The sequence below is a fragment of the Melospiza melodia genome, unplaced genomic scaffold, assembly GCF_035770615.1.
Source record: "Melospiza melodia melodia isolate bMelMel2 unplaced genomic scaffold, bMelMel2.pri scaffold_34, whole genome shotgun sequence".
Classification (NCBI taxonomy): domain Eukaryota; kingdom Metazoa; phylum Chordata; class Aves; order Passeriformes; family Passerellidae; genus Melospiza; species Melospiza melodia.
Window position 1 is genome coordinate 9,185,678 of NW_026948659.1, and position 70,464 is coordinate 9,256,141.

Here is a 70,464-nt window from a genome sequence, read left to right on the forward strand (position 1 = left end):
AATACATAAGGCCCTGGAACTACATGGCTTGGTTGTAGCTCCTGAAAAAATTCAATTATCTGCACCCTGGAAATATTTGAGATGGACACTTACTGATCAGGTTGTTGCCCCCCAGAAATTGCAACTGAATATTAAAATACATACATTGCATGATGCTCAAAAGTTACTTGGTGATCTGCAATGGCTGCGCCCTATTGTGGGCATCCCAAATGAGTTGTTAGATGAACTTTGACCTTTACTGACCCAGCACAACCTGTCCATATAACCTCTGAGCAGGTTAAGACACTTCAGCAGATATTGGACTGTGTAACACAGGGCAGTGTCCAGAGACAAGATCTTAACCTCCCCATACAGCTGACAGTTTGGTGTGGAACTAAATTTTTACTAGGTGCACTTATTCAGCAAAACAGAAAAATGGGGGAGGTGTGGGTCTTAGAATGGATATCTCCTCCACTTCAACAGCATAAAACCCTTCTTCAAAAAATTGAAATTTTGGCTGACCTGCTTAAGAAGGGTCGTGAACGGGCATTACAGATTACGGGAAAGGAGCCTGATCACATACGGATACCAATGAAGAAAGATACATTGACCTGGTTCCTGATAAACAGTATGGAATTACAAGAGGCCCTGCTGAGAGCTGGAAGCGTGATTGCCACTGATGATATTCCCAATATACCATTGAACTGGGTAGGGCAGTGGGGTTGGATTCAATGCCCAAAAAGATCACAGAAGCCCCTGTCAGATGCTATAACAGCCTACACGCATGCAGGAAGAAAATCAAGAACTGCTGCAGTGACCTGGCAGGAAAAGGGACAATGCACCATCAAATTCTCCAGGCTTCCGAGTCGGATACTTTACAAATTGTAGAGCTATTGGCTGTTGTATGGGCCATGATGCATTTTTCGGGGCCCCTCAACATAGTGACAGATTCTTTGTATGTTGCAGGAGTGTGCGAGCAAATAGAGGATGCCTCTATAAAAGAGGTTCAAAACAGGAGGTTACATGAGCTGTTTATTCAGTTACAGAGGGCGATTAGGCTGAGAAAACATCCCTTTTCTCTTATCCATATTAGAAGTCACAAATGGGATATTGGTCTGGAAGAGGGTAATGCACGAGCAGATAAGTTAGTCTCAGTCACAGAAATTACTCCAATTGCCAGGCAGACTATGGCCAGGGAGGCACATTCCATGTTTCACCAAAATGCAAAGGGCCTCCATAGAGAATTTCAGATATCTATGACGAGGCACGGGCAATAGTCAAAGCCTGTCCCATATGTAGTCATCATATTGGGGGCTGCGGGTTAGGTCTGGGAGTTAACCCAAGAGGGTTGAATACAAATGAGACCTGGCAAATGGATGTCACACATGTTGCTGAGTTTGGTAGGATGAAGTATGTGCATGTTACTATAGACACCTATAGTTATTTTATATGGGCCACAGCACAGACTGGTGAGAAAGCCGGACAAGTGGAGAGGCATCTCAGCAGCTGCTTTGCTGTAATGGGAGTGCCACGGTGTATTAAAACACATAACGGGCCTGCCTACTGCAGCAAAAGAATAAAGCGGTTCATGCAAATGTGGGGGATAGAACATGTGACAGGCATTCCTAATTCCCTGACAGGGCAAGCAATCGTAGAAAGAGCTAATGGTACCTTGAAAAGATATCTAGGTAAATACAAGGATATTAGAGAACTGCAAGAAAGACTGTTAAGGAGTTTGTTTTAAATCACTTGTGTGTTTTTGGGGAAAGCAAGGTTCCTGCTGTAATTCGCCACTATGTACAGGAGAAAGAAAGTGTAAAGCAAGATGTATGGGTAAAATACAGAGATCCCAAAACAGGACAATGGCAAGGTCCTGCTAAGATGTTATACTGGGGCCGAGGATATCTTTGTGTTTCTACCCCTACAGGATCCTTATGGGTACCTGCTAAATGGACCCGCGCAGCTGTGTTAGATGGAACCACCAGAACTCCATCAACTGAGCGATGAAGACTGTCAGTGAGTGGAGACGAAGCTGTTGATCATCCTTCAACCAATACTTCTTAAGCTGAAAGGACAGTGTAGTTTGGCTATCGACCAAGCGATTGATCGGTGTAAATCCTTAGATTATATACTAAGCCTGCTTCAAGCACTTTCTACATTTGAATTTAGAGGGCTTAGGAACCTAGCTTGTATTGATTGTCATAACAGACAGTGTGCTGCATGGGTATTGTTTCTTTGAGGGGGCTGTCAGCAAAATAAGTGGGTACATCAGACTCAATTACCTGACTTGTGGTGCAGGAACTGTGGATTTTATTGGCAGTTGGGCTCCTGGCAAGCAGAACTCCAGGCCTTTACAGGATTACCTGGCTACCAAGGATTACAGTTGTATGAATCACCAGAACAGAAAATTATTGCATGGTTTAGGTAGGAAACCCAGCATTTAGTTAAACGTGCTTTGGGACAGTTCAAGTCACATATTTTACAGACTAAGTGTGGTAGGGGTATTCCCCTTTCACAGACAAGTATAATAGGTCCAATTTCTGCAGATCAAGATCTGAGAGACCTAAAGAGGTTAAATCTGGGCAGATCAAGGAGAAAGAAGGGGAAAGGAAAGAAGAGACATCCTTAATGACTTGTGGGAAACATGTTTATCTCCCAAATGTCTGGGTGGTTCAAAGCAGCGCCTGGGGAGACCAGGGTGATGTGGCACATTTATGCTACTACGTTGCTAATCCTCACTCTCTTAGCAGACAGTCCAGATGCTGCCGGAGAAGTGAAAACTCATCATGCATGGGCCCCACCTCAGCCTAAGACTAACATTTGGGTCACCCTGGCAAACTTAACTAACCAGGAGACTATTTGCCTGTCATTATCTTCTCTTGGTAATCCATTTACAACTGGCTTGGTAGGGCTACCAGCAGATCCCTGGCCGTGGCCCTCAGGTGTACCCACCTGCAAAACTGACAATCCCAAGACAAGTGTAGATAATTGGGACCAATGGGTTTCTCACTTCCCCACAGCACCACAGGAACCCCAAGAATTGGAGCTGTTAGGTTCAGTGATGGCAGATGCATGTATTAATTTTAACCATAGAAGCCCAGCTTTCAGCAAAAAACCGTTCCACTATTGTAACTTCCAGCATGGCTGTGTATCGTAATGCAACATCTTGGTGCAATTATACCACAGGGAAAGTGTCAATCTCATCAAATGACCCTATCCAACTGCCAGCAGGTTACTTCTTAATCTGTGGGGACCATGCTTGGCCTGGTGTCCCATCGATGCTGCATGGGGGGCCATGTACAATAGGATGGCTGTCTCTGCTTACTCCCAATATGTCCATGATATTAAACATGAGCCGCTGCCGTCGTCGACATAAGAGAATGATCCATGCATTTACTGCTGACTGTAGGGACAATGTAAAATTTTGGTCCCCAGGGGCCATAATTGCAGCATCCTTTCTGACTCCAGGGGTGGCAGCTGCAGGTGCCCATGGTGCCCTAATTAAGTTGGGATGCTGGCTTGCAAAGCAAACCAATGCCACCTCTTTGGCACTTTCTAGCCTTTTGGTTGATGTTGATTCTATTCATCATGCAACACTTCAAAATAGAGCTGCGATTGACTTTCTTTTACTTGCACAAGGCCATGGCTGAGAAGAATTTGAGGGCATGTGTTGCATTAATCTTTCTGACCATTCGCAGTCCATCCATGCCCAGCTCGCTGAATTGCGAAGGTTAACTGGAAACTTACAGGTAGAATCAGGTTTCGGTATTGATGGATGGCTCTCATCGTTAGGCCTGGGATCATGGTTACGTTCTGTTGTTAAAGTTAGCATTATAGTGGGCATTATAGCTCTGCTAGTAGTGTTAATTTTGCCGTGTTTTTGCATGTGCTTACAGAACATGGATGCAAAGAATTATATCTGCTGCATTTAATCAGACTATGCTTGTCCAACAGAAAAATGGGGGAAGTCTGGAGAGCTTTGTGGACAGTTGGCTAGCTGAGAAATAATGCTGCTGGTTAAGCTTGAAGGGGACAAGCATAGAAGCCAGTAGTCAGTGTCCAATAACAGGCAAGAACATTGTGCCCTTGGTGCAACAGTAGGATAGGGGAGAGCATCTTTGGCAGAAATATGAAGAAAAGTTTCAATAAAATATCCACAAGAATGCAGAAGTAGGCGTAGTTGGCTAATAAGTAACTAGCCAATAATGAGCTCGCCTTTGCAATATGTATGAGCCTAATTAACACCGACATAAAGATGTGTGCCTATCAATAAAGATTTGAGATTTGCTTATCACTCATATTGCGTGCCGCATTTCTCCCGCCGTTCCCAACACAGGCAGACACACCCACACATGTCCAACACCCACTGGGGTCACCTGGGCGCAGCAGGAGATCAGGTGAGTCAGGCAGTACCGTCTTTTCCCAAGCCCTGGCTGTTCCCAATGCCCTGGTTTTCCTGTCCATGCCATGGGGTCCCCCCAAGGAATCTGTTACAGGGCTGTCCCAGCACCAAGGCTTGGAGTTTGCTGGATCCTTCTGGCCCTGGTCTCAGTGGCTCCTAGTCACCTCCAGCATGGTTTCAGTCATTCCCTGTATGATCCTAGTCCATCCCACTACGATAACAGCATGATCTCAGGATGGTCCCAGTTGCTCCCATTTATGCCCAGTATGATTCCCCTTTCTCCCTGTCATTCTCCAGAATGTTTCCAATTGTTCCCTGTATGATCCTAGTTACCCCAGCTGTGATCCCAGTTGCTCCCAGCATGGTCCCAGTAGCTCCTAGTGCCTCCCTGTAATCAGTGGGGGTCAGTTGAGAGTTGCAGCTGTCCATAAAATCCATCTGGGGGAAAAGAACACACAAGTGATGTGGGGGGATATGGAGGGACATGGAGGCATTGTCCGCTGTCACCAAAATTGCAAGAAATATAAAAACTCTCCAACAATGTTTCTACTTTAAGAGAATTAAGGCATTACTTTATTCTCACCAGGATGTTGTTCTGGCCAGAATGTGCAACAGAGATAATTTAATCCACACATTGCCTGTGTTGTGCATCACACATGGTCCTTTACTAGATTTTTCACATACTTACACAGTCAAAACCCAGAAAAATGCATTGGTTCAATGTTCATTGGCCACAAGTCACACAGTTTGTACCTGGTTTCCTATTGGTTATTGATCCCTTTGCCTCCAATGCTAATTAGGTCCTTATTCTTCATTCTCTTATTGATCTTTTCTCAGACCAAGTGTCCCTGATACACCAGGAAGGAAGTTCAGGTGTTGACGGTCACTTCTCTCTTGAGCATGCTCTGGCAACTCCCAGTCCACTGAGATGTCAAGCTCATCAGGCCTTGTCTGGGGAACAGAGTCTCTTGAAAAGAAACTTCCATTCCTTTTTCCCTAAGCAAAGATGAACAAAACCCCTGACTAAAGTTAGTTAAAAATTCTAGGAGTTGCACCATTTGTAACACTGCCCCTCCCCATGGACACAGTACCCTCATTGCTACCCTGTGTCCCCATGTCCCTCCCTCATGTACACACATGCTCCCAGGGTCCCTCATGTGTGCCTCATGTCCCACCTGTCCCCTCACGTATCCCGCAATGTCCTCATGTCTCCCTTGTGTCCCCCATGTTCCCATCCTGTTATATGTAGTGAAGATAATTCATGCTATAGAAATAGATATATGTAGGTATGAAATATTAGTAAAGTTTGAATCTATGCTTGTGAAACCACCCTGTCCAGGAACAAAAGTTATTCACATTATAACTGGTTCCCAGACAGAGTTAAGATAAAATCAAACCCTGTTCTCATATGAACAGGGTAGCCCTGAGCCACAGGTGCCTGCAATTGTCTTTGTCAGGGCTAGAGGTATTCACATGTTAACCAGTTCCTGGACAGGCTCTGGGACTGCTGGACCCATTATCAGATGTAGGAGACAAGCTGGAGCCATCTGAAAGGATTTCCTCTGCACCTGGAAGATATAATCTGGGAATTTCCTGGGTGATGATCAACTGGACATCTCAGGAAGCCCACGAGGTCCTGCACTTGGACTTGATGGAATCTGTATTACTCAAGAGATGGCATCACCTACTATACGTGAATAGCTCTTGTCTAGGTTTTGGACACTTTCTTTGTCTGCTTTTACACATGTATGGACCCAACTTTACATGCCAAGAGAGACAAAGAATTATGTGGTCATCTCTGCCTCAGGCAGAATAAACTGTATATAAGCAGGCTGGTGGAAGCACTCCGGGTGCACCTCAGGGGAAACGCTGTCTCTCTGTCAGCAGGAACCCAGGGTCAGCCACCGGCTGCTCCCGGGGCTGATGCTGACTTGGCTGTGGGATTGCGAAATTTTCTATTTTTTGCTGATTGACTTAATAAATCTTTGTCAATTTTTTTTTAAAATTTGGCTACAGATTTGATAATTTATAACATACCCTATCCCCCATACCCCAATGTCTGTGCCTGTGGGATCTCAGCACAGCAGTCCTGATGTGCAGAGTCACCAAGACAACCCTTGGGGGGCTCGGAGGTCCTGGAATGTGGCCAGAAGTGTCTGGTGGCTGGACTTTGATCCTGCACAGGAGACAACACCTGTATGAGGATGGGAGAATCACACGGGGATAAATGATGAAGGGATAGATTAATTATAGTGTGAAACACAGGTTTTAGAATTTCGGTACAGGGGGGTTCTAGGGAGACAAGATGGAGGAATTAGGGTGTGTCCTGCCCTTCTTCTTCTTCTTCTTCTTCTTCTTGTCCATCTTCTGTGGTGCTGGTGGCAATTTGGGATTGGTTCTTACGAAATGTGTACTTGTCAATAAGGGTGAAAGGTATTGGGGAGAATAGGTAAATATCTTATACGTAGTTTTGGGTATAAAGGTAAGTGACCGCCCCGAGGGCACTCAGTGTGCTCATGGCTGACGTGCTGTGCGGACCTCTGTCGGGTTGAGAGAAGATATTGTGGATAAAAATTAATAAACACTGAAGACCGAAAAAAAACCTGAAGACTCCTTCCGTCCTTTGGAGCGCGGGCTGTCCCAAGGCCATCCCAAGCCTTTCCAGGCCATCAAAAACAGCCGAGATATGGGACATGTGCCCTGTGGCAGGAGGTGCCTGGACTCTTCCTGGCCCGCTGGGACATCACTCTAGTGGCACCACGTTCCTCTGGCAGAGAAAAAATAGGGAGGGGAAAGACCCTGAATACAGAGGGGGGACCCCAAAAGTGTGGCAAACAGGATGGGGCAAGACCATCTTTCCTCCACTTAATTTTTGGGACCCGGCCAATGAGACAGGGGACACTATACCCCTTCATGGAATGAGTCCTCACCCAGGGATTTGGGCCCCTCTGTATGGGATTGGGACTCCGCCCTCCCCCATTAATGTCCTTGAGACACTCACATGTAACTCATTTACTTTCCTGGAACTGAGAACTTCCCTATGGGATTGGGATACACAATCCCCTCTCGATGGGACTGGGGGATGCATCATTGGACTGGACATCCCCCTCCCCACAAGACTGAGACCCCCCCCTTGTAAGTGGGACAACCAGGGAGCAGGAGATGGAATGAAGTGTGAGTGAAAGGCTTGCCGAAAGGAATTTCTTGAGAAGTGATAAATTATCCACTGCTGTTCTGGAGAATGTAGTGCCTGGAATGGAGTGCCTGGGGAAAAGGAAAGTTGCACTCCCTTGCCACAAGCAGGATAAAGCTGTTGATGTGGGAGTTGGAACTCTTGAGAGACCTATAATTACTATGGCACCACAGGCTAATGTTAACTGGAATCTTAGAAACAACTTTCACCATCCTCAGTGAGTTGGGGGCTGGCGGCTGCAAATATTTAAGGAGGCTCACCAAAAATAAGACTTACACAGAAAATGAGGTATCAAAGTCATCACTGGCTTCTGAGATGGAGACAGGAGAAAAACTGAGAATCTAAGTGGATAAACTTATGACTGAGAAAGACCATCTTAGGGCTCTGCTTGCTTCAGCCCAGTATAAGGAAAGATAATTATTTGAGAATTTGAATAGGGAAAATTATAGAAGAAAGAAACAAGACCAACAGCAAAGGTGATGCTTACGCAAGCTACCAATTCACCCTGTATTGTGCAAGAGTCCATTCAGGTGGCTGATTTGCAAAAGCATTCCAGGCACAAGCCAAGTGAGACTGAAATGCAACAATGAAACCCTATCAATACATACTAATGACCCACACATCCAGATTCCAGTTGGTTCTTCTCAATGATTAATTACATTTCTAGCAGATACAGGAGCACAGCATTCAGTACTAATGAAGCAGGACGCCAAGAAGCTGGGTGTATAACCCAAACACGAAGAGTTAAAATCACTTTAGTAAATGGAGCACATGTTAGCTGCCAAGCTGCTAAGGTTAATTTATGGGTCCTGGATGAGAAGTGGATATTGGCTACTTGCTTTGCAATCAAAGATCACAATAACAGTATTTGGGTTTTGATGTTCTGAATGATCAAATCTGTTGTCTGCCTGATGGCAGTGAGTCAATGTTAATGTTTGAACATTAGCCCAAACCCTAAAAGGAGTCCAGAGACTGTGTCGACTCCACATGGCACCTGCACTCCCTGATCCAAGGACTACTAGTGTGTCCCCATGCTGGATTTTTGCTGCAGGGAGAAGTGGAATTTCTGAAGTTCTGGCCAATTTGGCCCCCTTAACAGTTGAAGGTACCAATACTGCAAACCTAACAGCCACAACATAAGCACCCCTGTGCTTGGGCCTTGATGGGGTGGTGACAGATTAAAAGAAAAAAGGTACTATCACTCAGTCACACTCCTATCTCTCCTGTCTGAGATAGTGGCCAGAGATCATTTTAACACACTCCAGTCTCATGGAACTTGCCAGTGTTTAGCCAATGTTTGCTGTTGGCATTGCCCTTGTGTCACAGATCACAGAATATTCTAAGTTGAAAGGGACTCACAAAGATCATCAAGTCCAGCTGTTAAGTGAATGGGCCATACACAGACTGAACCAACAACAGTGGTGTTATGAGCACCACGCTCAGACCAACTGAGCCAGGCTTAGGGTCTGGCTCATGAAAGAGCTGAACAGACAGTTGTGGCTCACGGTTTATTACAGGCAGTTGAACACCAGTACCACATCTACAATCACTGGTGTACTAAACTTTGAGGAACTGATAGCTAAAATTAGGAGAGCACCCTACCCATGGAGGACAACTCAAATTGCAGGAGACCCCCCTGAAAACACAGGAAGCAGCAACAACAGTGGGCAAGTACTTCGTAAAGTAGAAGTTGAGATTCGTCCTGAAGAATGTCAAGGCCTAACACCATGAAAAACCAAAGAAATATTCAATATTCAACTCAACCGCATTTAAAGAGATGGAAGAGAGAGATTCTGAGTGGGAAAAAGAAATTTTGTCATTAGTCCGAGTGATTAAACAACTTGAGCTACTAAGGGGTAACCTGTTCAGGCTAATGCTGCTGAGATTCATACGGTTTTTTCTACCCAGGAATGATATCAGTAATGATTCCAGCACACCCCCACTGAGGATCAAGGTAACCATCGAAGGACAGCTTATCCTTATTGCAGGAGCAATCACTGCCAGCAGGAAGCAAACTTGGTTCACACATTAACAAGTTTAACCAACAGAGTAGAGTTACTTTTGTTATTTAAGCTAATAAATATGGTAACTTAGTACATGCATTCTACATCACGCATGCTTTTCAGTTGTAAGTGCAATTAATTGAATATGACCAGGGATTTTACCCATTACCCAAATTAGATAACACTTCCAACATTATGTCCAAGGATTGCTCCCACCAAAAAGGTGCCATGATAGAGAGGTCTGGGGTGGTCTTTACCTCCCCTGGGCAGCCTTTCATCAGCACCGCAAACACTGGCGCTAGATGCTTTCCTTCCTAGAGAAAAGAACTCTCATTCTCATCCAGAAGCCCACCATTCAAACGTGGATACCACCTCCAGTATTATATATGCCCAAAGATGACTCTCATACAAAAGCTGCCAGATCAGAAAGCTGTTGCTGATCTTTACCCCCCTAGGGCAGCCTGTAATCAGCACCTAAACCACTGGGGCTACATGCTTTCCTTCCCATGGTAAAGCACATTTGTTTTATTTCAGGAGCTCTGTCCATTGGAGGTAAAGGCCAGCAAGACCTGTCAGTCCACATTTTGTGTGGGAGCAATCCTTGGATGTTTTCAGTACTGGAGGTGGTATCCAAATGTCAGTGATGAGGACCTTAAAGATGATTGAAGCACTTTTAGAGGGGAAGGAAAACACCTAGACCCAGGGCTCAAAGAGCAGATTACATGCTGCCCCAGGGGAGGTAGAATCCAGCAACAATTTTATGACCTGACACATATTGCGAGGGAGCAATTCTTGGATATATTTAATATTGGAAAGTTGTCTCCAAAGTAAGGTGGTGGACTCCTGAAGAGGAATAAAGTGATTTTCCATGGGGAGAAAAGGACATAACCCACTGTTCTTGTGCAGATCTGCTTCCCAGGGGAGGTAAAGGCCACAAAGATGTTTCTGCCCTGGATCATTTTGAGTTAGATAATCACTGGAAGTATTCAGTATTGGAGTGTGGCTCCACTGGAAGTATTCAGTATTGGAGTGTGGCTGCAACTGTGCTCCTGAACATGAATGACAGTACCTTTCCTTGGGAAGGCAAACACATAATCCTGCTGGTGGTGTTCAGATGACTGCAAAGTGAAGGTAAAAGACAGCAACAGTTTTCCGTCCTTACATTTTTTGTGTGGGAGGAACCCTTAGACATTCAAATATCGGAGCTTGAATCCAAATGTCAGAACCCAGGCCCTGAAAGTGAATGACAGTACTTTTCCTAGAAAATTGAAATTTCCAGTCCTTACGCTGGTGCTACAGATAATCATCTGCCTGGTAGAGAGACATGCCAGCAAGACCTTGCTGTTCTGGAGCCTTTATCTGGGAGGAATCCTTGGACATACTCAACATTGCAGGCGATTTACAAAATTGTGTGTTTGATTCCTGAAATGGAATGAGAGTGCTTTTACATGGGAAGGAAAGCAGCTAACCACAGATTATAAATTGAAGAGGGGAGGAAAATGCCAGCAAGACTTTTCTGCCCTAGTCTGTTTGGTGTGAGAGCAATGTCTAGAGCTGAGATGTATTCAATACTGGAACTCAGCTCCAAATGCTGCTACTAGGTTCTTCAATGTGAATGGCAGTACCTATTCTTGTGAAGGGAAACACCTTGTCCGACTGATGGTGCTGCAGATGATCATCTGCCAGGTGGAGGTGAAGGCCAGAAAAATGTTTTCATCTAAAACACTGTGACTAGTGATTTATTTTCCAAGAAGAAAGTGTCATTCCCTTTAAGGAACACATATAAGGAATTTGGAAACCACCTCTACTAATAAGTATGTCCAAGGATTTCTCCAACAGAATAGATGCCTGGAGAGATAAGTCTTGCTTGCCTTTTCCTTTCTTGGGCTGACAATCATCTGCAGCACCAACAGTAGGACTAGGTGTTTCTCCTCCCAAGGAAATGTGCTTTCATTCACTTTCTGAGCCCAACTTCCTAAATTTGGTGCCAAGCTCAAAATTTGGATCCATCCAAGGATTGCTCCCACACAAAATGTTCCAGGACAGAAAGGTCTCTACCTTGCCTGGGCAACCTCTCATCTGCCCCTGAAACACTGGCTACCTGAGGCATCATGGGCCCACTGAGCCAGAAATAACTCACCCTTGTATGGCCAGTCCAGACCTCCCTGAGACACTTTAATCCTGGCAGCCCCATCCTCCTGTCCTGTTGTTGTGATGCTTTTCAGTGCCCGACTCTTGGGCACGTGAGCATCCACAGGAGGGACTTTCACAATCAGTTTATCCATTGGCAGTGACATCTTGCCCCAGTCCAGCAGCCCAGATGGGTTTCCCTTGTGTTGCCAATTGTCCTTTTTCCATCGTTCCAGCCACCCCATAGAGCATTTGCCACAATCCATGAGTCAGTGCAGAGGCAGAGTGTTGGCCACTTCTCTCATTCAGCCATATCCAAAGCCAGCTGGATGGCTTTAAGCTTTATGCTCTGTAACCTGACTGGATCTACCTTGTCCTTCAGTGACTTCCACAAGTTGTCATGAAGGACTCCGTAGAGCAGCTTTTCCTTTTTGATGCATCCCTACATGCATTTTGATGCATTATTCCTGCCTAATATGGCAGGAACCATCAGTAAAGAGAGAGTGACGCTTTTCATTTTCTGGTAGTCCGGGTGTCCTTAGCATGTGCCACCTTCGCCTCTTCCCCTTCTGATGATAATTTGAAAATTTTGCCTCAGGTCCAGTTCATAATGACTTCCAAGATCCCTTTCCCTTGGAACACCCAGCCCAACACTGGCAGCCGGGTGCCAGTGGAAGCTGTGCTTTGGTGCCAATCTCTTCTGTCACAGATGGAAGCTCCTCATAAGCTGCCAGTACCTGCAGTGTGGTGTGAGGGTATAGCTGGCTTCAGATCCTTTGTATCCCAGACTCAAGAACCATAGGGTGGTCCTCAAACTTCCCCAGGTTCCTTCTGCCAGAGGCTCCAGGGTAGACCATTCTCCCTGGCTGCAGTGTGGAGCATGTTTTCCACACCTTGTCACGTCCTGATGGTCCAACGGCTACTATAGGAACAATCACCTCTTTAATTTGTTCAAAAGCATGTTGCTGCTATTTTGTTGACCACATCCACTGGAATCTGACAATGTCCATATTGCTGTTTTACTTTTAAAAACTGAATTTCAAGGTCCCTTGACTTTACTCTGTTTTATGGCAAAACGAGCCATCAGGAGGATCTGGATTATCTTCTCCCCTTCTCAAAAGCTTCCTCTGCTGTGGCACCCTTTTTCTGCCTTGGACTCCAGCTCATACTGAAGTTCCAACATGTCCAGCATGGCAGCACTCAGTCAGGGTATGACTTCATTCATTCGGGCCATGGCAGTCCACTCTCAGTGTCCACTCTCCACAGGACTCAGGCAGGGGCCATGTGGGGCTACTGGGGGGTGAGCGAGTCTTGCTGAGCACGCCCAGCTCTCCAGTTCACGGATCAGCTCATGGATGGGGTCCTGAAGTCCCAGTTGGTGCCATGTTGCCAATGGGACACTGTTGTGCTGGCCATCAGTACCTGCTGTTCTTCATCCCTCAGCAGTCCCACAGCAGAAGGGTCCTCTGAAAGACCAAGCAAGGGATTCAGCTGTCTGAATTTCTTCTGTCTCCCCAGCAGCTCTCCCAAAGCTCAGTGGTGTCCTTTTGGGTCTTTGAAATGCCTCTCCTGAGGTGATCTGTGCCGAGGATACATGGAGCCTCTAGGCCAGCGACAATGGCGTTTTTCTGTCACTCGTGCCCAGTCAGGAGCACTTCAGTTTCCAGCATAGTCCCTGTTGGGATCCCCCTGCCATCCCAGAAACAGAGATGGGTTCTGCCCCTGCATGATGGCATCAGGGTGCATTGTGCACCCATGTCAGCTAAAGCCTTGTGCTCCTGTAGCTCTGCTGTGCCAGGCCATGGATCTACACAGTCCAACTGACCCCACTGTCCTTTTCCCACACCTGGCTGGAGCCAGAGCCCCTCTAGCTCTGATCATGGTACTTGTTGCTCACTTCTTGTAAATATGACCTGGAGATCCCTTCCAGAGGGTCAGAAGTAACATCAGCCCTTCAATTCTGCCTGAGGACTTGTCCAGTGGCAACTGAGTAGCATTTTTCCTTGAAGAGTTTTCTGCCTGTGAGACCACTTTGAGACTTCTATGAGAGTGACCCTTGTGACATCCCTGTGACACCCTCATGATACCTCCTTGAGAGACCCTTGTGTGAGAGACCTCAGGTGTCCTCCAGGTAGCCCCCAGGACTCACCAGAGGGCATAAGCTCTCAGGAAGGACAGGTAGAAGTAGCGGTACTCAAGGACAATGGTGACAGTGATGGCGATGGCATTGCATAACCAGCTGAAGGCCCTGAAGTGCAACATAATGAGCCTGTGCCCAGCAGGTGACTTGTAGGGGTACATCACTCGACCAGGGTCAAAAAACTGCCTCTCCCCCCAAAGATAAACCCCACAAAGCCAAACACCATCCAAATACCCCATACCCCTCCAAATGCCTCCTATATTCCCCAAATACAGCTAGGCACATGGGTCTCACCTGAATCTCACAATTATAAAGGACCTTATGTTGGTCAAAGAACTGCCCCTGCATCCCAAAATAGCCCTCCAAATACCCACAGACCCTCCCTAAACTGCACAAATACAAGTGGGTGTAGGAGTCTCATCTGGGCCTTGTAGGGGGCGGTGCTGTACAGGGTCATGTACATGGAGAGCTGGATGGAGCTCCCCAGTCTGATGTGGCCCCTGAAAGCACCAACCCTGTGGGTGCCCCATAGAGAGCCCCAAAACTACTCCACACCTCCCCCCTCAAATGCTCTATAGGGACCCCTGACTGTCCCATAGTGACCCACAGCTGCCCCTGTGCCGCCCAGCCACCTCCCCATACCCGCCGTAGTACCTGTGATGGAAAAAGCACTTGCCCAGCAGGATGAGCATGAGGAAAATGAGGAAGCTGATAGGGTGGGGGAGCAGCTGGCATGGGGATATGGGGAGGGCTGGGTACCCCCCTTCATCACACCCCCCACACGAGGGGCTGTGTACCCCACACCTCCTGTACTCCCCCAAGCCCCTCATTACCTCCCATGACTTCAAAGTGCCCTTGTGCTCCCCCATATCCCCTATACTTTGCTGTGAAAACTCTCCCAAATGCACCCAGAAGCCCCAGCCCTTTCAAATCTCAATATGCCCCTTGGACCTCGACACCTCCCAGTTTCTGAAGATCCCCCAAATCCCAATATAACTTCCCCAGGCCCCAATGCTCTCCAGTCCCCACAGCTGCTGCTGGCTCCCACAGACCTGCCCATAGCTCCACTTGTTCCCCCCTCACACTCCATGCTGGCAGCCACTATGAGCATCTTGCAGGTGGTGTGGAGCAGCTGCCATCCCTAGACCAGATCTGGGGGTACTATGGGGGGTAAGCACCAGATCTGTCAAAAGACTGCCTCCCCCAGGCCCCCTTGAAGCTCAGATTTCCCCCCAGCTGCTCACTGATGAATAACATGAGGGTGATGATGACGACGAGGAGGAAGGTGATGTCTGTTTCCAGGATGCCTGGGGAAGGTGGGGGGAGGGGTGAGAAGGGGTTCACCCCACGAAGCCCCCCAAAACCCACCAGACTATCCACAGCACCCCCTGCATTGCAGCCCCAGCATCATTCCCCTTTGTACCCCAACCCCTTCAGCTTCCTCAGATCTCAATAACCTCCAATATATTCCCCATACTGATGCACTCCAATCCTTCCAACCCCTCAAACCCCTAAACAATCCTCCAGATCCTCATATACTTCCCCATCCCCAATCCCTGCAGCCCCTCAGACCACCATAACTCCCTATACAGCCGCAGACCCTGATATACACCAATCCCTTCAGCCCTTCCAGACCCCCTAGACCCCAATAAGCCTCCTCGAACCCCCGTAACCCCCAATATACCCCCCGATCTCGATGCACGCCAGTCCTCCTCGCAGTGTCTTTACCCCGGCCGCGGCAGCACCGAACTCATCAGCCGAGAGGTGCCGCGTCCGGAAGGAATCCCCTTTGGTCGGCACCATCTCGTACTCCAGCTCCAGCCCATCGCCCTGGGGGGAAGATGGGGGGTACTCGCCCCACATTTGCTGAGGGCTACGCATCACCAGCTGCGGCCGCTGCACAGCACAGTCCCAGCAGCCCCCCCCGCACACCCCCATAATTCCCCCGTGCACCCCAGTCCCTGCAGCCCCCAAATCCCCCGAGCCGGTTTATAATCCCCCAGACCCAAATATGCCCCCTCATCCTGATGGACCCCCACTCTCCCGGCCCCCCACACTCCCGACAGGGCCCGCCCCGATGCTGCACGGACCACGCCCCCAAGTCAGGCCACGCCCCCTACGCAGCACCTGGACAGCGCGTCTGTGCCTGGTGGTACTGGGCAGTACAAGCCAGTACGGCGCCGTACGGCCCAGCAGCACCCCGTACACTCCAGTGTAACTCAGCGCAACCCATCACAGCTCAGTATAGACCAATATAGTCCAGTACAGCCCAGTATAAGAGAGCATAACCCAGTAGAACCCAGTATTTCCCCCGAAGGAACCAAAACCAGGTGGTTCAGTCTGAGGAAGGGGAAGAGGAACAAAGAGCAGCATATGGCAGCAGGGGGACGGCACGGGGTGGGGGTGGGGGAGAGGGAGGGGAAGAGGCTTGGGTGTCCCAGGGATTCCCCCCAGACTCTGGGAGTCTGCACCAGGAGGGCGACCCAGCTGTATGGTCTGGTACCCCTGCCAGCCCCCGGGGACCCTTAAATCCGTCCAGGCAGGGGCCTCCCCCACCCACGTCACAGGGAGGTGGGTGGGGCAGTGGTGACAAAAAAGTGATACCCCAAACTTCCTGTTTCTAACCCCAAAATCACCCAAAGCAGAGGCAGTGGCACGGTGGGAACTTGATGGGGAGCAGGGGGTCCCCAAAATCCCTCGGGACTGGGGGGCAAGGGGTCCTTGGGTTGTGCGGAGGTTCTTTGGTCCTGGGGGAGGCCCCTGGGCCGTGATGGGGGTCCCTGGGGTGTGTCTGCCTGGGCTGTGGATGGAAGGGGTCTCTGGGCCCTGAAAGGAATCCCTGGAGTGTGTGTGTGAGGCCCTGGGGTGTGGACAAGGAGTCCTTGCACGCAGAGTGGGGATCCTGGTATTCTGGTGAGGTGTGGATGAGGGTTCTCTGGGCCCTGAGTAGGGTCTTTGGGTTGGTGGTGAGGTCCCTGGGTTGCGAGGGGGATCCCTAGGGTGGTGGGGATCCCTGAGCCCAAGGTGTAGTCCCTGGGCCTCGAAGGGGGTCTCTATGGTACCAAGCCTCATCCTACTCTCTCTCTCTCTCCTACTGCATCCAGGATCTCCCCAGGGTGAGTCAGGATGTGGACTCCACTGCTGGTGACACTGGTGACACTGGTGATGGTGCCTGCAAGGGTCTTTCCCTATGGCTTCCACAACTGCATCCAGGCACCATGGGACCCTGGGCTGTTCCGCTGCATCCAGCGCTTCCTGAGCACTGTGGCGGCTGCAGTGGATGACCTCCCCTCCACTGCCACATCCCTCAACCTCTCTGTCAACATCTTGCGCCAGGTGCCCCCCAGTGCCTTTGCCCACCTGCCGCGGCTCTACATCCTTGATCTGACCCACAACCAGCTGGAACTCCTGGCCCCAGGGGCTTTCTCGGGGCTGTCAGCACTGGCTCACCTAAACCTGGCCCACAACAACATCTCAGTGCTGGCCACAGGTGTGTTCACCGGGCTGGGCAACCTGAGCACACTGCGGCTGGACCACAATCCGCTACAGAAGGTGGCCCCCAGGGCTTTCCAGGCTCTGGCTGCACTCAGCACACTCTGGCTGCGGGGTGGCCGGCTCAGTGCACTGGAGACTGTGGCCATGGCTGTGGGGAATCTGACACACCTAGACCTGCTCGACCTGTGTGGCAACATGCTGTCAACACTGGGCCCGGGGCTGCCGCCCACACTGAGGGTCCTGTACCTCTGCAACAACTCCCTGGGAGCTCTTTCAGGAGCCACCTCTGCGGTGATACCCCCAGGGCTGCGTGTGCTCGACCTGTCCTACAACAACATCTCAGACCCTGCACTGCTCTCTCACCTGTGCCTGAACAACCTGACACACCTGCATCTGGCTGGGAACCCGCTGGACGTAGTACAGCTGCTGCGCGTGGCTGGAATCTCCCCGCGTCAGGTGGACGTGTCAGGGCTACAGGTGAACACAAGCGGCCTGGAATACCTGTGCAAGCAGCTGAGAGGACAGAGGCTGCAGAGGCTGCAGCTGCAGCACATGAACCTTACATCAATGCCCAAAAGGGCTCTGGCCGAGTGTCCGGTGCTGGGTGCCCTGGATCTGTCTGGCAACCGGCTGCGGCATTTGGGCTGCATAGGGCAGCTGCTGAACCCGAAGCAGCATGCAGCACTGCGTGAGCTGGTGGCTGAGCACAACTTGCTGCAGCGACTGCCATCGTGCAAAGGGACCCCGGTTCTGAAGCAGCTGCACAATGTGTCCCTGCGCTTCAACCGCATCTTAGTGGCCGGTGCGGGTGCTTTTGACAATGCACCAGCACTGCGGCAGCTGCGGCTGGATGTGAACGGGCTGGCACGGCTGCACCGCGCAGCGCTGCGTGGACTCTTCAACCTGAGGCACCTGCGCCTTGACAACAACCTGCTCACTGACCTCCTGCCCGGCTCCTTTGCTGACCTGCACCAGTTGGAAGACCTCAACCTGCGCAACAACCGTGTGGCCGTGCTCTTCCCTGGCGCCTTCAAGGGGCTTGACCGCCTGCAGACCCTTGACCTGGGCGGGAACAACTTGCGGCACTTGGCAGCCAAGGCATTTCAGGGCCTCCCGCGGCTTTGCCGGCTTTACCTGGACCGCAACCGGCTGCTGGAGGTGAGGGTGGCCGCATTCCAGCCGGTGCAGGTGACACTGGGCGTGCTGGACTTGCGTGCCAATGCGCTGCGCTACCTGAGCCGACACCTGCGGCAGCTGCCACCTTTCCGCTACCTACATAACCTCTATGACCTGAAGCTGCAGGCGCAGCAGCCATATGGGATGCGTGTGGTCCCACAACGCTTCTTCCAGGGCCTCAGTGCCTTGCGCTCACTCTACCTGTCACAGAACTCGCTCTCGGCCATCCCTGCTGACGCCTTCGATGACCTGGCACAGCTGCAGTACCTGACACTGGCTGACAGCAGTGGCGGGATGGGCCACCTGCCTGCCGGCATCTTCAAGAACCTGAGCCAACTGCGCAGCCTGAACCTGGAGAGCGCAGGACTGCGCAGCCTTGGCCCTGAGGTCTTCGGAAATCTGACACGACTGAAGGAGCTGCGCCTGGCCAAGAACGGGCTGCGTACATTGGATGTGACTCTGGCCACCCGCCTCCCCGCCCTGCGCTATCTGGACCTGCGCAAGTGCCCACTAAGTTGCAGCTGTGCCAATGCCTGGCTGCCTGCCTGGCTGGCACGTGGGCCTGTGCAGGTAGTCTATCTGTATAACTACACATGTGGTGAGATGGGTGGGGCCTCCGCGTACCTGCACTGCTTTGACACGTGTGTGTGCTACCTGGACATGGGGCGGTACCTGTTTGCAGGGACAGCACCGGCTGTGCTGCTGCTGCTGGTGCTGCCGCTGCTGCACCACCGTGGGTACTGGCGGTTGCGCTACCAGCTGTTCCTGCTGCGTGCCTGGGCACGTGGGCACTGGCGGCGGGAGCAGCGGCGCTACACCTATGACACCTTCGTGTCCTACAACTCTGGGGATGAGCGGTGGGTGCTGGAGGAGTTGGTGCCTGAGCTGGAGCGCGGAGCCCTGCGGCTCTGCCTGCACCACCGTGACTTTCGCCCCGGCCGCGCCATAGTGGACAACATCGTGGACGCTGTGTACAACAGCCGGCACACGGTGTGTGTGGTGAGCCGTGGGTACCTGCGCAGCGAGTGGTGCTCGCTGGAGATCCAGATGGCCAGCTATCGCCTCTTCGATGAGCTGCGCGATGTCCTTGTCCTCATCTTCCTTGAGGACATCCCCGAGGCCGAGCTCTCGGCCTTCCATCGCATGCGACGTGTGCTGCTGCGGCGCACACACCTGCGCTGGCCCTCTGAGCCCCCTGCACAGCCCCTCTTCTGGGCAAAGCTCAGGTGTGCCCTGACTGGGGGGGAAGAGGAGGAGGAGAGGGAGAGGGGGGGCAGGGAGGAAGGCCCTGGCACATCTGGGACCCCCGGGGAAGTTCTCCCTCAGGAAAGAAACCTTCTGCCCCAGAATCACTGCTTTTTATCTGGGGAAGGTGTCCTGTGGAGTGGGGCTGATGGCAGCAAGGAGGAAGAGGAGAATGAGGAGAGGAAGATGGAGGACAGGGAGGGAGGCTGCCCTGACAGAACTGGGACCGCTGTGGAGGTTTCCCCTCAGAAAAGCAGTTTTCTGCCCCAGAATCACCGGCTTTTCTCTTGGGAATATGTTCTGCACAGTGGGGATGAAGATAACAAGAAGGAGGAGGAGGAAGAGGAGGAGGAGGAGGCAGGGGAGGAGGAGAAAGATTGCTGGGAGAGAGAGAAGCTACTCTAGAGCAACTTACCCTGGTGTAATGGGGATCCCCAGGGACATTCCCAATCAAAAACATGTGCTTTTGTCTCAACATCCCTGGTTATCTCTCAGATAGATGGTTGTTAATTGCTGCCCCAAGATATGCAGGATGTCTCTGTTTTGGCCCGCACGGCTGAAGAACAAGTCTGAACTCTTCAGTTTTTGGTCTTCAAGTTGTTTATTAATTCTTATCTATAAAATTTTCTTTCTGCCCAGCCAAGGTCTGCTCAGCAAGGCAGCCAAAGGCACTCTGACTGCCCCTGAGGCGGTGTTGTCTTTCTATACTACGAACTACGTATAAGATATTTACACTTAATTCCCAATACCTATCACCTATGTTAGACAGTGCACTCTAAACCAATCCCAAAGTGCCAGCATCACAGCGGAAAATGGAGAACAAGAAGAAAGGCTAGACACGCCCAAGTTCGTCCATCTTGTCCCCATAACCCCCATACCAAAAATCCTAAAATCTACATTTTCACCCTGTGATAATATTATTATTATACTATTCAAACCTCTGTGACTTTCAGGTTTTCATACAAAGCTGGTAACTTGCTCCAGGGGTCATAATCAAATCCCCAGGTGTTCTGGGCTGCGTGCCAGGGTCTCCGAGCCCCCCGGTGGGGTCCTCAGCAACTCGGGACACCCGGAGGGACGTACTAAGTTCTGACAGTTATCCTCTGAGAAATGTGCAGTTGGGATGACAGTAATGAGGAAAAGGAGAAGGTGGAGGAGGAAAAGAGGGAAGCAAGATGGACCTCAATGTTCAGATGCAGCAAATGCTTCATCATACAGTTCCTTTTCCCAGCATGTGGGAGCTGCAGCTCTTGCACATCTGGGTCATCCTGGGCACAGGCTGCTGCAGCTCAATCTGCTGCTAGGTCATCCTGGGCACGCACTGCTGCAGCTGCTTCTGCCCCCAGTGACGCCCCCATGGCTGGGAAATTCCAGCGGCCTACAGGAGGCACCCACCAATCCATCCCACCACACACTGTCCTGACCCCCAACTCAGCAGCTCCCAAGCCCCAGGCAGATCCCTGCATCGCTCCCACCTGATTCTCACCAGCAGCAGGATGTACCTGGCTTGGCTGGCAAACCAGAGCATGCTACAGGTGTTTGGGCTGTGATCATTGGGTTGTGCTGCCCAGGGAAGCCCTTTCGCAAGAGCATCAGCAGCTCTTCCAGAGCAGGATGTGGCTCTGCCGGCTCTGTCCCAATAGACTGAAGCTCTGCTCAGCTTATTGGCCCTGGGGTGCTCGGGGAGGTGCCTCCCAGGCCCGACCCCAGACAGCCAGAGCTCAGCAGTGCCAGGCCAGGAACAGCCTTCCCTTACCTCTGGCCAGTGGGCACATGATGCTGTCCAGGGCCAGCAGTGAGCAATTGATGCTGGTCCCTCCCACAGCCCCTCTCTGCAGTCCTTGGTGACCTAGGCTCACCCCAAGTCCGCCGCGTCAGTCAGGCTCACCTTGGCCACACACAGATTCCCAGCAAAGCCAAGAGTGGGGTCGGTCCCACTGCTTCACCAGGATCTGCGAGGACAAAGATGGCTGAACCATGGCTACACACACCCCTGGGGAGGTTGGTTGGAGCAACTAGCACCAGCGGGACCAGGGCTCTGTGTTTCCCATGGAATGGGTCAGTGGATCACACTGGAAGATGGGGCAGGAGTAGGAGAGGAACCTTGCATGCTGTGAGGATGAGTCAAACAGTTGGACATGACACAAAGAGCAAAGCCAGGGAAAAGATCTGGAAGGAAGGGACAGAGTCATGGAAAAGAATCAGCAACTCCCATGTTTAGTGGTGGAGGATGGTACAGCTGGTTGGGTTTCCAAAGCTCTGGAAAAGCATCCAGACAACTGATTTACTCCCCTACAAGTAGCTATGGATGAGGCACTAGAAACAGGCTGAAGTGATAGCCAGAGCCTCCATCTGCCCTGGCAAATGTAACAGCCCTGCAAATTCAGGAAAGTACATGGCTGGAATCTAAATCTACTTGGCAAGTTTGCATCAAGAAACTGGGGAGCACTTTGACAGTCAGAGTCCTGGGGTATGTAATTCCCAACTCGGTGCTGAGTGGGACAGCCCTGGGATGTTATCTCAGCAGCTTCCTAGCTTCACTTCCAGCACTGATTGGAGCAATACCACAGCCAGCAGCACTCACCTGGAGGATGGCATGGGAGTGGGAGGAGGTGGCGTTAGTCTTGGTGTGATGCTGCGCTGGTTTCTATTGCCCTTGGCCAATATCTCTAGGATCTGCTCTGGTGATGTGGGCTGGGACAGAATGGACACAGAGATCAGCACCTCCGATGTGGCACCTAGACACCCCAGTATCAGCAGCCCCAGGCACTCGGGCTGAGGCATCCTGCAGCTCTGCAGGCTCTGTAACAACTTGGGGTAACATCTGCTGCCAGCCAGGAGTTGTGCAGGTGGCACCCTGGGATCTTCACACCCCCTGTGTCCTCAGGACAGGAGAGAGAGGAGGGAAGGGGAGCTTCTTGCAGCAGCCCCTGTGCCAGGAGTCACTCCCAGGCTGGGCTGGGATGAGGCAAAGCTTATCACCCTCCCTGCTCCCCTTTAGGGCAGTTTTTCTCCCTGTTTCAGCCTCTTCAATGCAGCAGAGACAAAGGAGTTGCCAAACCAGCACTGCTATGATGTGGAGTTTACCCTCGAACCTTCCCCGAACAAGCTTATAGCCCCATTCTCACGTCACTCCCCATGAGGTATTTCTGCTTTCAGAGCTTCTCATTCCTCTTGTTTGCATCCATCTTCCCACACCCCTTTGAAATCTCCCCACCGGCATGGCCATTCTAGTTTCAGCCAGGACAGAGTTGCTAAAATAGAGTTGTTGTTGTTTTTGTTTTTTGCAGTAGCTGAGGGGTGTTGCTGTGGGCATTTCCAGGAGGTTTCTCAATACCATCTTATTTGCCAGGGGTAAGGGAAAAGGACTCTTTCCCTCGCATCAGAGAGGAAGGGGCTCCTTCTTTGAGGAGAAATGGTCGGCATTGTTACAGACTCTCTGTGTAGATTCTTTGTCTTATTATGGTCTATTAATGAGCTGTTGTCATTAATATTGTTTCTGTCACTGTTTTCTTATTTCATTGCTGTTTCCAGTAAATTGTTCTTGTGTTAAACTGTGATCTTTGCCTTTTGTGCTTCCAGCTGGAGGAGTCAGGGAAGCAAGAGCCAGTGTGGTTTCAGTATAGGCATTAAAATATGGAATACCGTTCTTAAAACATGACAGCCTTAATTGCTGCCCAATGTGAGGCACAAAGGGTCGAGATAACAACAGATCTGTCTAGAGCTGTTTGAAAACAAATGTGATCTAAGCCTTTGTTGTATTATGTGCAGAGCCAGTGGTCACAATGTTGCTTGGTCTGTTCATGTGGGTGTGGTACCTAACCCTGTATGCCCTGTATATATTGCCATATGTTCTTTTTCAGAGCAGGGAGAGCGATCAGGATTGCTTTGTTGCTGTACTCTGGGATATCAGTTTATGACATGGTAACATCAAGGGCAGTGAGGGTCATTTGGGATATGTATTCAGTGCTTCTCTCCTGCCCTTGCCTAGAGTGGAGTCCATTAATAATAGTTCCCAGCCTGTTCTTGTTGCTGTGTCTGCCAGGCCTCCTCAGTGTGGTCTATACCATGTTTAAAATTACAAAAGAAATTTTCATAAAGACGATTCAGAGATCTTCCCTGAGGGACAATAGTCAGGAGTGGTATGAAATATGGGAGGACAAGGGCCACTGTTTGGAGGATTTCTCTGCTCTAGTGGTTTGGAAGTTCACCCCTGGTAACTACAGGACCATGGTAAAGTGATAAAATTTATGAAAGAAAAATGCTGTAGTGACTCCAGAGAGGCACAAAGTTATGCAGTGTGCTGGGCCCTGGCTACCATTTACTGTTCATCACTAGACAGTACCCTCAGGGGAAGGAGGAGGAAGGCAGAGCAACGGGCACTGTGGGCACTCCAGTTGCAGCTGAACCACAGGCACAACATATGCTGGGAGCAGTTGTCCCTATACACAAGACATCCAAGACCAAATCAATTTGCTCAGTGAGGGATGAAGACAAAGCAGGGTCCTCACAACAGGAGGAAGATCCAAATGAGGTCCAGGGTACACAATCGATGTGGCAGAAGTTTGTGTGAAGCCTATCATTGTTGTATACCATCACTGGCAGTGATGTTGATGAAAGAAGGAAAGCAAACAGTGCTTCAGGTGACTACCCAATGTGGGAATTGGAAAGATAGAAATCTTCACAGGCTCAAGAGGGTTTGATTTACAGCCTAAGAAGAAGTCGTCTAGATTGATGTGAAAGCAAGGTACACAGACATTGAATAGAAAAATCATAAACTTATGCTTCTACAGTTATAAGCAAGAATATGCTTTAAGTAAGAAACTGTATTAGATAAGATGATGAAGGGTTTTATAGTGCAATAATGTAGTAATGTGATTGTATAGAATAAGCTAAAAGTTTAGATATTATAATAGAGACATATGTGTGTATATGTAATAAGACCTTATTGGACAAAAGTATCCACATTGCAGGAGGAAGAAGTAAAGGGGATAGGTTAGAAAAACAAAACATACTCTGTGGCGACTGTCCATTGGATTAGAAAGTTATATACTGTCTTGCAACAAAGAACTTGTGACCATCTTAGACTTTGGCCGACTGCTTGCTGTCTTAGAAATCTCATAGCCTTTGAGACTGATGTTATCTAAGCAATAAATCATTCTCAGTCTGATCGCGGTACTGTCCCGTTGACTAATGAGACAGCAGCTTCCACCCAGCTTTGGCAACATGAAGATCATCTTTTCTTCTCCCTACTGACCATTGTCTGTGGAAAGAATGTCCAACACTGAAGACAGATTTGAAAGACTTGACCAAACTAGAGAGGCAATGTCCCATGCCCTGCCGGTATGGACCAGAGTCTGCTATTGGGAGCAGGCAAAATCCTGCTCAGAAGAGGGGAGACACACTATGCAGTAACCTGTGGTTTCAACTGTGTGACCATGGAGAGGACATGAGAAAGTGGGATTGAAAATCCATCTCTGCCCCAGCAGCATGGGTGATGATGTTATAGATGGATAATGAGATGATTGGCTCTTGCAATTAAAAGATAACTATCGTGAGAATATTAAGAAAAGCTTTAGTGATGTATAGTTATGCTATTGTAGTTTAGATGTCCTCTATTCTCCCCATAGTTCCCCCCCCCCCACCCTGTGTTGTGACCATCAGACAGCCTGGGTTGTCTAGGCCAGGTAAAAAGAAGGTGTGAACATGTCTCCCCTACCTGGGGCAGTTTGGAATGGAAAAGTTTGGTGCTTAGGGGGTGCAACATGGCAACACCTGATCTCCAAAAAATTACAAGAAAGCAGTCTCCACCAATAAATGGCAAAGAAGAGCTGACTGACAGACTTTGGGAGGGGCCAGGGCTGACTGATGCGACTTCCAGGGGTATAAAAGACTGAGCATCCATCTTGAAGAGGAACCAGCCACATGGTATGCACAGGGGCAGTTCCCAGTGCTGCAAATTTTTCCTTATGTAGTCCTTTGTTGTATTTTTGTTAAGGTTTAATAAACCTTTTTAAATTTTCAAAGTGAGCAGTTGTTTCTCACAGGTGAGTTGAGAGGAAGAACACCACCACAGAAAACTCATCAAGGATAAATCTTCTCCAGTTTCCACTGGGCAAGTCCTCAGACAGAATAGAAGGGCTGATGTTACTTCTGATCCTCTTGAAAGGACCTCCAGATCGTATTTACAAGAAGCGAGCAGTAAGTACCATGATCAGAGCTAGAGGGGCCCTGGCTCCATCCAGGTGGAGGAAAGGGACCATTGGATCTATACAGCAGGACCACAGGAGTACAAGGCTTTATTTGACATCAGCACCTGATGTACCCAGATGCCATCAATATCTGTAGGGGTGGAATCCATCTGTGTTTCTGGGATGACAGAGGAATCCTAACAGCTGACTGTATTGGAAACTGAAGTGATCCTGACTGGAAATGAGGGGCAAAACCACATTGTCACTGGCCCAGTGGCCCCATGAATCCTTTGCAGACCTACCTCAGGAGAGGATATTGTAGGGATACATCAGGAAAGACGAGGCAGCCCTGTGAAGTCCTATGTGATGAGTTGCAGAAGTTACTGAGGGACAAGGTGAATCAAGTCAGGTTGCAGAGCTGAAAGCTGTCCAGCTGACTGGCTATTGCTGAATATCGCTGAATGAGAGAAATGGCCACTGACTCATGCATTAACAGCAAATGCTCTGCAGAGGTAGCTGGACAATGGAAAAACACCAATTGGCAGCGCACAGGGAAATCCATCTGGGTTATTGAATTGTGGCAAGACATTGCTGTGGCAGTAGCTCTCTGGTCACAGAGAGCAACAGACAACTTTTCCAGGCCTTTCTGAGAAAAGTCTGTGAGAAGATTAGAGAAAAGAATGAGAAACAATTCTTATCTTAACTTGCTGCACCCGTTGTTGTGAACATGTGGAATGTGTTATGGAGATTTGTTTACCAAAGGGTGGTTTTTTAATTAGCCAATGGTGATGGAGTTTGAATTGGAGGACCAATTAAATCCAGGCGTATCATAACTGTCTATAAAAGGAATGGGTTTCTTTATAATAATAATGGAATAAAGAGATTGATCAGCCTTCTGTGAATGATGGAGTCAATGCTAATTATTACCTGGCGAGAGCCCACTGCTGCGACACATTGATGCCTGGGTAGAGAAGTTGGCTGGGAAAGTCCATCCTGTGGATGCTCACGTATCCAAGAGCCAGACAGCGAAGAGCATCACAACAATGGGCAGCGGATTGGGCTGCCAGGATTAAAGTGCCTCAGGTGGGTCTGGACTGGCCACACAAGGGTGAGTTATTTCTGGTTCCTTAGGCATTAAGGTCATCAGGGAAGAGATGTCTCACACAGATGCATCATGACTGAGGGGTGGACTTAATAATGGACACTATATCCTGGGTAATCCATGACTGTGAAATGTGTGCTGCGATCAAGCAGGGCCAGGCGAGTAAAGCCCCTGTGGTGTGGGGGATGATGGTCAAAACATAAATCTGGGGAAGCCTGGCAGATCAATTGCATCACACTGCTGCAACCTCTCCAAGGCAAGAGCTACACGCTGACAGTGGTAGAAGGTCTGACTGGATGGCTGGAGACCCATCCTCATGCTGGACCACTTCCTGGAGCATCATGCTGACCCTTGAAAAACCCCTGAAAAACAAGTCCTGTGGCAAAGTAGCAGCACCGAAAGTATTGACTCAAACAATGGGACTTATTTCAAAAACAGCCTCATGAACACCTGGGCCCTGGGAAAGCCAAATGGTACAATGAACTGTTAAAAACCACCTTGAAAGCAATGGGTGGTGGGACCTTTAAACATTAGCAAAGGCCACCTGATCAGTGAAGGCCTACCAGGCTCTACCCAGTTGAGCTGGCCCTGCCCAAACAAAACATCCACGTACTGGAGAAGAGGATAAAATACCTATGGCACATATGAGAAGTGGGTTAGGGAAAACTGTTGGGATCAGTCGTGCCTTAAGCAGAGGCAAACCTATCCATGGCATTGTCTTTGCTCAAGGACCTTGGGGCATTTTGTGGGTAATGCAGGAGGATTTGACTTTGGGTGAGAATAGTCTGTGATGTTGAATTGTATAACATTGGCAGAGGCTTTTTCATGACACACCCAAAACCTCTCTACCCGCCCCACCTTTGATGTGAGAGTCTGCTGAAGTCTGGCAGCTGATAGCCCTGGGGCTGCAGTCTCCACTCAGAAGGTATTAGGCTTGTGCTCTGTTAATGTCCTCAGCCTTGAGTTGTTACTTTCTCTTATCTTTAGCAGCAAGCAGTGTAGGCCCTCAGTCAGGGCCCCATTCAGGGCGAGGTGGTCTTCTCTGCAGTTTTTGTAAAACAGTTTTACCATAATAGGCAAAAGTTCTTCATGAAGATGTTTAAGCCATAAACTATAATATTTCGGTCTCCAACACACAGCACTCCAGGATCACAACTGGGCCAAGACCTGGTCCAAATTTTTTCTTGACCCTCTGAATGAGACAGCAAGTGGTTGCCATGGCAACAGGTTCTACTACAGGCTTCAGCTCATGCCCACTGCAACCACTTATAGTAATGGATCTCCATGGAGCTGCTCCAGGACTGGTGTCAGCCATGGATCTTGGTGATGGGCTTGGAGTGACAGGATGGGATAGAATGGCTCCCCCCGACAGAGAGCAGGTTTAGATCAGCTTCCAGAAAAAAATCTTCCCTGTGAAGGTAGTGAGGTCCTGGCACAAGTTACCCAGAGAAGCTGTGGCTGCCCCATCACTCGAAGTGTCCAAGGCCAGTTTGGACAGGGCTTGCAGCAACTTCATCTAGTGGAATGTGTCCCTGGCCGTGGCAGGAGGGTTGGAAGTAGAGGCTCTTTAAGGTCCTTTCCAACCCACACCATTCTCTGATTCTGTGATTCCATCAGTGGTGTGTGATGTGGTAATTAAGAGTGTCTTGGGCAGAGCAACCACAAAATGAGTTTTCCACTGTAGGGGTAGAAAGGAGGGAGCAGCAGAACTGCCTCCTTGGACTGCTGGAGGGCACATTTTGTCCTTTTTAGGAGATCCACTGACAGATTCCCTTGGGAGTCAGTCCTGAAGGGAAAAGGAATCCAGAAAGGTGGAGATTCTTTAAAATGGAAATTTTAAAGCTCCAGGAGCTGTGCCCATGCGCCATAAGACAAGCCAGAGTGGGAAAATGACTGGTCTCGTTAAAGAGAGAACTTAGGCAGAAACTCAGGGCAAAAAAGAGCATGTGTCAACTCTGGAAGGAGAGGCAGAAACCTTAGGAGATTATAAGGATGTTGTGAGGTGATACAGCAAGAAAATCAGAAGGGCCAATGCCAAACTAGAACTTAATTTGGCCACTGTGATTGAAGTTAACAAGAAAAGTTTCTGTAAATCCCTTGGCAGCAAAAGGCGGGCTCAGGAAAGTCTCCATCCTTTGTTGGGTGCAGAAGGCAGTGCTGTGTCAGGGAGGAGGAAAAGGCTCAGTCTTTAATACCAAACCCAGTTGTCCTAGGATGCTCAGCTCCCAGGACTGGAAGTTGGTGACAGGGAGCTGAGTGAAGCCCCTGAATCCACTGACTGGAGGAAACAGTCAGTGACCTGCTCTGCCAATGAGACACACACATAAGTACCTGGGCATAAATGAGATGCACCTGAAGGAGCTGGAGAAAGAGCTGGCCAAGCCTATTTCACTCATTTCTCAGCAGCTCTAGTAAACTGAAAGAGTTCCTGTTGACTCAAAATTAGCAAATGTGATGCCCTTCCATGAGAAGGATTGGAAGGAGGATTCAGGGAGCTCCAGGTCTGTCTGAGACGTAGGGTTAGGAATCAGAGCAGTATTGATTGGAAATAGATATTTAGATTATATATATTGCTTAATATTTGCTGCATTTTACTGTGCTAACTGCCTGTAAAGGGAAGACGGTGTACATGTGAGAGCAATGCAAAAGAATGCAAGGAAGTGTGATAAGGGAAGGATGATGTTCATCAAAACAGGACAAAGTTACAAGACTATCAAGACAACAGTGCTCCTCTGACCCCCAAACCAAATCAAACCAACCTTATGGCTTGGAATGTAACCAAAGAATCAGTAAGTATGCACTAGAAGACAGGGTGAGAAGGTCAAATCTGATGAAGACCACTTATTTCATCCGCCTGCGACCCTCAAGATGACCACCAGAGAAAAGTATGCAGGTGCAAGGGACTGATAAGTTAATTAGTAAACAAAGCAGGACAAGGTGGAGCCAGGAAATGAATATGCATAAATTTTTTGCAAAACCTAATGTATATGTAACATTTTAGAGGACAAAAAAAACCACTGAGAGTGAGTAGATGCGCATGCCTTTGCGGAAGTACCCCGCATATGCCCAGCAAAAAAAAAAATACATAACTACTTTATAACTCGCTTTATCTTTTAGAGTTTTAGAGGCTTTCCATGTATCATGACAGCCAAACCCCTGTACTGGGGAAGGCCATGGAGCAGATCATCCTGAGTACTATCCTACAGCATGCGCAGGACAACCAGGGGATCAGGCCCAAACAGCGTACGTTTGGGAAAGGCAGGTCCTGTGACAGAATGACCCACTCAGTAAATGAGGGAAGGGTGGTGGATGTGTATTATAGACATCAGTAAAGCCTTTGACACTGGAGGAGCTGGCTGCTCATGGATTGGACAGGGGCACTGTTTGCTGCATGAGAAACTGGCTGATGCCCAAGCCCAGAGAGTGGTGGGGAATGGAACTAAATCCAGCTGGGGCCATTGTAGTAGGACATGTTCCCTGCCACAAGAGCTTGCTAACTGGTGAAATAAATCTGTCAACACCTCTTGTCTCGTGGTTATTTGGGTGTCATGGAAGTGGCACTTCTACCTGAATATAAATATCTGGCTGCGAAAGCAAGATTGTGCAAAGATAAGCTGGAATTTCTGACAGAAAGTTTACAATCTATTAAAGCTACACCAAACTTTCACAAAGTAGAAGTCTTCTGCACATTCCCTGGAAATGAGTGGGGCAAAGTTGGGATGCTGGTTTTGTGCTTACTCTCTCGAGGGTTGAGTGAAAGGAGTCTTTGCACGCTCTTGCCGGTTTGGTGGTAAGCTACATTGACTCCTCATCTATAGTATTTCTTTCCTAGCTTTGATATAGGTACCCTAATGTTGTGCACCGTTTTATGTAATCAGCTAGTACTGTTGTTTTATACTGTGTAATAAGTAACGCTGTTCAAGACCTTTTCTCTATTATCTCCTGCCTATTCAATAAATATCTCATTTTATATATACCTGATTTGCCACTCTTGCGAGCAACAGTCCTTTAGCTGCAGGCCACCTAATTCAAGCTGTACCCAAAAATCTTACCCTAAGAGAGGGCTTGTCTGAAGCTCCCACTCTGTCCATTGCACCCAATTACTTGTCGGTGACTCCAGGAGTCAATGCTAGGTCGAGTCCTGTTTAACATCTTTACTGGTGACCTGGACAAGGGGTTCAAGTGGAAGTGTAAGTTAAGTTCACAATGACACCAACTTGTGTGGGAGTGTGGATCTGCTGGAGGGCAGAAAGGCTCTGCAGAGGGATCAGGACAGGCTAGATCAAGAAGCTGAACATGTCTTGTCCCCCCTTGGGATGCCTGTTGGGTAGGAATCATGCCCCAGCTGCCTCTACCTGAGGGACCCACCCTCCCCCAGCCCATCTCCCCCAGGAGCTTTCTCATCAGGTTTTCTCTTGCTGTTTCTCCCTGAAGCGTGAGTGATGGAGCAGCCCAGGGGAGCACCTGGGGTCAGCCAAGGTCACCCATCCCAAACCTCCCCCACTTTCAGAATCCCAGGCTGGTTTGGGTCGGAAGGGACTTCAAAGGTCATCTCGATCCACCCCCTGCCATGGGCAGGGGCATCTTCCACAATCCCAGATTGCTCCAAGCCCTGTCCAACCTGGCCTTTGACACTTCCAGGGATGGAGCAGCTGCAGCTTCTCTGGACAATCTGTGCCAGGGTCTCACCACCCTCACAGGGAGGAATTTCATCGCAAGATCCCATCTAACCCTGCCCTCTGGCAGGTGAAAACCCTCACCCTCCATCCTGTCCCCTGACAAAGACCCTCCCCAGCTCTCCTGAAGGCCCCTTTTTATATTATATTTTATATCTCTATTATATTTATACCTACATACATATCAGCCCAAAAAGTGGCTCAGGCAGTCCGTGACTAGTTGTGGCCACCTGGGGTAGCCCCTTTCAGGGGGTGTGGGGGAGTGAGCAGATCTATGGGTTATTTTAGAGAGCCTCAGGAAGTCTGGGAGAGTCCTGAGGGTTTATAGGGTGTTTGGGGAGGGAGAGCTATGGAGCATTTTGAGGGCATTCTGAGGGTATTTGGGATCTACCAGGGAGTCTGCAGAGGATGGAGGGGTTCTCTGGGGTTTTGAGAGGGGCTACAGGAGTGTATACTCCAGGTCCCCAAAGTCCTCTCAACCTGTTCTTCACGACAGGATTTATCTGCGCCTGTCAGGGAAGCTCACCACACACAGACCCTGTTCCCGATTCCCATGAAATTTTGATGTGCGCAAGATGCAGGAATGTTTTTCCTGCAATTTCCCTGGCTCCAAGAGGGAGCCCGGAAATGGCAGGAAAAAGTAGGGGGGGGGGGGGCTGTCCATCCCCCACATCGGCAATTGCAGTTTTGATTCAAATTTTAATTAAAAGCTGAACTGGTGCTGATACTGCGACAGGATCAGGGTCTTTCTCTACATTGTCGTCATCACGCCAATTCCCAGGAGAAACTCGAGGGGTGCTTGGAGGCCAGCTGGGGGTGCTTGCGGGATCATTAAAGGGTCTGGAGGGGCGCTTAGGGGTCGGAGAGGCAGCTGGCGAGCACTTGGGGGTCCGAAGGGACACACAGGGGGGCATTTTGGGGGCAAGTAGGGGACGGGCGGACGTCGGGACCCGGAGGGGCACTTGGGGGTCAGGAGAGGGAAAGTGGGGATACTTACGGGGCCCCGGGGTGCACTCACGGTTCAGGGGAGCACTCGGGGAGCAGCTGGGACGGTGCTTAGGGGACAGTCCCGTCCCTGACGGGCCTCTCGCGGGCCGCAGGGCACGACGGGAACCGCAGTCCCGGCACTATCGGCGTCCTACGGGGCCCCGCGGTCTTTCGGGAGTTGTAGTCCACGAAGTGAGTAAACTGGCGCGGAACCAGCGGCCAGTGGGAGGCGAGGCGGGGCACGAGGGATTTTTGGGGGCTCAGGGGGAGCTTGTGACGCCCCCGTGACCCCCACAGCGCCCTCAGGAGTGGAGGGACACCAGAACCCCCCGGCGCCACGTCGGACGTGTGAAGGTGAAGACAGGTGAGCCCCACTCCCACGGGTTTGGGGGTTCCCCGCTCCGATGCGTTCAATAAGCCCCCAGGCGCCCCTAGAGACTTCTCAGTCCCCACAGACCCCCCAACGCTGTCCTGGGGGCCCCAAAACATCCCACAGACCCCGGACCGCTAAAGACCCTCCAAAGCCCACGCGTCCCCTCAAACTCCTTCCTGGACCCCCAATACCTTTCACAGATATTCCCCAACACTGCTAGAGTCTCCCCGAAAAACCCCATAGACACCCAGTGCCCTCCCAACCCCTCCCGATTCACCCCCCAAATCCCTTCCTCAGCCTCAGAGCCCCTCCAAACACCCCACAGACCCTCAGGGACCCCCTAGAGACACCCAGCACTCCACCAACAGCTGCTTTGGAGTCCCCAGAACCCCTCAAATGCTCTTGGGGACACTTTGGGGGAGAAGGGATTTGGGGCAATCCCAAAGGTGGGGTAGGTAAGGGAGGGAGTTTGGGGGGTCTCCCCACCTCCCTGGAGCAATTTTGGGGTGTCACTGCTTTATTGGCCCCACCATGGGTTGGGGGTGCCCAGGAGGGCATTCCAGGAGGGTCTCAATGGCCCTGGGGGGAGAAGGAGAGCAAATGGAGAGTTAGGAGGACTTGAGGGAGGCACAGGGGCAGAGCCCTGAAATTTGGGGGCGGAGATGTCCTACCGAAGGCGTCCCCTTATGGCCCGGCGGTGGCATCGCAGCATCCAGAGGAGGGGGTCCCCAAGAGGGCCTGGCGGGGCTGCATGTCAGAGGAGATGGCTGTCCCACAAGTGTTCCCCCAGCCCCACAAGGGACTTCCTGAGCCAGAAGTGTCTCCCCAACCCACAAGTGCCCCCTCAGCCCCTCAAGTGACCCCTGACCCACAATTGCCCCCCTTGCCGCACAAGTGACCACCCCTGGCCCACAAATGACCGCCTTGGCCCACAGGGGAACCTCTAGGCCCACCAGTGACCCTTCTGACCCACAAATGCCCGCTAGCCCCACAAAGGTGCCTCATGACCCTCAGTAGCTACCAGCCTTTGAGTGACCCCCATGACCCACAAGTGACCCCGTGACCCTCAAGTGACCCCCATGACCCTCAAAGGCTCCTCTAGTTCCTCACCCAGTGGCTGCTGCCACGGCGCCTCCTGTGGGGCATCACGTGCACTGTTTCGGATTGGCTGTGAGGCCTCACGGGGGTCACGTGACCTGAAGCCGGGCCCTCCCTGGGGCAGGGGCTCAGGAACCGCCTCCCTTGCAGGCCCCAGGGCATCCTGGGAGCCGCGTGACTTCCAATGTGGGGCACACCACAGAGCCCCGAGGCAGTCATGTGACCCCCATAATGGCTCCTGCAGCAAAGGCTCGTGGGAGTCTCGCTTCCCAGGCGGCACCCCCTGGTGCAGAGGTGCACAGCAGCTGCTGCTGATTTGCCACAGGGCATGGTGGGAGTCGCGTGACTGTGAGTATAGTGCCCCCTGCAGGGGATCCAGAGAGCTACTCCTCATTGGCCGGAGGGTCTTGCGGGAGTCAGGCGGCCTCCAACATGGATCCTGCCACAAGGGTTCCTGGGAGCCAGCCTGGGGTGAAGACGCCCCCTGGTGCTTGCAGAAGTGTCTCCCGATTGGCCACGGCGCCTCAGGTGGGTCACGTGACCTCCCCGGCAGCACTCCTTGCAGGGAACCCCGGGGAGCAGCAGAGCCCAGCAGGGCCCTGCCCACCAGGGGCGTGTCCAGCGCTGGCTCCTTCCCTCGGCACCGCCCCAAGCGCCATTGGACGAGGGGGTCATCGAGGGTGGAGCTGCAGAGGGCGGAGCCAAGCAGCGCCTTCGCCCCTTCCGGCCCGCGGGGGCCGGGCCTGAGCAGGGCCTGGCTGGTGGGGGGAGGAGAAGGTTGGGGAGGGGCGAGGACCCCCGAAATGCTGACCCTGTACTGAGCCCGTGGCACTGGTGGTCTCGGGCGGAGTTTGAGGGGCTGCGGGACGCACTTATGGGCACAATGGTGTGTCTGGGGCATCACCTGGGATCGGGTGGGGTAGCTGAGGGTCCCCGAGGCGTGCCTGGGTCTCACCGGGGCAAAGGAGGGATTTGGCAGGCGCTTAGAGGTCTGGGGCGGCATTTGGGGGTCTGGGGAGCACTCTGAGCCCAGGACAACGCTGAGGGAACGGGGGAGCAGACTGGGGCCTCCTAGGGGCGCTTGGGGATCCCGAGGGGCACTTGAGGCCGGGCTGCTTTCCCACCTCCTTTGCATCAGGCGCTCTGTTCGCTGCTCCAGGCTGAACTTCTGCGGGAGGTATGCGGAAAGTGACGCGGGGCCCTCCCAGGCCCCCAAATTCCCCTCCGAGACCGCCCAAATTCCCCCCCTCGGTCCCTTCCGGAGCCCTGAGGCCTCACCCGCTCCATCGCCCGCGCTCTCCTTTGGTTTCCCCCGGCGCTCCGAGCTCCGGCGTTGATTGGTTCAGGGCGGGGACGGGCGGGCGCTGCCGCCAATGGGAGGCCGGGGAGGGGGAAGGCGGGAAGCGGCGGCGCTGAGAGCGGCGGGGTAGGGGAGGGGTCCGTGGGAGGGTTGGGGCATGCGCGCAGGGGTTTGGGGGCTCTGGGGGCGCTGAGGGAGGCCCTGGAGTATAAATGGGGGTCCCGGGAGGGGTTTGCGGCTCTGGGGCTGCTGAGAGATGCGCAGGGAGTTCTGGGGATCAGTGGGGTGGTTTTGAGGGTTTCAGAGAGGTTGTTTCCCAGGGAAAGGTTTGGGGTGGAAGGAGGCTGGTGTGGTTCTGGATATCCTAGAAAGGACTTGGCGGTGCAGGAGGTTCAAGGGGGTCCCAGTGTGTTTTGGGAGGCTCTCGGGGTGGTTAAAGTGGCAGAGAGCTGGGATCCCGCTGACAGAGACCCCCGATATTCCCCATGGAACCCCCCTCAAATCTCCCCTAGGAACTCCAAACCCTCCCAGAGCCCGGCAGGACTCTCAGCTCACCTTACATCTGTAAGGCCCTGCAAGGGAATGATACCAAAAGTGGCTGGCAAATAAACTTTCTAACACCATTTGAAGCATTAGAAAGCAAGCGTTCTTTGTCTGCACAGAACACACTGAAGGATTTCTCCTTTAATCTGATGTGTGCGATAAAACTTTGCCACAGGGTATGGTCCTGGAGGGACCACGAACAGGTCTCTGGTGGTCATATTCAGGGAATGCTTCCATATTACACGTGACCTTTCCTTGAACGTTTTCCTTGGGCATGTCCGATTACGTAACTTGACAAAAGCCCCGCTATATTCCTCATTACCTATTTGTCCACTGGCCCCAGCTGTGCTTGTGATCCTGTGTGCACACCTTTACATCCTTCCAGCTTTTTTGCCAGTTAGGCTTTAAGCTCCATCCATCACCTTCAGGGCAACTGAAAATTTCACCATGTCACTTACCAGGAGCCCCATACCCTTCCAGGGACCCCCATGGCTCCCCAGGGACTTTGTGGTTTGGGAGGTTCAGAGGGCTGAGGGGATCCCTGGGTAGTTTTGGGGGTCCCTGGATGGCTTTGGGGGTGGGGTCTCTGGACAGTTTTGAGCATCTCTGTGGAGTTCAGAGTTTCCCTATTTTTATGTCTTTATTTTAAGGCAAAAGCCCTTTAATTGCCTGTTTGCCATCGTCTCTCCTGGCTCCAGGTGGTTTTCTTCAGCTTTTTCAGTCATTTGGGCCAGAATTTCCCATACCCTGGATTCTCTGCTGGGACTTGGGTCATTAATTTTGGGTAAAAAACGTCTGGATTTGGTGGCGTCCTTTCCCTGGTGTCATGGGACAGAGGCTACCATGGGGACGGCGATTCTGGGAGTTCAGGGAATTTGGGATGATTGCTGTGGGTTCCACACCTGTCATGACATCCCTGTCACTCACATCTATCAAATGTCCTGTGGGTTCCACTCCCATCATTTCCCATCCGTGACAGGATCCAGCTGCCAGCTCCCAAATTCTCTGGAACTGTGGGCCATGCCCCCCACCCCCATCTTGAAATTCTGCTGAATCTGCCAAAATCTGCATGGTTTGGCTGTGGCTTGAGTATTTTTTATTTGGGTATAAAAGGAGTGACTTTGGAACAAACACTGTGTGTCCACAGGAGCCCAGGAATTCAAGAGCCAAGGAGCGAGTGAGTGGGGAAGAGCGGGGAGGCTTCATTCCCTGTTTATTCCTGGTTTTTCTTATTGTTTAGTGACAGGCAGAAATGGAGGATTTTATCTGCCCAAATTTCAGATTTTTTCACCCTTTCCCTTCCCCAATTTTAGGGCTTTTTCCCCTCTTTTCCCCAAAAGTTCCATAATTTTTCTTCTAAAATGTTGGGTTTCAAACACTTTTTTCCACAGTAAAAAAATAAAAAATTTGCCCATTTTCCCCCAAATCTCAGGGGTTTTGCCCTTTTTGTGCACTTTTCTTCCAAATTTCAGATTTTTTTTCCCCTCATCATGCCGAAAATTCAGTGGGATTTTTCTTTCCCTTTTTGAGGCCAATTTGAGCATTTGTGAGGGTTTGTGTGGAACAAGGTGAGTGAAGGGTTTTCCTGGATGTTGAGCCCCATTTTGATCCAAATTTGGAGGATGTTGGGCAAAAAAATACCCATATACCGAAATGGGGGGCAGGGGGAGTTGAGGACATATTAATCCTTTTCGTGAAGCTTACGTGTGGATTTGGTGGAAATTTGGTATAGAGTGGGTATCAGGGGTTGGTGGTGAAATAAACAGGGCCAGGAGACTTCTTCTCCTTTTTAATGCCTTTATTAAAAGTGATCAGCTCAGGATTGGGCAGCTTGGCAGGGCTACAATCCCCGTCCTGTCTCCCAGAGCGACTCACAGGAGGATATGCACAGCTTTATCCGGCAGGAGCCGAGCTGGAGATCAGGCACTTGCAAGAGCCTTTAGGGCGCGGTGATCTCTTCCACGTGTTGATTTTGCTGCCTGTCTTAGCAGGACCTCATCTCCGGGGACGACTCCCGTGGTCAGGGCGAGAGGCTCCGAAGGTGTTCCGCATCTCTGCAGGCTCAGCACTCGGCTCCTCACGTCCAGACATCACTCCAGTCTCTCAACTCTTATTTGGCTCGTTGTTTTTGGGGTTTTCTTCGTGAGTTTGGAGTCGGGGGTCCCACAAAGCATTCTGGTCCTGGAGTCACTTTGCATAACCCCCCCCCCAGGTCTCTTCGCCTCACTGTTAGGGAAGGTCCCCACCCGTTACTGTCTCGGGAGAAGGGCCATTAACTCGCCCCAGCCAGGGCTTTTACTAATACAAAAACAACCATTAACGACAACGACCCGTAATTACCATAACAAAGGCCGCAGCCCAGCAGTAGTGGTAACTTTTTTCTCACAAAAAAAATATTAACCGAATTTTTGTTCATAACAGGTGGGAGGGCTGAGTCAGAATTTTGACCCCATTTTGACATGGATCCAGGTGATTTTATTTAAAATTCATCTGATTTTGGAGTGAATCTGATATAGAAGGAGAATCTGATGTGGCCTCAAGGTGGGGAGAAGAATTTGGGGAGAGATATTTAATCCCTGTTTAATTCGATTTTGACCAAAAGTGGGGGATTGGGAGAAAAAATATTTTGACCCAAAGTAGGAGAATTTGGGAAGAAAAACAATTTTGATCCAAACTTGGGGAATTTTGGACAAACTTTTTAGAGTTTGGCATGTTTGGTGTAGACTTGGGGGTAGTGGGAGACAAAATAAGCCCCAGGAGGTTTCTGTGCGGTGAAAAAAGGTATTTTAGTGTATTAAAAGACATTTTGGGGTGATTTGGGGGTGACTTGAGGCTTCTGGAGCCTCAGGGCTTACATGCATTTTTCCCACAAAATAACAGGCTTTAGTGCTTTTTTGGTGTTTTATTACAGGGGTGGCACAAGATGGGATCCGATGGCTTCTCCTTCCCTTTTGTGGTAAATAAAATCTCTGTTTTCCATGCAAAATCCCCAATTTTCTTGGATTTTTTTACTTATTTCCAGACTTTTTAGCACAGAAGATGAAATCCTGAACGCCTGGGCTTGTTTTTGCCTGAAAATTCCCTTCTTCCCTCATTTTGCATTTTTCCAACAACCTCTCATCAACAGATTTATTATGTTTAACCAAAAATCCCATTTTGAAATATTTTTTTAATCCAAACCCCTTTATAATCTTCTTCTTTTTCATTAATGCCTGATTAATTTTCTTGGAAAAAAAAATTCCCTTTTCCCTCACTTTCTACAGAAAACAAAAAAAAGTGCACTTTGTCCAGGTCATTTTAGTTTACTTTTTGGGGTTTTTTTGTTTGTTTGGTTTTTTTTAGTGTTTTTGTTTGTTTGTTTTTAGCTAAAATTTTAATGTTCAGTTTTAGTGTTTTACCAGGACAAAACCACAAGACCTATATGCTGGAATTGTATTTTTTTCCCAGGGAACAACGATCTATTTTTAAAACGTTTATTTAAATGAAAAAAATTTTATTTCCTCTCTTTTAATAAAAGCATTTGGTTCTTAAGGAAAACTAAGAAAACCCTTTTATTCCTTATTTTCCTGGCTTTTTTCTGATTTTCATTAAAACCTTTTATCAAACCATTTTTAGATAGTGTTTTAAATTAAAAAACACCTTTTTATTTGCTTAATATTTTCTTGTTTCTTTTTTTATTTAGTTTTATTTTAAAAATTATTCATTAGGAAAAATGCCCTCTTGAATTCTGTTTTAAGTTTCAGCTATTTTTAAGGAAAAATCCTCACTCTGTTCTAATTCTTAAAATCTCAATTGCTCATTTCTTTCTTGATTTTTCTTCAAAATCCCCCTTTTTAAAAAAGCAACTCTTTTTCATGTATTATTTCAGAAAGGCCCCTTTAATACTATTTTTTATTAATAGTCAAACCTCATTATTCCCTATTTTCCCCCCAAAACACTTAAATTCAATGTTTTTCAGAAAAAATCACCAGAATTTTTTAATCGACTATCCCCAATTCCCTATTTTTTAAATTAAAAAACCTCTTGTGATGGGCTTTTTTATATATACACCGAGTTTTAATAAATTTTAGTCTCATTTTCCTGGTTTTTTCCCCATACAATCTCAAGAATTCTTTTTTTTTAATTTTTTTTTTTAATTAGGAGAAGATACCCAGTTTTCAACCTGTTTTGAGGCAAAAAACTGCTATGTTGATTTTTTGTAGAAGTAAAAAACTGAAAATATTTTTGACCCTTTTAAAATATTTTTGGTTTGTTTTCCTTTTAGATGTTTCTCGGTATTTTATATATTTTTTTCTATATACATTTTATCTTATACCAAATATGTACAATTTTGATTGACTAGTAATAATATTAAATAGTGTAACTTAATAGCATAATATTGATTAATAGGACATTAATTGCTTATTAATAGTTATTTATATTTTTATATGTTGTGCATAAATTAATAATATACATCCACTACAGTAGTTCCATATGAATGTGTAATATAGTCTCCAGTGTAATTATATAGAAAACTCAACATATGATCTACTCTGCTGTAATTATGTTGTTATTATCATTATTCTTGATTTGCATTTTTTAATAAAAATTTCTGTGAAAATTCGGTATAAAATTATTTAAAAGTTTATATGGAGATACAAATGATGTGAGCTATAAAAACCTGTAATATATTTTCTATTCATATAATAGTGCATTTATTAATGTAGCACACTATATTGCTATTATATATAACTATATCTAGTTATTAAATGATAATTATGAATGATAGAATAGATATAGATTACTATAAATATAATTATATAATGCAATTAAAGAATAATTTACAATGTAATATGGCATAAAGTTGCATAATATTATATGAATGATATTATGTTATTATATATTATAATGTATTCTAACTGTATGCAATTTATGGGTATTATATTTAATAATATAATGACATATAATGATATTTTGTGTTACAATGTAATATATACTCTCATAATTGTTATATTAATTACATATAATGGTAGAGTATATTGCAATATAGTACAATACAATGGTGTATTAATTCAATTCTAGTCTCTAGTATACTCTCTACCTTTGCAATTTTGCTCCTTACTGCTTATTTTTGCTTGATTTTTACCATTTTTTCCCAAACTGTTTCTATAAAAACAAGAAATAAAATTATTTAAAAGCATTATCTGTATAATTTTGTAGAGAAAATATAAATCATCTACTGTTGTATATATTTATAAAAATAACATATTAAAGTATCTTCTACTATGATTAACACTGAAATAAGTTCAATAGCCACACCATTTATTATCATACTACTTTAATTATTTTTTAATATTTATGGATTTGGAATAAATCTTTGCTGATATTTCTATCAAAATTAGGTACAAAATAATAGAAAAAATATTGCTATGTATTTAAATGTAAGTATTGTATATCACAGTGTTATAATTAATAGATCTCTATTATAGTAACATAAAAAACAATATAACTGAGTTAAATAATGGATAACAGTATAATAATACTGTAGCAGGTTAAAATGTAATTGACATATTTTTACTGATTTATGAGTCTTATATTATGAATATTTTATCAATGTGCTAGTAAAGTAGTACTATATTAAAGTATATTACATAATACCCTGAATATAAAATGAACACAGGGTATGCTAATATAAATATCTACTAATATTGTTGTATTAAAGGAATAGTATTTTATATAATTAATATTAGTTAATAATACATTATTTCATATTATTAACACATTAATATATTTTAATAGTTTGTTAATAGAATACAAATGTTGTTTATTAACATAACAAACTGTAAATAGAATTTCTATTTTGATAACATATAAAAATAGACTCTATAAATTGGATAGTGCAGTCATATCTTTAATGTAATTTCAGTACAATTCCTAATGTAAAATAGCAAAATTGATATATAAACGCATATAGAATTGACATAAAAATATTGATATAAAAATATAAAAGCCCCTTTTATATAACCCTCTTGGTTAATATAAAAATTAACCAAGGCCCCCTTTTTCCCCCCGTTTTCCCCCAGTGCCAGCTACCGGGGCTGGGAGTTCCTGGCCGTGTCCCCACAGAACAACGATGAGTCCCCCAGCATGTACCTGCAGCTGCTGCTCACCTCCTATGGCCCTGCTGACACCCAAGTGTCAGTGACGCTCCGTGGCGGCTCCATCACCTGGAACATCACCCTGAGGCCAGATGTCACTGTGCCCTTGCCCTTTCCTGCTAGCCTGGAATGCGCTGGAAGCCACACTTCCCATAAAACCTTGGTGGTCGAGGCCAGTGCTCTGTGACGTCTGTCAGCACCAATGGCTACACTGTGGGTGCCACTGCCCTCCTGCCTATGGAGAGCCTGGGCACCAGGTACTATGCGGCGACACCGGTTGGGAACTAAACTTACGGCCTGACTGAGTTGTGGTAGCCACCGACCCCACCACCATCACTATTAGCATCACCACCAGCACCACTTTCCACTATGCTGGGGCCACATACGTCCCCATTGCTGTGCTCCACCTATTCCTGCAGCCCTAGCATAGCCTGCAGCTCCAGAGCAGCCAGGACTTCACTGGCACAGTTGTGGTGGCCGACACCCCTGTGGCCATCCTCAGTGGCCACGCCTGTGTCAAGGTATCTGTTGGCTTTGACTTTGTGGTGGAGCAGTTCCTCCCAAAGACAGTGTGGGGGAGGAGCTACGTGGTGCCACCCAACCCACTGCAGACAGAGGCTGACTTCGTTTATGTGGTGACGGATGAAGACAACACCATCAACTACAGCACCGGGAGCAGGAATGCCACTGTGGCCGTGGCGGCAGGGGAGGTGCAGATGTTTGTGGTGAACTGTGGGGTGCAGAGGTTCAGGGACATCACACCATAACCAATATGATCCAGTGAAGCCAAATTTATTATTCCTAAAAGGGCTATATTTATAATAAGTTTCTACTGTTTACGCGTCTATAGCTAATACATGATTGGTTAATCCTAGATGTTCACGCGTCTAAAATAGAATGCTGATTGGATCAGCTAATTTTTCACATGTCTTACTGTGGTTGTCTGGTCCGCCCATGGCTTCTCTTTTTTCTCCCTTTCTCAAGCTTGCTGACAAACTTGGTGAGTCCTGATGACTCTTCTTCTTGTATCTTTTTCAAGGACATACTGACTCTATTTCTGAATATGTCCATTATCCATTGTTTGTCAATGTGTCCGTTGTCCATTATTACAAGCAGGCTGGATTGTGCATCAGCTGAACGTGGCCATTGTCTTGCAAAAAATCCTCAACCTGCAAAAAATCCTCAACAGTGAACCATAACTCCCACCTGAACATCAGTGCAGTAGTGGCAGTGCAGGTGGTGTTTTTCTTCAGTGGGTCATCCTGTCAAGATCCCTTCTTCCTTGTTGTCCCACCTGCTACCGCCCATTGCCCTGCATTCCGCTTTAGCAGTGTGCCCAGCCAGTACAGCCATGCCATCCTCATTGCACCCGCCACTGCCACCACCACCCTCACCCATTGGCCAGACAACACCATGGCATGGTAGGCCATTCCTGGCACAGATTTCTCCTGGGCCAGCATCACCATGAGTGCAGTGATGCAGAGTGCTGAGAACTCACAGGTGTCCATTGGGCTCCTGGTGTTTGGGTTCCAGACTCACACTGGATATGGTTTCCTGGGGCTCTGTGCTGCCAGTGAATACAGTCAGTCCATTGTTGTGTCACCCCAGTGGCTGGGTGTTGTGCAGTTGGCCATTAATGGGTTTTCCCCTTTTTTTCAGTTCCCCACACCAGTCTCCTGTGAGGATTTTGGTATGTGAGGAAAGGTGTGAGATGGTGGCTGGACCAACCAGCGTGCATCCAGGAGACTTTCTTCACCTGTTGGCTTTCTGGTGGGCCACACTACTGCAGTTTTGATGAAAAACCTTTGATTTCATGGGAGCACGTGCCTACACCTTGACCACCATCTGCAATCCTGATCCCACCCTTCCTGCTCTCTCTTGCAGTCAAAAAGGAGGAAAAGGAGAACTCCAAAGTTTCCTCCATTGGCTCCATCACCATCCAAGTCGACAACATGACTGTCACTGCTGTCCAGTCAGAGAATGGGATGGTGAGGGTAAGCAAAAACCATCATAATTTCCCAATTTTTAAAAATTTTGCTGAAATTACATATTTAGCAATGATCTTGAGGGTCTTTTCCTAAATAATTCCCAGATTTCCTGGTGTGCAGGTAACCCTTGTATGAAAACACTTCCAGTCTTCTTGAACTCCATGCCTAGTTTTGATGCATTTTGGTTGTTTTGATGGTTGTTGTTGTCCTCCGGGTGAGCAACCACCACTTGTGCCTCCCCATTTTCCTCTCCCACGGGAAGGTCCGCATCCACCAGAAGGGTAAATCCACGTTGATCCAATCAAATTTCAAGCTGAAGGTCCTCTACAGCTGGGATGATCATGTAGTGATCAAACTTCCAGCTGCTCTTTCTAGAAACGTCTGCGGAATGTGTGGGAACAACAATGGGGATCCCCAGGATGACACTCTCTCTCCTGATGGAAAACAAGTGTGGGATATTGTGGAGTTTGGGTGGAGCTGTAAGGCGACCAGTGAGAGTGGCCGCTGTGAGGACACCTGTGAGGATGACTGTGGGCGGTGCAGATGGGACCAGGTGGTGACATGCAAGGCAGAGACCTGGTGTGGGAAGTTGTCCCAACATTCTGGGCCATTCCAGTCATGTCATGACACTATCAGTCCCAATATCTATGTGAAGAACTGTATCTATGACCTGTGTGCCAATGAGGGGCATCGCAATGCCCTGTGCCATTCTTTGAGATCTATGCTGATGACTTCCAGGAGGAGAGGATCAGTGCTTCCCACTGGAGGAAACAGCTGGAATGTTGTGAGTAGAGGATGGTTGGGTGAAAGTACTCCTTGGGGTGGGTGGAGGCTAATTGATGTGGGACTAAAGATCCATGGGATCATGGGTTGAGAAAGGCCATGGCAGCAGATCCAATCAGGAAATCCATGGAACTCCAAGGAGATTCCAGAAAGTCCAGGTAGAAGGCCTAGAAAGTCCATGGAGACTCCATAAAATCCATGGAGTCTGCAGAGTATTTGTGTAGATAGTCAAAGAAGTCTGTCCCACCATGTGCCGTCCCACCCTGACCGCTGTCTCCCTCCCTGTCCAGCTCTCATTTGCCCGCCCAACAGCACCTACAGCACCTGTGGCCTCGCCTGCCTCCCTACCTGCAACATCCCTGCTGTGTCCTCCAGCTGTGCCGCTGTCACCACCTGTGTGGACACCTGCGTGTGCCATGAGGGCCTTGTCCTTGATGCCAACACCTGAATCGCCCCTTCTGAATGTGGCTGTGTCATTCAGGGTTTCTTCTATGGCCTTGGCGAGGAATTTTGGGGTGACCTCACTTGCATCCAACACTGTGTGTGTGACAGCGGCAGACAGTGTGCCGGGATTCTGGTTGTGGCACTGAGGAGGGACGCCGGGTGGAGGAGAGGATCCAGGATTGTTATCCCAAAATTTTTGGGGTCTGCACTGCTGTTGGAGCCACTCACTATGAGACCTTTGATGGCAAGGGGTTCATATTCCAGGGCATGTGTGTGTCCTACCTGTTGGTAGGGTTGTGTGAGGAAACTCAAAATTTGGTGGGATGCCAGGTGTTGGTGCAGAAAGGCAACCTTAGTGACAGCCTTGTGTCATCCATCACTGTGGTGACAGTCAAAGTCTACAACAAGACCATCAGCATCAGCAGGGAACATCCTGGAAAAATCATGGTGAGTTTAGGAAATGATCCCTTATCTTTTCACCACACTGTCCACCTCATCCCAAACCTCATCCCATGAACATCTGAAATGTAATTAAATGAACATCATTTGTTTTAGATCAATGAGTGGTTGATCAATCTCCTCTTGGGACTTGGTCCTTCTCATTCTCTTAAATCCAAAATTTAATTCAATTCAAAATTTAATTCAATTCAAAATTTAATTAAATTGACAATTTTTGGTTGCTCTGGCTGTTGAAAATAGCTTACCCTCAGTCTCCCAGTTTGATCAATTTCTATGGTTTTCTCCCCAGACTGATGAGAAGTTGGTCAATCTCCCATAGCACAACAGTGAAAGAAAGATTGTTGTCTATCGTCACGGGCAGGACGTGGTGGAAATGACCAATTTTGGCTTTGTTGTCACCTATGACTGGTACAGCCACATCACCACCATGGTGCCCAGTGGCTTCACCAATGCCCTATGTGGGCTCTGTGGGAACTACAGTGGCGCTGCAAGCGACGCCATGATGATGAGGAACAACCATGGGACGTCAGACCCAGATGCCTTCAGGAGCAGCTGGAAGGTCACAGATGTCCCAGGATGTGGTGAGAGGTCAACGGTAGAATGTTCCAGGACCCTTGCACCTTCCTGGCTGCAGCAGGAAGTCTCTGGGATGGGGTGTGAAATTATTTTGGAAGTGGATGGACTCTTCAGAGCATGTCATGGTCATGTTGATGGCCACCAGTACTTCCAGAGCTGCATCCATGACTCCTACCTGTTCCCTGATCAGGAAGAAAGGATGTGTCCAATCATTGCCCTCTACGCCACCACATGCCAGGCTGCTGGTGTGTCCACTGAGAGGTGGAGGACAGATAATTTCTACTGTAAACTGGGACAATGGAAGGGTTTTTCCTTCAGCAGTATACAAAGGATCCTCAGGTCTACGCCAAATCCATGTATGAACAACCCGGAGGTACATGGGAATCCCACCCAAAGTCTTGGTTGATGCCATAATTCACTCAAAATAAACCCTTCCTAAGGTAGAAGTTGCCTCATCTGGAATAATTTACCTCCTCAAAATCTCCAATTTCCTGGTGTAGGCTACAAAGTGGATAATTTAGAGGGAGAACCACCAAAAAATGTACTAAAAATAGTGGACTTGGGTTAAAGAGATCCAGCCTGGAGGTCAGTTAAGGACCCAGTGTGGAGCAATCCCATTCTTTGAGTGAATATTCCATATTTCTCCATAAAAATGTGAGAAATCGGGTGGTTTAGTGGAAGAATTCCTATTGTAATGGGCTGGGATATTCCTTATGGATGATCATTGGATCATCATCAGATAATCATTGGATTGTCATTTGATGATGCCCCTTGTCATGTGCACAGGGATGAAAACTGAGCATTTGCCATGGGCTAAAAAGCTCTGTATTTGGTGAAGTTTGCACTTCAATTCCTGGAAACTTCCAGGATTTGGCTTGGAATTTCCTGGTTCCTCATGAATCCCATTGTCTCCTGGCAGATATTCCCTGTCCTTCCAACAGCTCCTATGAGCTCTGCTCCCACACCTGCCAGCACATCTGCGGCGCTGACTCTGCCACATGCCAAGGGCAGTGCCGCAAGGGCTCTATGTGTCAGGATGGTGTCATGCTCAGCGGTGACGAGTGTGTGCCCATGTCCCACTGCGGCTGCAGCCACCATGGAGTCTACTACAAAGAGGGGGAGACATTCTACCCCACAGAGCAGGAGATGGGCCAGTGCCTCTCTGGTGGCACTGTGGAGTGCCAAAACACTTCCTGTCCTGATGGTGGCCATGGGAAGGTTGTCAGTGGTGTCTTCCAGTGTCCCTCGCAGGTACCCAGCACCACAGGTGGCCACACCTATGTCACCTTTGAGGGGATGGCCTTCAACATCGCTGGTACTTGCTCCTATGTCCTCACCCAGACCAGCACAGGTGACAACGTGACATCGTTCATTGTCACACTCTAGAAGGAGGAGCAGCAGAAGGGGAAGGTCCCAAGCATCCAAGCATTGTCTGTGGAAGTCTATGGGGTCACCTTGACCTTGAAACATAGAAAAAGGGCTGACGTCATGGTAAGGCACTTTATGTTCCAAATCTCCCAGGATCCCCCCAAACTGGGTTTCTTTGATGGAAGGGACTCCTCAGCCCATCTCCAATCCCAGTCCAATTTTTCTTTCTAAGTAAGATCTGTAAATGCATTAAAACCTTGGTTGGAAGCTGTTTTCCTTAAATTTTTCATTCTAGCTCCTATCAACCCTGAAACTCTGTTTCCTTGGTGAGGGGTGCCCTCACCCCATCTCCAAGACTAATCCTTTCTCATACGAACTTTTCCTTCCAAGTGAGATGCACAAATATGTCAGAATATTGTTTGGAAGGTGTTTTCCCCAAATTTTGGGTCCCACCTCATCACTGGAGGACTCTTCCTACTCTATCCCAGGTGGACTCCACCTGTCACTATCTCCCCACCATCCTGAATGAGGGACAGGTCAGGTCTACCCACATGGGACAGGTGTCCTGCTCTGCACTGACTTCAGCCTCGTTGTCCACTATGACCTCATCCAGCACATGATGGTCACAGTCCCCCAGACCTACATGGGACGCTTGTGTGGCCTCTGTGGCAACTACAATGGCCAATGCAATGATGATTTCCAGCTTTCCAGTGGCCAGCTGGCTCCAGATCCACATGGAAAACAACAGATACACCTTGTGATGACACCTGTTCCAAGGATGAGTGTCCCACCCGCACAGAGAAGAAAGTGGCAATCTTGCAACAACCCAGCTGCTGTGGCCTGCTCACGGCCCCTGAAAGTCCCTTTGGCTTCTGTCATCGCATCATTGACCCCATCCCATATTCCCAATCCTGCATCCATGACCTCTGTATGAGGGGAGGGGACACACATGTCCTGTGCCAGAGTATCCAGAGCTGTGTCACTGCATGCCAAGGTGCCAGAGTTGCTGTGGGGGCTTGAAGGACACCATCCTTCTGCTGTGAGTTTGGGAGGGCAAATGTCCCCTGTTTGGAGTTGGGAAGATCTCCACGTGATACTGGAGCTTGAGGGGCACAAGTGGGGAATGTTCCCTGTTTGGGTCAGGGTGACAGTGGTGATACACAGGACATGGGATGATGGTGATGGGATGAGCTTTAAGGTCCCTTCCAACCCAAATCAATACATGATTCCATGAAAACTCCAGCCCTCACCTGCCCAGCCAACAGCACCTACTCCCTTAGCACCAACACCTGTGCCAACATCTGCACCCAAAATACCACCACCTGTCCCCAAACCTGCACTGAGGGCTGTCAGGGTTCTGTCTGTGACAGACACAGATGCGTTCCCAAATATTACTGTGGATGCTTTAGGGATGGGGAATACTATAAGGTACTTTTCCTGGCTTTTTTCCCTGTTTTTTTGTATTTTGTGTCTTTTTTCCCCATCATTTCCCCCCCTATTTTTATGCATTTGCTTTATTTTTCCTTGTTCTCCTTCTTCCTTCTTTTATTTTTATATCCTTACCTATATTTTTCCTGCATCTGCTTTCCTTTCTCTCATATTCCTCTGCATTTACCTCTTTTTCCATGGTGTTTTCTTTATTTTTCTTGGCTAAATGTATTTACATTTTAAAAATTAATTTCCCCCCATTTTCCCTATTTCCTATGCATTTACACCTTTACTTCTTGCATTTTCCCCTATTTTTCTTTCTCATTTTCCTAGCATTTTTCCCCTTTCCACCCCCTTATTTTTATGTCGTATTTCTTAATTTCCTTTCTTCCCCCTATTTTTAGGCAGTTATATATTTTTCTTGCCTGTATTTTTCTCTGTATTATGCATTTGCATTTCTTTTTCTGCATTTTCTCTCATTTTTTAATATTTATACTTTTCCCCAGCATTTCCCTTCTGTTTTATTACATTTATGCCTTTTTATCCTGCATTTCTCCTTTTCCCCTATTTATAGGGAAGGTATGCACGTACATCCCTTTACCTTGCAATTTGTTCACTATTTTCCCTATTCTTCTGCACTTTTGCCCTTTTTCCTGCATTTTTTCTTTTATCTCCTATTTTCATGGATTTCCCTTGGGACCACCCACCCCAAAGATGGGATGGCATTGATCCCAGGAGACACCCATTGACCCCAGATGACCCCCCAGTAGACCCACTGCCCCCATTGACCCCCTTTGTTTCTTCCCTCCCTTTCCCAGCTCTCACCTGCCCCCCCCAAAGAGGCACTACCAGCTGTGTGCCCGCACCTGTGAGCACACCTGTGCAGGTGTGTCGGCCCCGCCCCCTGCAGCGAGCGCTGCTGTGAGGGCTGTCAGTGCGCCGAGGGGCTGCTGTTCCACGGGGCCGCTGCATCCTCCCGGACCTGCGGCTGCCTCCACCAGGGGCGCTACTTCCAGGTGGGTGTGGCCCCAGTGCCTCCCAGTACAGCCCAGCTCCAGCCCTATCTCCTTCCAGGCTCCTCATGGTGATCCCGGGTCCCTTCAGTGTGCCTCCCACAGTGTCCCCAGTCCCTCCCAGTATACCCCAGCATACCCCACATCACAATTTCTCCCCGTGTGTCCCACTTTCCCCAAACACATCCCCCAGTGGATCCCCCAATTACCTCAGGGGTGAGAGAGCTCAGGGTCTCTTCTCCCCTCCAGTCTCCCCCAGTATTCCCTGTATTGCCACAGTTCCTCCCACGGTATTTGAGTCCTCCCCAAATTTCCCCCACAGCATTCCCAATCCCTCCCAGTTTGTCTCTGTTCTCCCCACAGTGCCTCCCAATGCATCCCAGCTTCTTAGTGGGGGAATTTAGTGTCCTTCCCAGTGTCTCCCAGCTTGTCCCAGTGTCTCCCTCTGTCTTCACCAGTGTTCCCAGTGTTCCCCAGCAGGTCCCAGTCCCTGCAGTGTGCCTCCCATGGGGGACATTGGGGTGTGTGGGGACATGGCCACATGCTGGGGACATGTTAGTGATCCCCATGGGCACCCACTGGGGATATGAAGACACATAGGGGATATGGGAGCCATGGGCCTCCTCCCTCCCATGAGACCTCATCCCCATTTTTTGGCCATTTTAGGCCACTTTTCCCCACTTTCCACATTTTACCCATGGAAAACAGATCACTGAGACCATCCTGACATCTGACTGCTCCAGTCCTCCACCCGCTGGGGGCCTGGGGGCTTCCAGTGCCATCCCTTCACTTGTCCCTTCAGCCACACCTGCGGCCTCCATGACAGCACCCACACCTGTATCGCACACCTGGGACGCTGCGCCCTGTCCCTGCCACTCACTTCGCCACCTTTGACGGCGTCACCAGGGCCACCCGAGCCACCGGCATCTATGTGGTGGCCAGCGTGTGACCCCTGGGACCCTGTGTGGTTCCAGTTGCTGAGGGAGGTCAGGGATGTTGGGGACCAGCCGGCAGTGCTGGCACTTCACCTCTTCAACCCCCACAGCCTCATCACCATGCGGAAGAACAGGAAGGTCTGGGTAAGTTGTCACCATTCTGGCTGGTACCCAAAAATGTTGTCACCACTGCATGTTGTTCACCCTAAATGTCCTTCTGGCCTTCATTTTAATTTTAAAAATCGATATTTTTTCCCTAATTTCAGACCAGGTAAGAGTCCACATGGGTTGTCCCATCCCACCAGCACCATAGGACGTTCTTACCTTAATTTTGCCCCAGATTGTTCTATTCTGCTCCCAGTTTCCTGCCAGTGAAGCCTGTGTGCTTCACTAAGAGAGATCCATAAATTGACCCACCCCATAATTTTGACCAAAATTGCTCTTTATTCTCCCAATTTCATGTCAGAGAAGCACCAACATGGGTTGTCCCTCATCCTACCCCCACCATGCCTTGATGCATCCCATAATTTTTCCACAAACTCCCTCTTTTCCACCCAGATTCTTCCAACTGCCCTTCACCCCTGTATCACCCCAAATCCCCTTTCTTCCCTTAATTCAGTGTTCTCCAGCTCAACGGGGTCCCCACACCCTGCCCGCAGAGTTGCCGGGATCATCACGGAGATGCACACGACCCTCCGGATCCACCAAACCGGGATTCCTGGTGGAACTGGGCGCCGCGGGGGTGACGGTGGAGGTGCCCAGGGTAGCGTGGGCACCTGACTGGTCACTTAATCAATACATTTCACCTGATTGTCTAATTAACAAGACATCCATTTGTAAACAATCTTTTGAGGAAAACAGAAAAAAACACCTGCAGGCTGTTTTAATATTTGGCTATCATTGTTTGTCTCCAGCTCCCTACAGCTCCACAGACCAGTTCTGGGAAAATTTATCTAGCTTTCTCTCCATCTGAATGTGACCAGGCTGTCACATCCACAATCACCCAGGTGGGTGACACCAGAGGGACACTGGAGGAGGGGGACTGGGGGGATTTGGGTGTCTTGGGGGTGGCACTAGGGGGAAGAGTGCCAAAATAGGGGAGAAAATAGCCTAAAAAAGAGGGAAAGAATCCCCCCTAAAAAGGGGAAAGAAGGCTCAAAAGATGGAAAAAGAGACCAAAAAGGGGGAAAGGAGTTCCCCAAAAGGGAGAAAAAAGCCCCAAAAATATGGAAAAGGAGACCAAAAAGAAGGGGAAGAGCCAAAACTGGGGAAAGGACCCCAAAATTAAGGAAAAGAGACCAAAAAAGGAGCAAGAACACGAGGGGGGGGGGGGGGCAGGAAATAACCCCAAAAGATGGGAAAAGAGACCTGTAGATGAGGAAAGGAGCCAATAGAGGAAAAGAACTGACACAAGTGAAAAAGAGATCAAAAAAGGAGAAAAAGAGGGAGGAAAAAGGTGGGAAGAACCCCCCAAATTAGAATAAAAACGCAAAGGGATGGGAAAAGACACCAAAAATGTGTGAAGGACCCCAAAATGGGGAAAGGAATATTAAAAAGTGAGCAAGAGCACAAAAAACAGGGGAAAAGACAGAGAAGAGAGATGCCAGAAAGGGGGGAAAGAGCCCCCATAAAGGGGGGGAAGAGGACTGGCAGAGAAGCACAAGACAAGGGCGGGGTATGGGGAGGGGGGAAGAGTATAAAACGGGGGAAAAGTGAATAAAAAAGGGGAAAGAGCCTCTCAAACTGGGGAAAGAGACCAACAACAGGGGGGAAAGAGTAAAAAAATGGGCATAACAAGTCCAGAAAAGGGGGAAAATACCCTAAGTTGGGGGAAACTACCACAAAGTCCCCCTCGATTTTGCCTTTATTCCCATTCAGTGATGTGGAAAATCGACATTTCACCTGCGTAGCTGCGCCCTATCACTGACGTCAGCCTCAAACAGCCTCAGATCCGGAAAACCCGGAATTTTATAAGTCCCAGATCTATGCTTTCGCCCCCAAATTAAACCTGACAGAAAACGCCGTTTGCGGGTGATGCGGGATAAAATCTTGGGAATTCTGGGAAAACAGGAGTGTGGGAATATGCTGGGGGGCAGTGGGGGGGGCGCTGGTCCCACCCTGTCCTGCCGCGGGCAGTTCCGTGTCCCCCCTTCCCCCCCCCGTCGGTCAATATTTCCCAACGCCGGAGTCCCACGGGGAGGGAAGGGCGGGGGGGCACCCGGATGTTTGGTGCCGGGGAGGGGAGGGGGTTCCCGGACACCCGAGTCCACAGGGGAGGTGTGTGCTGCGGCACACCCGGAGGTGACCCCTCACCAGTACCCCCAGTTCCTCCCAGTACATGGCAGTACCCACCCCGAAGTGCCCCCCATGTGCCTCCCGGTAGCCCCAGTCTCTCCCAGTATAACAGTCCCCTACTCCCCTGTCCTGGGTTGACTGTATAACGCTTTTCTCTCCCAGATTTGCCCTGAACCAGGATGCCACCCCCCCCCCCCCCCAGTCTCTTCCAGCCCCCCCTCAGCTGGCCCCAGTATACCCCCATTGTCCCCAGTCTCTCCCAGTGCATTCCAGTCCTCCCCCACTATTCCCCATAGTGTTCCAAAAACCCTCCCAGTTGATCCCAGTCCCTCCCGGTCACTCCTCATGCATCCCAGTGTCACTCAGTGTCCCCCCAGTGCCCGTTTAAGCCTTGCAGTGCCCCCCCAGTACGTCCCAGCATCTCCCAGTGCCTCCCAGTGCATCTCAGTCCCTCCCAGTTTCCCTCCCCAGTGCCCCTCCAACATTCTCAGTGTCTTCCAGTACATTCCTGTAGCCCCCAGTGCCTCCCAATGAATCCTTGTCACACTCAATGCCCCCCGCCAGTGTCCCCTCCAGCCTTCCCAGTGTCCCCCAGCACATCCCAGCCCCCACCTCAGTGTCCTCCCCAGTCCATCCCAGTCCATTCCAGTCCCCCCCAGTTGCAGTCTGGGCAGAGACGGAACTGCCTGGGGCCCTGGGTGGTGCCAGCTGGGGGTGTCCCATGTCATCCCCCACCCCCCAGTCTGTCCCCTCCCTGGGCATAAAGTGGCTCCAGTGTCAGCACTGGGACAGACTGGGACCATGGGAGTGCAGTGAGTGGGGACACTGGTGGGCACAGGGGATATGGGGCCATATGGGACATGGGGGCACATGTGGGACATGGTGGACACAGGGGAATTCAGGAGACCAGTGAGGACACTCAAGACATGGGGCACATGGGGGGACATGGGGATATGGAGGGTGGACCTGGAGGGGGACCATGAGGGGCATAGGAAGGACAAAGGGACATGGGGTGGGGGGGAGTCATTGGGGACACTGAGGACATTGGGGGAGACATGGAGGGGCATGGGGGATATGGGGACACTGGGGACATGGGGAAGATGGAGAGGTCACAGGGGACCTGAGGACATGGTTGATAGGGGATCCCCTCACACTCCCCCAGGCCCGGACACATGAAAGTCTCCCCTGTCATCGTCCTCCTCCTCCTCAGCCACGCAGAGGAGTGGGGACCCCTGAAGACATTGGGATCCCCTTTGGGACCCCTGGGTGAGTTTGGGGTCCAGGCTTATATTGGGGAGGTGCCAGCCCAATACTGGTAGCTTCTGGAGTGACACCCAGGGTCCTAGACCCATACTGGGATATCCCAGCTCCATACTGGTGTCAGAGATTGAAAAATTTTAAGTTACAGTTTAAACCCCTTCATCAAGGACTTTTATCTATCATAGGAAATCTGCATAAAAGCTGCTCAGGAGACTACTACATCCTGAATAGGCCTCCTGTCTAATACCCTGGAGATAAGATAAAAGTAACTCAGGTCTGGGCTGATGGAGAACAGTACATTCACAGAGGGATCAAGCTTTCCACCTTCTGTGGGTGGAGACCACAGCCCCCAGGGCTATCAGCTTCCAGCCTGGAATGCACCCTCAAACCAAAGGATGTGGTGGAAAGTGGTTTTGGGCGTGTAGTGGAAAAACCTCTGATCAGAAGCACAGTGACCACCCACCCCCCACTGTGCAGACCAGTTCAACTGAGAGGCCCCTTCACCCAGGTGTTTTAAATGATCAGCCAGAAATCCAAATTAATAAATGTGAAAGATTTTATTTTCACAACAAAATATGGTCCTCATAAACCACAGTCAAAGAGGCAGCGTCGAGCCCATGATCAGCACTGGGTAAACCTAGATCTGACCTGTGTTGCATCGGATCTCCCTGTGTTCACGAATGCCATTTCCAGCAGGGCTGCTTTGCAGAGTTTTTATGCCTGAGGCAGAGGTACCCCGATTTCTTTTGTAACCCCATGTATGTATGAAGGTTTCTTTCACTGTGCAGGGCTGGACAATCTCTGTTTCCTGAGTAGTGGCAGGCGTGGATCATGTCAGGGGAAGTTGTGTGTTCAGATGTATGTTCCTTGTTGATTTTGGTTATCTTGATTGATCTATCAAGTGATGATCACCCTTGGGCTCCAGAGGAAGCCCATCTCCATGCTGGCCATGTTCTTTCATTAGTAAATGAGGCATTGCTCTCCTGCTGCCACCAGGAGTTTCCTAATTCCAATGTGGTAATCTCTGTCCAGATTTGCTTGTAGTCAGACGCTTGTTGGATGTTAGATTTTTTTTACAATTTTTATTTTATACATTCTCCCCTTATGCATGAATTACTTTATAACATATATTACACAGGGAAAAGCTCATCCTCTTGTAGGACAGCAGAGGGGTGTCATGGCCCATCAAAGGTGCCCCGCAAAAGGCCCCAGACCCTGCACCAGAGCACTGCAGCATGATGCAACAGATCCACAGTGTTGCAATGTACAGTGTCAAACTGGCCCCCTGCAAGGGATGCACGTCGGTGTTCCCACCTGCCCAAAATGTATATTCATCTCATAAAACATATAATATTCTCATAATTAATATATCTTACAATTAATCATTGGACTCTATACTTTTCAGTGCTGCTGGTGGGGGACCCTTACCACCAAGAAGACCAGATGAAGGGGAACAACAAGATGTCATTAGGACCCCTGGAAGGGTGATATATTTCTATCTAACCACTCTCCCTCTCTCCCTGTGCCTCCACCCTCCACTCTTTTTCTTTCTTTCTTTCTTTTCTTTCTTTCTTTCCCTCCCTTCCTTCCTTCCTTCCTTCCTTCCTTCCTTCCTTCCTTCCTTCCTTCCTTCCTTCCTTCCTTCCTTCCTTCCTTCCTTCCTTCCTTCCTTCCTTCCTTCCTTCCTTCCTTCCTTCCTTCCTTCCTTCCTTCCTTCCTTCTTTCTTCCTTCCTTCCTTCCTTCCTTCCTTCCTTCCTTCCTTCCTTCCTTCCTTCCTTCCTTCCTTCCTTCCTTCCTTCCTTCCTTCCTTCCTTCCTTCCTTCCTTCCTTCCTTCCTTCCTTCCTTCCTTCCTTCCTTCCTTCCTTCCTTCCTTCCTTCCTTCCTTCCTTCCTTCCTTCCTTCCTTCCTTCCTTCCTTCCTTCCTTCCTTCCTTCCTTCCTTCCTTCCTTCCTTCCTTCCTTCCTTCCTTCCTTCCTTCCTTCCTTCCTTCCTTCCTTCCTTCCTTCCTTCCTTCCTTCCTTCCTTCCTTCCTTCCTTCCTTCCTTCCTTCCTTCCTTCCTTCCTTCCTTCCTTCCTTCCTTCCTTCCTCCCTTCCTTCCTCCCTTCCTTCCTCCCTTCCTCCCTCCCTTCCTTCCTTCCTTCCTTCCTTCCTCCCTCCCTCCCTCCCTCCCCTTTTCTCTCTTTCTTTCTCTGTTTATCTTTGCCTCTTTTACTATTAAATAAAATATATCACCTTTTTGGCACAAAAACCTAACCTCATTTGGTTTTAATAATGCTTTTTGGGTATTCTGAACATTTCTGGGTTTGATCCATTTTATTTAGACTTACTTTTCTTGGCTCTGCTGTGTTTAAACCAGTTGTCTTGGTTTGAAAGACAGCTGTCTGTTAAGGAAGGCAGGAGCCACTTTTGAAATGGAAAATGTAAACCCTCTCTCTCTGAATTATTATAATTTTGAAATTAAGGGGCTCTCAGGCAAAAATCTGGGAGTAGGAATAACAGTTCTTTATTAGGAAAGAAAATAAAAATAAAATAATAAATTCAATTATATCAAGCAGCACTGAGCGAGTCAGAATATGACCCAACACCCTGTGGGTCAGAGTGTTGGCAGCAGTCCCATTAAATGGTGGCTGCAGTACTCCTGCAGTGACTGGTGTGGTTCTGTTGGAGCAGTGATCCTGTAGAAGGGTGGAGTTTTCTTCTGAAGATCCAGGGGTGGTGTAGATGGGCCTGGTCTTCCTCTGGGAATCCAGTGGAGAAGAAAGCTGCTTTTTTGGGAATTTAGTGGGGAAAGCTCAACTATGGTGTTATAAATCTCAGATTATATCCATGTAGGAATGCTTGGCTCTTCTGGGTGGAGCATCTCACAATGGGATGATGTAATTTTATCAGTCATGCAGTGAGGCTCACTGGCCCATTAACAGAAGATGTCTCTCTGGAGGGAAAATTGGTTGTGGAAGAGATCAAGAAAACTGCTCAATTAACAGAAGATAACTGCTCTACTTTTAATAGATGGTGATAGAATACACACATCCCCAGTTAAGTCTTCCAACCTAAGACATCAGTTCATAACAACAGGGACTCTACCATAGTCCACTACCAGCGGGCCCTAGGTCCACAGCGGGTGGTTTTGGGGTGACACTGAGGGTCCCTGACCTATATTGGAATTCCTAGGCCCATACTGGGAGGTTCTGGGGTGACAGTCTGGAGATTGGTGGTCATGGTGGCTGGTGCCATCATGGTTAAGGCCACCATGACAGGGGTCACCATAGCTGGGATCCCCATGACTGGAGGTACTGTACCTGAGACCACTGTGGGGGGGAACTGTGGTTGGTGCCACCATGGTTGGTGGCCCCCAGGTGACCTTTGCCTGCAGGTGAAAACAGTGGTGTGGTGTCTTTTGGGACAGTGGTCCCTGAGTTCACCCCCCAGCCCTTCCCACTTCAAGGCCATTGCCCGTTCTGTTACCAGATGATAAATTGTTCACACTTGGTGAGCTCACACACATGCTCATTCTTCAAAACTGACTGGCCCATGGAACTGCACAATGCCCCTTGTGTAAGAGGGAGACCTGGAAGTTCACCAGCCCTAGTGTCCAGCCAACTCAGCCAGGTCAACAGGAATATTGGGATCTCCAAACACCAAGGACCACCAGAGACCCCAGGACAAAAGAACACATACATAAAGGGGAGGGTAAATATGTTGATGATTTTGGGGAAATGATTATCATCAGTATGTTTATTCTGGGATAATGAATATGTATGCAAAATGCAGTCTAAAAACAGGAACTTTCCTGTACTTAGCACTCCTGTACATGATCTTTTGGAGGAGCTAAGCCCTCATGCATCTGGCTGAACAAAGAATGCTACCTCTTAATGCTATCTTGGTCTTAATGAGGTTTTTATTTTACCAATTATTGGTAAAAGTTGTGGTGGCCCAGGTGGAACACAATCCTGAAATTCAATGGATCTGAGGGATCACAGAACCTCCTTGACAGTCAGAGGCCTAGAAATAGACTTAATGCCAACTCCTCCATTGGGACTCCCAATCTTAACTAAACCATTGGAGATATTTGTGCACAAAAGGGGTTCCTGGCCTTAAGGATGTGGGCACAGCATTTGGGGTCGTGGAAGCAGGCTGTGAGGTACTTTTCCAAACAACTGGACAATGACAGAGCAGGATGACCTCGATTCTTGAGAGCAGCGGTTGCTGCAGTGCTCTTAATGCAGGAAGCACAAAAGTGGATATTGTGACAAAATATTAAAATGCATGTACCCCACATGGGAACAGCTGGTTTGGAACAAAAAGGAGGACATTGGATATTGCCAGCGAGATGCTGAAATAACAGGTTGCCCTACAGGAGCAGAACAATGATTAAGGTAACAGGTAAGGTAAGGTAAGGTAAGGTAAGGTAAGGTAAGGTAAGGTAAGGTAAGGTAAGGTAAGGTAAGGTAAGGTAAGGTAAGGTAAGGTAATGACAGTGCTTAAAGTAACCGCTGTTTTATACCCTAGCCATGTTTCTCCGGTCTTCAAAAGTAACCGGAGCCCTTTGTGCCACAACTGCCTGGTAACCACTGAACAAGTTTGTTCTGGCAGATGGGATCTTGAGAGTGATCCTATCCAGGACCCAGAACAGGACCTGCACACTGGTGGGAGCAGCATGATAAGAAACAGAAAATGGGCAGTTGGGTGTGCAGCAGGAATCTTGACCCAGGCAATAGAAGACCAGACTTTATCTTTTAACACATCAGCATAAAAAGCAGAATTAATGACCTTATCTAGGAATCTGTGAGGGAAAAAGGGTAAACATATGGACTGTTTTAAAATATGCTTTTAAAACAATACATGCCCATGGAGGCATATGGAAGGAAAGGGGATGTTATTGGCATAGAGGTCTCCTATAAAGTACAAAGAAGAAATCAGTCAACTACTACAGTGTGTGCAAAAGCCAAAAGAAGTGGCCATGATACTCTTGTAAATCCCACCAGTTTGGACACTCTCCAGTTCATACAGGGAATCAATTAGCTGACAAAACAGCTAAAGAGCATGCTAAAAAAGGTATCCTTGTGCTAATGCCGAGGAAAAAATTTAATGTCCTGGAAAAACCCCCAAATTATTGTAATCAGGACAGGCAGTTAGTCCTACCATTAGGAAAATCCCAGCAGGTATTTCATAGACTCTTGTGGGCTGGTAACTGTACCTCCACAATTAATGTATAAGATAATGGAACTAAAACATCAGAAAACACATTAGGAATAAGAGAATATGGTGATTAGTTTACAAAGGAATATAGTAAGTGCAAAAATGACAAAAAATAATAAATCAATTGTTGAAAAACAGACATTTGTTCTGCAAAATAATACCACGGAGAGAAGGCATACATGGAGGAGCTATGTCTTCATGCATCTGGACAAATAAAGAATGCTGTTTCTTAATGCTACATTGGTGTTAAGGAGGTTTTTTATTTTGTTGTATTTTTGGTAACACTGGTGTCCCCTGTTTATAGTTTTGCCTGTTCCCTGTGTCCCTCATTCCTGGTGTCCCTCATTCCCCCTTGTGATAAATGAATAATTTGATGGTTGACTCTCACAATTAAAAGGCAAATATTATGTATATGTTAAGAGAAGTTTTATAGATTTATAATTATGTTTACACATATCGCCAACCCCCCCCCCCCCCAGCATTGTTATCAAAGGGTGACCTGGGCAGTCAGGACATTTGGGAGGATGAATTTTGGGAGGAGCTAAAGGGATAAAAGGCAAAATATCCATTGTGTGGATGAGCATGTGGTGGGAAAAAATCCTTTGCTCCTGGTGCCATAATATTTTCTCTATTCAGTCTTCTGTTGTATTTTTGATAAGGTTTTAATAAACCTTTAAAATTTTTTAGAAGTGAGCATCATTTCTCACACTGGGGACTCGTCCAGGGTTTACACTCCGCCCCAGTGGCTCTAGGAGTTTTCAAATGGGGTGCCCCTCACCACAAATTTGGCAGAGTCTATCAGACTCTCCCAGGACCACCACTGGTCACAGGCTGAAAGCCCAAAGACGACAGGAGACTGGATAAATAAAAGAGGGGAAAGGGGATGAGTACCATCCTCATACCTATTTCTGGCCAGACTGTGACTCCATAATTCCAGTATATGAAAGTGATCTTCACACTAGTAATATGCTGGATCCGTCCTGGTCTGTTGAAGTGTCAGAATATTGGATGGTAAGAAGGAAAAAGACTGTAGATGAGGGAGTTCAGGGCTGAAGGCACCACTAAGTACAGAACTGATACCACCAGATCAAGGGATGGGGAGGAGATGGAGAGGAGTTTCAGGCAGGCAAAAAATGAGGTACTGACAAACAGGAAGACCACAGCCAGGTGAAGGAGACAGGTGGAAAAGACTTTGTGCCGTCCCTGCTCAGAGGGGATCCTCAGCATAGCCCTGAAGATCTGCACATAGGAGAAAACAATGAACACGAAACAGCCAAAACCTAAACAGGCACCAAGCACAATAAGCCCAAGTTCTCTGAGTTTGGAGTGTGAGCAGGAGAGCTTGAGGATGTGTGGGATTTCACAGAGGAACTGGCTCAGGGCATTACCATTGCACAAGGGCAGGGAAAATGTGTTGGTTGTTTGCAGCAGAGCATTGAGAAAGGCACTGGCCCAGGCAGCTGCTGCCATGTGGGCACAAGCTCTGCTGCCCAGGAGGGTCCCGTAGTGCAGGGGTTTGCAGATGGACACATAGTGGTTGTAGCACATGATGGTCAGGAGAGAAAACTCTAATGATATGAAAAACACAAAAAAAAACCACCTGTGCAGCACATCCTGAGTAGGAGATGTCCCTGGTGTCCCAGAGGGAATTGTGCATGGCTTTGGGGACAGTGGTGCAGATCATGCCCAGGTCAGTGAGGGCCAGGTTGAGCAGGAAGAAGAACATGGGCATGTGCAGGTGGTGGCCACAGGCTACGGTGCTGATGATGAGGCCGTTGCCCAGGAGGGCACCAGGGAGATGCCCAGCAAGAGGCAGAAGTGTAGGAGCTGCAGCTGACGCGTGTCTGCCAATGCCAGCAGGAGGAAGTGCCTGATGGAGCTGCTGTTGGACATTCTTCTCTCTGGGAATTGTGGACTGTAGAGAGAAGACATTGACAAGCTGGGCACAACTTCTTTGAGTCAATCCATTGGGGATTTTTTTAGAAATTCCCTCAAAATTTCTTATCTTTCTGTGGGGAAGCTTCACTAAACATTTTTATTTTGGAGTTGAACTGTGTGCTGCTGAGTTACTGTCTCATCTTCAGCATTGCTCTCAGACTGAACACTGGGGAGCCCAGAGGGAAAACATTGCTCCCTGTGCCCCAGGGCAGTAGACCTGCTGGTCCCACACAGGTGCCCTTTGCTCATTTCACTTCCCTCTAGTTCAGGGTGATCGCTTAAAACTGTAACTGTTACTTAAAACTGTACTTGAAAAATAAAGTGGCCTTTTTAAAGACTCCAGTTTCAAAGTCAGTTTTTCTAAGCCCTTTTCTCTTTCCCTGTGCAGGTCAACAGGAAGGGATATACACGATTGGTCTGGCTCCCTGCTGCCTGGAGTTCTGCCTACTGGGAGCTGTTTCTCTCTATCCAAGCCTTGTCCCTGCCAGTGCTGCCCGAGCCCAGCCCAGCCCTGGGGGCTCAGCTCTGCCCTGCAGATTCCTCCCAGCACAGGGCACAGCCCAGGAGCATCTCCCTGGCAGCAGGGCCTTAAGGGCAGGCCAGACAAACAGAGATGCTGCAAGCCAAGGTGCTGCTGCTGCTGTCTGTAGGGAGAGGAGGCTGAGGAGGCCGTTTCTGAGGGAGATCTGAGGTCCATCTGCTGATGTCCAGGGTGACAGTGCAGGAGTGTCAGTGACACAGCCAAAGCTGACAGCCCCTTTCCCTTCCCTTGAGGAGAAAGCTGAGAGCAGCCCTGGCCATGCAGCACCATCTCCAGAGCAGGAGGAATCTGCCCTGATGGGGGTGGCTCCTTCCACCCCCAACTTCTCCCCTGCAGCATCCATGGGGAGCTGCCAGGCAGGCTGAGAGCTGCCCCTGGACGGTGGCACATGCCCTGGGCTGGCCAAGAGCCCTGAGGGCTGCAGGAGCTGCTCTGCAGGACAGCCCTGGGCAGCCCTGGCTGCAGCCCCAGCTTCACCCTATGCAGCCGTCCCTGGCAGCAGGAGCCGTCCTGCCCTGTCCCTCTGACAGTGCCCAGGGCAGCCCCGCTCTGCAGCACATCCTCTTCCTCCTCCTCCTCCTCCTCCTCCTCCTTGTCCTCCTTGTCCTCCGTGTCCTTGTCCTCCTCGTCCTCCTCCTCATCCTCCTCCTTGTCCTTGTGGTCCTCCTTGTCCTACTGGTCTTCCTGGTCCTCCTCCTCTTCATCCTCCTCCTCCTCCTCGTCCTCCTCGTCCCCCTCCTCGTCCTCCTCGTCCCCCTCCTCGTCCTCCTCGTCCTCCTCGTCCCCCTCCTCGTCCTCCTCGTCCTTGTCCTCGTACTTCTCCTCTTCCTCCTACTTGTCCTCCTCGTCCTCCTCATCTTCGTTCTCCTCCACAACCTCCTCGTCCTCCTCCTCATCCTTGCCCTTGTCCTCATCCTCCTCCTTGTCCTCCTCCTCATCCTCCTCTTCCTCCACCACCTCCTCCTCCTCCTCCTGCTCATCCTCCTCCCTCTCCTCGTTGTCCTCCTACTCCTCATTCTCATTCTCATCCTCGTCCACCTTCTCGTCGTCCTCTTCCTCTTCATCCTCCTCGTCCTCCTCCTCCTCGTCTTCCTCCTCCCTCATCCTCCTCCTCCTCCTTGTCCTTCTCCTCCTCGTCATCCTACTCATCCTCCTCATCCTCATCCTCATCCTCGTCATCCTCATCATCGTCCTCCTCCTCATCCTCCTTCTTCTCCTCCTCCTCATCCTCATCATCATCCTCCTCATCCTCCTCCACCTCGTCCTCCTCCTTCTCCTTGTCCTTCTCCTGCTTGTCATCCTACTTATCCTCCTCATCCTCGTCCTCATCCTCGTCGTCCTCCTCCTCCTTCTCCTCCTCCTCATCCTCGTCATCGTCCTCCTCATCATTCTCCTTGTCCTCCTTGTCCTCCTCCTCATCCTACTCATCCTCCTCATCCTCCTTGTCCTCCTCCTCCTCATTCTCCTTTTGCTCGTCCTCCTCCTCTTCATCCTCCCCTCCTCATCCTCATCCTTCTCATCCTCATCCTCCTCATCCTCCTCATCCTCCTCCTTGTCCTCCTTGTCCTCCTTGTCCTCCTCCTCGTCCTACTCATCCTCCTCATTCTCCTTGTCCTCCTCCTCCTCATCCGCCCCCTCCTCATCCTCATTCTCATCCTCATTCTCATCCTCATCCTCATCCTCCTCCTCCTCTTCCTCCTCCTCATCCTCCTCCTCCTCTTTCTCCTTTTCCTGCTCCTCCTTGTCCTCCTCCTCCTCCTCCTTGTCCTCCTCCTCCTCGTCCTCATCCTTCTCCTTGTCCCCGTCCTCTTGGTCCTCCGTCTGTCACCGACATCTTTTGTGAAAAATCCTTTCTTTAGGATTTTTCCCCCTTCTGAGAAGCTGTGGACTCAGCAACAAAATGAAAACCATGGATATCTGCTGCTGTGGAATTCAACAGGTGGATCTGTGTTTGGTGTCGGGGGGATGTTTGTATTTACTGACCACTCATGGCAGAGCTGGGTCTCACCCTCTGCTGAGACACAGAACTTTCTTATTCATTTCTATTGTATTCTTAGCTTAGCTAGCCTTCTGAGAATTTTTCCTTCTATTTCTTTTAGTAAAGTATAATGTAATATATATATCATAAAATAATAAATCCTTCTGAACATGAGGTCAACATTCTCACCTCTTTTTTCATCCTGCAACCCTTGCAAGCCATGTGACAATTGGTGAACCCCAACTGAGGAGGACAAAACCATCAATTGGTGACCCCCAGAGGAGCAATTGCTGAACTGGGTAAACCCCGAATGTGTGGCATTGATGGTTGCTTCACAAGTGACCACAGAAGTGGATTCTAGCCAGGAGCTGAAAAACTGAAGATCCTGATTTGGACAGAGTTCACAGCAAGGCTGACCACAAAGAGAACCTACTGAAAAGCCTCCAGGAAGATGTTCGGACAGCCCAGCAGCACCATGGAGCTGGCCAGAGCATGCTGGACTCTTTCAAAAGGTACTGTTGGCTTTTCCCTTCCTGATGATCCCGGCCTTCCCAGATTATGGCTGTAAAGGTGGTGGGGCATTCCCACCAAGGCTGAGGTTCCTTTCTTCCCTTCAGAGGAGAATCTTATTGCCCTCTGGCAAAAATGGGATGAAGAGGATGGAATTCTTGGAATTTTTCTGTCAGAAAGATATTTCTATGAGTTTTTCTGATGGGCAAACCTTTTTGGTTTTTTTACAAATGTGCTGTATGCTCTGGATGTTTTTGTATGGGAGGGCATGGAATCCATTTTCCAATTAGTTTTGGACCGCAGGTTCAGACACCCCCGAATTTACCTAACATTTAAGGCACTCTTTCCGGTCTTAGAACAAAGAGCAGTTGTTTATCCCTAGATTGCTAACTGCGATGAGCAAGCCCCATTTCCCCCGACTTCAGTGGGAGAAGACCCTTTGGAGGAAGACAACCTGCTGCTTCCCAGGCCCCCTGCATCCCGGTGTGGGGGGAAAGTTTCAACCAGAGCCGAATTTTTTTTTCTCTGTGTTTTCGGAGCATGTTTAGATGGAGCCATCCCTTTCTCCCCCTTCTCTCTCTCCGGGGGAATGGGAGTGGGCTGCGCCTCCCCTGATACCCCTGCAGGCCCCGCCCAGGCCGGCCTCCTGGACCCCACCCCGCTCAGAGATGGGGGCGGCACCGGTCTCCGAGGCCCCGCTGCCTGCTGGGCCTGCGGGGCCGCCTCCCAGACCTGCCTCGTGGCCACCTCCCCGGGCAGTCCCGCCTGCGCCTTCACCGGCTTCCACGCCTGCGCCTGAGAGCTCAGAAACACCGCTCTCTGCGCCTGCGCCGGTGTTGCTGGGCAAGAGCGATCCTCCGCCGCCGCCTGCCCCGGCTGTTCCGCTGCCTCCCGTGCGCACTCCGCCGGCTTCTTTCATTGTGTCTCTGCAGCTAACCCCAGAGCCAGGGGCAGAAGACGCTGCCGACCCCGTGCTATGCCTGCTGCCATTCCCAGAGCCAAGCGACACAGCAGTGGCGTGTTCCCGCCCACCCCACCACCTCCATCGGCCGCCCCGGCAGTTCTGCCACCACTGGGGACTATGTCCTCCGTATCTGCGTCAGACGCTGCCTTTGAACCGGCGGCAGGTTCGAGCTGGGACCGGCCCGGGCTGTTTGCCCTTGCAGCAGCGGCCCCGGCGGCTGGCCTCTCCTTCCATGGAGGAGGCGGGGCTCGCCAGCTGGCTGTGGGTGCAGCCCGTCTGCCTGCGTTCAAAATCAGCATTCTCGGTGGGTTTGGGGGATGTTTGGTCAGTTGCTGCCCCTTGGAGGTTGCCATCTCTGCCGCCCCTTGCACACCCCAGTGGCGAGGGGCAGGTGGGTCCCGAAAGTTCTGCCTTTGGTCCCCAGCCCAGAGGGGGTGGGGGTGGCACTGTGAGGCAGATGGGAGACACACCTGTTGCATTTGCATTGCAGAGGGCATAGCGGGAAGAGATCATGGCTTGCTTGCTGTGGGGAACAAACATTCCTAGACCCGAGATGAGGGTTCTTGGGGCTTCTTCTATTTCCCTGCTGCTGGCATGCCTTGGTGATTTTGGGGAAAAGAAGCATCTCACCACCCGTTCTGCCATTGTACTGGCAGCAGGGTGCAGGCCTGTGGCAAGGCAGAGCCTGCCTCGTGAGTTGGGCCTGGGCTGTTGGGATCGGGTACCTGGGCCAGGGCCACCTCCTGGCCTCCTGATGGGTTTGGGGATATTGCTTTCCTCTTCTTGTCCTGGCCCACCCATTGTGGGCCAGATCTGGGGTTCCTGGTCCCTCTCCACAGGCCAGGGCCCCCCAGGGCCTTTCTCTGGCTACTCTGCTGCTGCTGCTCTTTTCGAACACACAAAAAAAAAAAAAAAAAAAAAAAAAGATAAAAAAAAAATTAAATTAAATAAAGAGATTTGAAACAGCTGCCAGCAGCGCTGAAGCATTGAAGGGCAAAAATTAGCTTCAGCCCAAAGTGTTAAATAAAGGGCTGTGGCCAGGACATTCCAGAAGTTGTCTCAAATTGTTTGAAACTGTTTGATGACTGTCAATGGACTTTTGATAACTATTGATGGACTTTTCTGCAGTGGATTTTCCTGCAGCAAGCCTGTTTCAGGATCAAAAAGGGAGTTTCAGAGACGGCAAATAGGAACATGTTCAGTCCATGGACTTTTTCCTGAAACTCAGCTAGAGTTTGGACTTGAATTTTCTTTGCAATGTTTTCGCATTTTCTTATATTGTAAGATTGTTGTGGTGATTTGATAGAATTGTATGTTCTTCAGATGAAGAAATTCCCTGTTCATTCCACACCAGGACTTGATTGAGATTTGGATTGGCAACAGATAACCTGTCAAGTGTTTGTTCTTTCCTCTGCATGTGCACAGCAGAGAAAATTACAAACATTTTTTCTATTTAATTTATAAAAATTTAAAGGGTGAAATGTCACTGACATCTTTTGCGAAAAATCCTTTCTTTAGGATTTTTCCCCCTTCTGAGAAGCTGTGGCCTCAGCAACAAAATGTAAACCATGGTTATCTGCTGCTGTGGAATGCAACAGGTTGATCCGTGATTGGTCTCGGGACGATGTTTGTATTTACTGACCACTCATGGCAGAGCTGGGTCTCACCCTCTGCTGAGACACAGAACTTTCTTATTCATTTCTATTGTATTCTTAGCTTAGCTAGCCTTCTGAGAACTTTTCCTTCTAATTTTTTAGTACAGTTATACTGTAATATATATATCATAAAATATTAAATCAATCCTTCTGAACATGAGGTCAACATTCTGGCCTCTCTCTTCATGTGCAACCCTTGCAAGCCCTGTGACATCTGTCTCCTCCTCGTCCTCCTCCTCCGCCTCATCCTCCTACTCCTAGTACTCCTCCTCCCAGCATTCCTCCTCCTCGTCCTCCTTCTCCTCATCCTCCTCCTCCTCGTCCTCATTCTCATCCTCATCCTCCTCATCCTCCTGCTCCTCCTCGGCCTCCTCCTCCTCGTCCTCCTCCTCATTATGGTCTTCGTCCTTCTCGTCATCCTCCTCCTCGTCCTCCTCATCCTCGCCTTCCTCCTCCTCCTCCTCCTCTCCTTCCTCCTCCTCCTCCTCCTCCTCCTCCTCCTCCTCCTCCTCCTCCTCCGCCTCCTCCTTCTCCTCCTCCTCTTCCTCCTCCTCCTACTCCACCTCCTCCTCCTCCTCCTTGTCCTCCTCCTACTCCTCCTCCTCCTTGTCCTCCTTGTCCACCTCTTCCTCGTCCTCATCCTTGTCCTCCTCCTACTCCTCCTCCTCCTCCTCCTCCTCCTTCTCCTCATCCTCCTCCTCTTCCTCCTCCTCATCCTCCTCCTCCTCGTCCTCCTCCTCCTCATCCTTGTTCTCCTCCTTCTCCTCCTCCTCGTCCCCGTATTCCTCCTCCTCATCCTGCTCTTCGTCCTCATCCTCCTCCTCATCCTCCTCCTCCTTGTCATCCTCCTCATCCTCCTGCTCCTCCTCTTCCTCCTACTCCTCCTCCTCATCCTCGGCTTCCTCTATGTCCACCTACTCCTCCTCCTTCTCCTCATTTTCCTCGTACTCCTCGTCCTCCTTGTCCTCGTCCTCATCCAATGCCTTCGCCTCCTCCTCTTCCTCCACCTCTTTCCCATCATCCTCCTCCTTGTCATCCTTCTTGTCCTCCTCGTCCTTCTCCTTGTACTTGTCGTCCTCCTCCTCCTCGTCCTCCTTCCTGTCCTTGCCTTCCTCCTTCTCCTCCTCCTCCTCCTCGTCCTCGTCCTCGTCCTCCTCCTCGTCCTCCTCGTCCCTGGCCTACCCCTCCTTCACCTCCTCCTCCTCCTTGTCATCGTCCTCGTCCTCATCATCCTCCTTGTCCTGGTCCTTGTCCTCCTTGCTCTCCTTCTTTGCCTCGTCCTCTTCCTCCTCAGCCTCCTCCTTGCCCTCCTTGTCCTCCTCCTCGTTCTCCTCTTCCTCAACCTCCTCATTCTCCTCCTCGCACTGGTCATCGTCCTCCTCCTTCTCCTCCTCCTCCTTCTCCCTGTCCTTGTCTTCCTCCTTCTCCTCCTCCTCCTCCTCGTCCTCCTCCTCCTCGTCCTCCTCCCCATCCTCCTCCGCGTCCTCCTCATCCCTGCCCCCCCCATATTCCTCCTCCTTGTCATCGTCCTCATCCTCATCCTCATCCTCCTTTTCCACCTCGTCTTCCTTGCCTGCCTCATGCTCCTCGTCCTCCTTGTCCTTGTCCTTGTACTCCTCACTCTCCTCCCTCTCCCCCACCTCATCCTCCTCCTCGCCCTCCTTGTCCTCCTCCTCGTCCTCCTCTTCCTCAACCTCCTCATTCTCCTCCTTGTACTGGTCATCGTCCTCCTCCTTCTCCTCCTCCTCCTTGTCCTCCTCCTTCTCGTCCTCGTCCTCCCCCTTCTCATCCTTGTCCTCCTCCTTCTCGTCCTCCTTGTCCTCCTCTTCCTCGTCCTCCTCGTCCTCCTCGTTCTCCTCGTCCTCCTCCTCTTTGTCCTCCTCCTGGTCCTCCTCATCCTCAACCTCCTCATTCTCCTCCTCGTCCTCGTCATCATCCTTCTTGTCATCCTCGTCCTCCTCCTCTTCCTTCATCTCGTCCTCCTCCTCCTCCTCCTCCTCCTCCTTGTCTTCCTCCCTGTCCTTGTCATCCTTCTTCTCCTGCACCTCCTCCTTGTCCTCCACTGCCTCGTCATCCTGCTGCTCGTCCTCGTCCTCGTCCTCGTCCTCCTCTTCCTCAACCTCCTCATTCTCCTCCTTGTCCTCGTCCTCGTCCTCCTCATCCTCCTCCTCCTTCTCCTCCTACTCGTCCTCTTCCCAGTCCTTCTCTTCCTCCTTCTCCTCCTCCTCCTCCTCCTCCTCCTCCTCCTCCTCCTTGTCCTCCTCGTTCTCCTCATCCTCCTGCTTGTTCTCGTCGTGCTCCTCCTCGTCCTCCTCCTCATCCTCCTCATCCCTGGCCCCAACATATTCTCCCCCCCTCCTCCTCCCTGTCATCGTCCTCATCCTCGTCCTCCTCCTCTTCCTCATCTTCCTCCTCCTCCTCCTCCTCTTCCTCCTCCTCCTCCTCGTCCTCATCTTCCTCTTCGTCCTCCTACTCCTCCTCCTCCTCGTCCACCTTGTACTTCTCATCCTCCTTGTCCTTGTCCTCGTCCACCGCCTTCCTTCTCCTCCTCCTCTTTCTCGTCATCCTCCTCTTAGACCTCCTTCTTGTCCTCCTTGTCGTTCTCCTTGTCCTCGTCGTCTTCCTTCTCCTCGCCCTTCTCCTCCTTGCCCTCCTCTTCTCGTCCTCTTCATCCTCGTCCTCGTCCTCATCCTCCTCATCCTCCTCCTCCTTGTGCTCCACCTCCTCGTCCTCTTCCTCCTCCTCCTCAACCTCTTCCTTCTCCTCCTCCTCATCCTCGTCGTCATCCTTCTCGACCTCCTCGTTCTCCTCATCCTCGTCTGCCTCAACCTCCTCGTCCTCCTCCTCGTCCTCCTCTTCCTCCTCCTCCTCCTCCTCCTCCTCATCCTCCTTGTCCTTGTTCTCCTCCTCCTCGCCCTCCACGTACTTTTCGTCCACATGGTCATCCTCCTTGTCCT

General features: G+C 49.5%; 3 protein-coding genes and 1 long non-coding RNA gene across 11 annotated transcripts; 2 read left to right on the forward strand and 2 right to left on the reverse strand.

Moving 5' to 3' along the window:
- Positions 1-4,924: 4,924 nt before the first annotated feature.
- On the reverse strand, positions 4,925-35,510 carry LOC134434289 (uncharacterized). 7 transcript variants are annotated; one of them, XR_010031833.1, is made up of 6 exons: positions 35,469-35,510; positions 34,203-35,358; positions 31,109-31,221; positions 22,348-22,457; positions 6,985-7,148; positions 4,925-5,377 (listed from the first exon to the last, which is right to left on the reverse strand). XR_010031833.1 is itself a non-coding variant. In XM_063182967.1 (4 exons), exons 1-4 carry the CDS (start codon positions 35,475-35,477, stop codon positions 33,602-33,604), a joined length of 1,311 nt encoding a protein of 436 aa, XP_063039037.1. In that variant the 5' UTR covers positions 35,478-35,510; the 3' UTR covers positions 33,532-33,601. The 7 variants fall into 7 exon arrangements, 1 of the variants encoding a protein (XP_063039037.1); XR_010031831.1 differs by lacking the exon at positions 6,985-7,148; XR_010031832.1 differs by lacking the exons at positions 4,925-5,377; positions 6,985-7,148 and adding an exon at positions 6,387-6,557.
- On the forward strand, positions 16,452-21,022 carry LOC134434288 (toll-like receptor 13). The gene is made up of 2 exons (XM_063182966.1): positions 16,452-16,505; positions 16,952-21,022. The coding sequence occupies exon 2, from the start codon at positions 16,974-16,976 to the stop codon at positions 20,166-20,168; it is 3,195 nt and encodes a 1,064-aa protein (XP_063039036.1). The 5' UTR covers positions 16,452-16,505; positions 16,952-16,973; the 3' UTR covers positions 20,169-21,022.
- LOC134434290 (uncharacterized) lies at positions 32,979-43,094 on the forward strand. 2 transcript variants are annotated; one of them, XR_010031836.1, is made up of 6 exons: positions 33,010-33,083; positions 34,435-35,076; positions 38,025-38,175; positions 38,455-38,502; positions 38,945-38,989; positions 42,096-43,094. It is a non-coding gene; the product is annotated as an uncharacterized LOC134434290 (long non-coding RNA). The 2 variants fall into 2 exon arrangements; XR_010031837.1 differs by lacking the exon at positions 34,435-35,076 and having other exon boundaries at positions 32,979-33,083.
- A 17,823-nt stretch (positions 43,095-60,917) lies between these two features.
- On the reverse strand, positions 60,918-61,653 carry LOC134434282 (olfactory receptor 14J1-like; the record flags this gene model as incomplete). Its single annotated transcript, XM_063182961.1, has 2 exons — positions 60,918-61,478; positions 61,546-61,653. Coding segments are annotated over 2 exons (669 nt in total), but the record flags the coding sequence as incomplete, so codon positions are not given.
- Positions 61,654-70,464: the final 8,811 nt, after the last annotated feature.

Excerpts from the sequence above, each read along its gene's own strand:
- LOC134434288 (XM_063182966.1), top strand. The coding sequence starts at position 16,974 with ATGTGGACTCCACTGCTGGTGACACTGGTGACACTGGTGATGGTGCCT.
- LOC134434289 (XM_063182967.1), bottom strand. Across the intron at positions 33,840-34,202 it reads GCCGTGGCAGCAGCCACTGG|CCCCGCCAGGCCCTCTTGGG; the intron begins GTGAGGAACTAG and ends TCTGACATGCAG. Across the intron at positions 33,672-33,763 it reads GCCATAAGGGGACGCCTTCG|GGCCATTGAGACCCTCCTGG; the intron begins GTAGGACATCTC and ends TTCTCCCCCCAG.